This window comes from Podarcis pityusensis (genome assembly GCF_964106645.2).
Source record: "Podarcis pityusensis genome assembly, chromosome: 14".
NCBI lineage: Eukaryota > Metazoa > Chordata > Lepidosauria > Squamata > Lacertidae > Podarcis > Podarcis pityusensis.
The window spans coordinates 53,439,296-53,510,913 of NC_138039.1; the positions used below are offsets into that span (position 1 = coordinate 53,439,296).

Below are 71,618 nucleotides of genomic sequence, written 5' to 3' on the forward strand. Positions count from 1 at the left end.
AACTGGGGTGCAACGTTCACTCCAGGGGTCTGCCTTTCACTGATGCAATCATTCAGTGTTTGGACTGCAGGTGCACAAGCAAATGAAAGACATGCGTGCCCCTCCATATTTCACTTATTCCCTGTGCATAGAAAACCACAGAGAGCCCAATTTAAATGACTGCTTTCAATTAAATGTTCCCATCCCATGTAATTGCTAAGCAAAGTCTGTGTTAATTGGCTGGAATAACTTAAAAGCAAAACTGCAAAGCTGGAGTCTCCATACCAGCTACGTCAGTGGTCAGTGAGGGTGCGGGAGGACCACTTTTTCTTAAAGATAGCCGTGGATCACCTGAACAAAGCTGACAGGCCCCCGGTGGTCTGTAGAGCACAGCTTGCGAAATACAACTCGCAGCTCTCAGCTGGCTGCGGATGATGGGAGTTGTAGCAGCAGAAGACAAACAAGAGGTTGTGTTTTCGTTTTTCTTGAAGTCCGCCTGACGTGGACTTGGAGGAGCCTGCCGAGCTTCCCCGGGAGAGCGGGCGCGGCTCCGGCAGCGGGCTGCAGAGGGCAGCCGCGGTCCTCGCTGCCTGCCGGGCGGCTCTGGGTCGCGGCTGGGCGGGAGCGTGCGCGCGTGTTCGCGGCGGTCAGCCGGCGCCCCAAACTTCCGAGGCTGCCCGGCTCCTGGCGCGCGTCACGGAGCGCGACCGGGCCGCGAGAGCGAGAGCAGCGCTGCGCCCCCGACGAGAAGGCGGAGGCGGCGGAGGGTCGGGGCCCCGGGGACCTTCGGGGCTTGAGGCAGCCTCGCGGACGAGGGCCGCCGGGGGGCCGGGCGAGGGCTGCTCCGCCTCCCCGCAGCCCCGGCCTCGTTCCCGGCGGAAGTGGCTCCCGTTGGCCCGGATCCTGCTCTCGGCGCAACCAGCCGGGCTCCGTCGCAGCAACCCCGCGGAAACTTTCGGCGCTCGGCCTCCCCTTGCGCGGCGGGACGGAACCCGCGCTCGCCCGCCCGCCCGGAGGCTGCCCTTGACACTTGGACTCCGCAGGCGCCGGGAAGCGGCGACCGCCTCGCGCGAAGGACTTTCCTGCCCCGCTCTTTCGCAGCGCCCCTTTCCCCCTTTCTCTCCGCGCAAGAAACAGGAGACCCCTCGGACGAGGCTGGCGGGATCCGCTCTGAAGGAGTCCGGAGCAAAAGGCACCTGCGGCCTTGAAGGGATTTAACGCTCAGCTGGCGGAGCGGAATCCCTGGAAGCGAGGAGATCTATTTGGAGAGCTGGGGGGGGGGCAAGAAAATCACGTTGCTGCGTGGAATCCTCCTGCCTTATCGCCCTCCCAAGGCCTGCAAAGCAGCAAACTACTTCTTCTGGTTTCTATTTCATTTTCTTCCCTCCTGGCAAAAGACATCAACAAGTCCTCTTGAACTCTCCGCTTGCCCTGTTGAAATAGGAGGGGCTGTGCATGTTTGTGTTATTCTGAGGACTAAAGGCGTGACCCATTCAGTTTTGGATGGACTTGCGACTTTTAATTTTTTTCCCCACCCCTCTGGAGGGTTGTGGATTTCGAATCAGACCCAAAAGGCTTGCAAAACATTTTCAATCAGTAATAACAACAGTATGGTTTTTTCAGTTGTTCTTTTTTAATTCTTCTTGAAGGTGTTTTTTCCCCAGCACCATGATCGTGTATTACGCTGGATTTAGTTTCAGATGAAATTGAGCAAAATTATTTAATTTTAAAAATATACATACATTTTAAAAGATAAACTTTCCTTAGAAAAGCCCTATCTTGGATATCACTCACCTAATGGGAGACTGCTAACTTTTATGGATACCTCAGGTTTGGTTCACGAATAACTTGTTTGCAAGATAAAATCAACACAGGACCTACAGTTTTCTAAATTATTCATGGATCTGACCAAGTCCTGTATAACCTGAAAGGGGGGCAGGGGTTGACAATGCTGTTTCCTTTGCCCTGAGCGGGTCACGCCTGCCGACTTGTTGGACCTGATAAACCTCAGGACTGATTCTGAAGAAAGAGACAAATTGTTTTGGTTTTTTCCGGGAAAGTCTATGAAACCCCTTTGATTTCGCAAAAGTGTTTCAGATTTTAAGGCACATGGCAAGTGCTGTGCTTAAGTAGGGACTTAAGTATTCAAGGAACAACGGCAGTGCTTGTGGTGAGGAGACCTTTTTGTGTCAGCAGCGGGTTGTGCCACAGTGAGCAGCCATGGCAATGAAAGCCAGAGCTCTCTACAGCTTCCGCAGCGAAAACAAGGAGGAGATCAGCATCGAGGAGAATGAAGAGCTGGTCATCTTCAGTGAGAACTCGTTGGACGGGTGGTTGCAGGGGACCAATAGCCGTGGCGAGACAGGCCTCTTTCCCGCGTCCTACGTGGAGATCCTTCGCTCCAGGACAGCCTCGACTTACTCAGACTATTCCAGCAGCCCAGCCAGGTCCCCTGGAAATGGCTCCTCCTGCTATGGGACCCCGTCCAACACCAGTGTCTCCCACCAGGGCAGCTTCGAAGATGACGATGACGATGACTGGGATGAATGGGATGACAGCAGCACTGTGGTGGAGGAGCCCAGGAGCAGGCCTGGCACCAACGGGCACCCGTCCCCGCACTTGTCTTACCCTGGGCCGTACAATATGGGCTACCGGCCCAAGCCTTCCTTGGAGAGGCAGGACAGCATTGGGTCTTCCAAGAGGGGCAGCGTGGTGGGGAGGAACCTCAACCGCTTCTCTTGCTTTGTCCGGTCTGGGGTGGAGGCCTTCATCTTGGGCGATGTCCCCATGATGTCTAAGATCTCAGAGACCTACTATATTGACATGGGCCCCAGTGGGCCCCAGTGGAGGCCCAGTCCGCACCCTCTGGTCTGCTCCGTGGAGGATCCCACCAAACAGACCAAGTTCAAAGGCATCAAGAGCTACATCTCCTACCGGCTGACGCCCAGCAGCACCAACTCGCCAGTCTACCGGCGGTACAAACACTTTGACTGGCTGTACAACCGGCTGCTGCACAAGTTCACTGTCGTCTCTGTGCCCCACCTGCCCGAGAAGCAGGCCACGGGGCGCTTTGAGGAGGACTTCATTGAGAAGCGCAAGCGGCGGCTGATCTTGTGGATGGACCACATGACCAGCCACCCGACGCTGTCGCAGTACGAGGGCTTCCAGCACTTCCTCACCTGTGGCGATGACAAGCAGTGGAAGCTGGGGAAGCGCCGGGCAGAGAAGGATGAGATGGTGGGCGCCAGCTTCCTGCTGACCCTCCAGATCCCGACGGAGCACCAGGATTTGCAGGACGTGGAGGACAGAGTGGACACGTTCAAGGCCTTCAGCAAGAAGATGGACGACAGTGTGCTGCAGCTGACCAATGTGGCTTCTGAGCTGGTGCGGAAGCACCTGGGCGGCTTCCGCAAAGAGTTCCAGAAGCTGGGTAACGCCTTTCAGGCTGTGAGCCAGTCCTTCCAGATGGACCCTCCCTACAGCTTCAGTGCGCTCAACGGTGCCCTCTCGCACACGGGCAAGACCTACGAGGCCGTGGGGGAGATGTTTGCTGAGCAGCCCAAGAACGACCTGTTCCTCATGCTGGACACGCTTTCCTTGTACCAGGGCCTCCTCTCCAACTTCCCAGACATCATCCATCTTCAGAAAGGTAAGTGCAGAGCGCGCAGCCATCCAGGAGGGTGCTGCCAAGTGCACCTTAGGGGCAAAACACTGCTGGGGAGGAGGAGGCAACCGGTGTGGCTCGGGTGTTGCGTTCAACAACCGAGTGAGAGGCCGTCTGTAGTGGTGCCTCCTTGTAGCATCTCAGAGTGTGTGAAACGTTATCGTGTGTTGCTGCTACAGGACCATTGGCTCGCATGGTGCTTTGCAGAGTGGAGGAAGTCGGGTTCCGAGGGGCTTACCATCTACAACCTGCCCCCTCTCCAGACGCTTGGGACTACAGCTCCTCTTAATGGGGCTGATGGGAACTATAAGCATAAACATCTGGGAGGGCATCAGGTTGGAGAAGGCTGTTCTTAGGAAAGAATCGGAACCCAATGAGGAAGGAACATGTAATTCTTTCACTTATTGTTATTTTATTTTAAAATGCTTGTTGCTGATTCCTTGAAAATGGTGTGCAAAAGATAAAAACATCCAATAGATGATAGAAACAATGAAAAAACCCTCAATACATACAATCTACTCTCCGTGGTGAGCAAGCAGGTTTGCCAATCCATATCGATGGCAGAGCAGAGACAGGACATCTCCAAATGATGCTGGGCTCCAGCTACCCTCCCTTGACCACTGGCCATGTTGACTGGGCCTGATGTGAGTTAGAGTTCAGCATCCTCTGCATCCCTTGGAGTAAGCACGGAGTCTCAGGGTGTTGGTCCAATAACAAGGGTGACATATTTATTCCACTTAACTCTGCACCAGGCTGGGCTTCCTGTGGCTTCCCAGACATTGCAGGTCTCACAACTCCACTCAGCATCAGCCAGCTGGAGGGGGGTGGCAGCTGGAGTCTAGCAACATCCAGCGGGGCATAAGTTTCCTACATAAGATCCCCCCCCCCGGTAAATTAGAATTTGAACTTACTAGCTTCCCCCGGAGACAATTCCTGAACCCACCAGTATTTCACAACCAGACTTCTTTCTTTTCTTTTCTTTTTTAAAAAGAATTATTTCTGCCTGAAAAATATTAGAAGCCTTTCCATAGGAAATGGGCCCTGGCTCCTTTGGGATTTAACTGTTGGAACTGATCCCACTTCTAAGTGTAGAAGCCATTTGGGAGTTACAAGTGCCATGGCATTTATTGCTTCCCTAAGGCCAGACAATAAGTGAGAGGCTGAGAATCCCAGGAAGCATAAGCAAAGGATTGTGGGTATTTTTTGGACTCATTCCCTTGAGGAAGGGGGACCATTTTCACAAGGGACACTTCCTTTTATCACACTTACACTAGGCGTGTCTGCTTGGAAGCAAGTCCCAATGAATCCAGTGCTTTTTTCTCACAAGCTCTTTCTTGTGTGTAGGCAGCCTTGTCAGGTTTTTTTGCACCACCTGCCTTGGTAAATCTGCTCTGTGTTGGTTTGTTGCTGTGGAGCCTCTGCAACTGATTGCCTAAGTTGATTTGACAGCATGCCATGGTTGGAAGCCTTGCAGCTGCTCATGCTGCAGTCTGGTTTCTGTGAAGGAAAGGGACATTGCTAGCTTGGCTGGGGTTAACACCCTCATGCAGTCTAAAAAGACAGGGCAGCTTTGCAGAGCAGGACTGGGAGGCTAAGCGGGAAGAAACCCTGTGACAAGGAAGAGGAAGGAAGGGTGCAGAGTGAGAAGGGTCGATGGAAGAAGATTGGAAAAAAATCAAAATATATCTTCAAAAATATTGCAATATAAAAGACTGTTAGAAAGATGTTGGAAAAAGAAAATTAGGTCGTTTTGGTAGATATGATACAAAGTAAAAATGAGTTGATGAAATTGATGAAATAGAGGAGGTTTAACTACATTATTTTAAATTACCGTATTTTTCGCACCATAGGGCGCACCGGACCATAGGGCGCACCCAGTTTTTAGGGGGGGAAATCAAGAAAAAAAATCTTCCCCCTCCCCAGCCCCAAAGAGCAGCGTACAGGCTGCGCACAACCTCTCCCTGCCGGAGGGGTTGCGCGCGGCTATGGCACAAGCCAAGGCAGCAAGCAGGATGGATCCCGCTCGCTGTTTTGGCTTCCTCTTTAGCCCCGCGCAACCTCTCCTTGCCGGGAGACGCTGTGCAGGGCTTCTCCTGGCTTTCCTGGGAGGTGGTTGGATTCCCTCACCTCTCCCAAAAGCCCGCAGAAGCCGCGCGCACTTTAAAAGGGCTGCACGGCTTCTCCTGGCTTTCCTGGGAGGTGGGGGGGATTCCCTCACCTCTTCCAAAAGCCCGCAGAAGCCACGCAACCCCTTTAAAGAGATCACGGCTTCTCCTGGCTTTTCTGGGAAGTGTGGGAATTCCCCCACCTCCCACAAAACTGGCAGAAGCCGCGCGCACTTTAAAAGGGCTGCATGGCTTCTGCGGGCTTTTGGGAGAGGTGAGGGAATCCAACCACCTCCCAGGAAAGCCAGGAGAAGCCCTGCGCAGCGTCTCCCGGCAAGGAGAGGCTGCACGGGGCTAAAGGGGAAGCCAAAACAGCGAGCGGGATCCATCCCGCTCGCTGCCTTGGCTTGCTCCATAGCTGCGCGCAACCCCTCCGGCAGGGAGAGGCTGCGTGGGGCTAAAGAATCCATAGCCCCGTGCAGCCTCTCCTTGCCGGCTTCTCCTGGCTTTTCTGGGAAGTGGGGGAATTCCCCCACCTCCTGCAAAACCGGCAGAATCCGCGCGCACTTTAAAAGGGCTGCACGGCTTCTCCTGGCTTTCCTGGGAGGTGGGGGGGATTCCCTCACCTCTCCCAAAAGCCCGCAGAAGCCGCGCAACCCCTTTAAAGAAATCACGGCTTCTCCTGGCTTTTCTGGGAAGTGGGGGAATTCCCCCATCTCTCGCAAAACCGGCAGAAGCCGTGCGCACTTTAAAAGGGCTGCATGGCTTCTCCTGGCTTTCCTGGGAGGTGGGGGGGGATTCCCTCACCTCTCCCAAAAGCCCGCAGAAGCCGCGCAACCTGTTTAAAGAGATCACGGCTTCTCCTGGCTTTCCTGGGAGGTGGGGGGATTCCCTCACCTCTCCCAAAAGCCCGCAGAAGCCGCGCAACCCCTTTAAAGAGATCACGGCTTCTCCTGGCTTTTCTGGGAAGTGGGGGAATTCCCCCATCTCTCGCAAAACCGGCAGAAGCCGCGCGCACTTTAAAAGGGCTGCACGGCTTCTCCTGGCTTTCCTGGGAGGTGGGGGGGATTCCCTCACCTCTCCCAAAAGCCCGCAGAAGCAGCGCAACCCGTTTAAAGAGATCACGGCTTCTCCTGGCTTTCCTGGGAGGTGGGGGGATTCCCTCACCTCTCGCAAAAGCCCACAGAAGCCACGCAACCCCTTTAAAGAGATCGCGGCTTCTCCTGGCTTTTCTGGGAGGTGGGAGAAGGGACTGATGCGGCCAGTCAGTCCATTCTCCCTCCTGTGGAAAAGCCCACAAGAGCGCACGGAGCTTGTGTGCGGCTCTTGGGGGCTTTTCCCGCCTGCCTCCCCCCCTGCATTCACTCCATAGGACGCACAGACATTTTCCCTTGCTTTTTAGGAGGGAAAAAGTGCGTCCTATGGTGCGAAAAATACGGTAAAATACGCAAATGAAAATAAGGTTAGAAGGATTTCCTGGAAATACGATCTGAACTAGAATACAAAATTGGGAGGTGAGAGGAGGTCATGGAATTAAGTTAAATGGAAAAGGTTATGTAAAGGTTTAATCTGTTTTTGTTCTATTTTAACTCAATGCATTTTTATATTTTTTGTTTTGTCTTCTTTTTTACTCTATTTTATTGTTCACTCTTTTCTTGTTACTTTTTGCTTTGTTATGGTTAAATTTTCTTTGTATTTTGTATTGTTTTTTCCCCCCTGTAATTTTAAACTTGGAATAAATATCATTTAAAAAAAAAAAAGGAAGGGTGCAGAGGATGCATTGGGCTGATGACACTTGTCGGACACTGACCACTACACAACCACCGGCTCACTACTTCAGTGGGTCTGCTCTGAGTAAAGCTGACTCAGTGTAGTTGACTACATAGCAGAGCAAGACGTTTGGCACCATCTTCGCTGCAAGAGTTGCTGAAGGAGGCATCCTTCAGCCCTTAGAATTATTCGTGGCAAAGGCTTTCAAGGATTAGAGTACCCTCCATTGGACGCAGGAATCATTATCTTCAATACACACAGGAAATCATGGTAAACGGTTAAGGCAGGGAGGGGGAACCTGTGGTCCTTCAGGTATTGCTGGACTACAACTCCCAGCTTGCATGACCACTGACCATCTGGCCTCTGGGGCTTTTGGGGGTTGACATCCAGCAGCACCTGCAGGGTCACAGATTTCCAGTCCTTGAAGCAGCGCTGAAAGGTGATGAAACTCCTTTCATCACCGTCTGTGATGTTTCAGTACAAAGTTCAGCTGCAAGATAAGCACCCTGACCTTCACTGCAGCCATCACTGACAATGACACCATCTTCCTTGCTGTGGCATTTTGGCAATTTCACACCTGTAAGTGGGGACTTCCGGGGTGGCGCCATCGGCAATGGCGGACTCCCTCTGAATTGGAGGGACTAGCTCCGCGCGAAACGGGTCTTTTCCGCTACGGCGAAGCGGGGACCCTTTTTAAAATCACAGGCGGATGAAGCCTGTGACCATGGGACTCGGCGGGCACCCTTAGCGCCCCCCAACCCGCAAAGGAACCCACTAACGGGCTCCGAAGTGAAGAGGGGGAAGTGGCGCGGTGCTGTGAGTCAACTGCTATTTCCGTGGAGCAAAGCCGCACAGCCGTTGCCGGAGAGCGCTGCCTTTTTCCTGGGACAATTTGGCTTCTAAAATAAGCACCTGTGAGTACTTAAACTTTGAACAATTGGACTTTAAATAAGGACTTGCGACCAGAAAGGAATTGGACTTAAAAATTTTATTTCAATTTGGTACTGAAACGGGAAGGTCTAAACAGGAAGTCAGCCTTCCGTTTCTTTGTAGACAGAATAAAGCAAAGATAACGTAAACTAGAGCTCAGAAAATCGCTTTTAAAGGATTGGCTTTCATCATTTAAAACTGTTGAACCCCCCTTCGGCAGCAGGAGAAGAAGGGGGATCTTTTCTGGACTGTTTAAACCTGCAGAAGTGAGTTTAAAGTAAAGTAACTTTCCATCGTCCTGACCCTGGAGCGGGGTGTCAGGACTGACGTTTGAAGCTCATTGACCAGAGACAAACGCTTTTGACAGATAGCTAAAAGAAGAGAAACATAGTGATTCCATTGTTTCCTTTCGCACCTTAGAGGAACAAATATCGACAAAATATCTGAAAAAAGGAAACTCTGTTGCTAGACTTGTCTTTAAAAGAAAGATTAAATAGAAGTTTTCCCCCTAGAGGGAGACTGTGAAACTGTAACCAACTCCTGGGAGCTGGCAGCTGTTACAGATTACAATCGTGGGAATAGTCATCTGACCTTCAGGACAATGTATTCAGAAGCTCTGTTGTGTGCTTTCTATAAAACAAATGCCCTACTGGAACAGCTACATGAGAAGACGAATTTGATGGCTGATTCGATTAGAAATTTCGAACAGGCAGTGGGAAATTTTGAACAGGCAGTGGGAAAATATGTGGAGCCCACCCAGGAATTAAATCAGGAGTGTGCCCTGACAGAACAGGCCCAACAGGAATATGAACTTTCGGATTTGACAAATGAACTTGGAAAAAGCCAGATTTGGAAAGGAAAAGTTTGGTTTGGTTTGGAAATGGGGGATTGGATAGACCCTCCTATGCAGGGATGTTTGGACTTTTCAAGTCTGGCAATGGGCCGTGAGATGTTTGGGATTGTGGGGGCTCTCAATTTTGGAGGGATTTTGAAACATGTTTTTAAATACCACATGGAATTTAGTGTCGATTATGGAAAAGGGGCTGATCTGTCGAGAAGGGTCAAAAATATTGCTAAGCTGGAGTTCCCACGAGTGAAACGAGCAGGAGACAAGGGAAAATACAGTTACAAATATGAAGAAGAGCTGCAGAAGGAACATGGAAGAGACTTAAGGGCCTCGGATATTAGGATACCAGGTTAATGTGCCAGATCGATGGGATAACAAGGACTGACAAAACCCGGCACCAGGAGGAAGGGACGCTGGATGAAGATTGGATTTGTTTTTATTTCTCTTTTTCACTACTAGGACTGTTTTACAAAATTGATGAATGTTAGAAAAATGTTGGAATGAAGTTACTTGGCTTTAGTAAAAATGTTTAAAGAATTATGCAAGAATATTATGGTTATGAGAAGTTGGTAAAAATAAGATTTAAGTTTTAAGTTTCAAGGTTTTTTTATAGTAAGATAAGATTAAAATAGTTTAAGGTAATGTAATGACAGAATATTATGAAATATGGAAAGGATTTGCTGTGACAATTAACAACCAGGATACAAGGAAGGGGAGGAGGAGGAGGTCAAGGAAAGAGGGTAATGATAGTTGAGGAGTTGAGAATAATGGATTTGTTTTTAAATGTTTGTGGTGTATTTTTTCCCCTCTCTCTTATTTTGAATTTGTATATGTATGGTTAGAAGTGGCTTGTTTTTCTTTTTTTCTCCTTTGTTTTTCTTTTGCAACTTAAAAAATCCCCCCCCCCAATAAATATCATTTAAAAAAAAAAATTCACACCTGTAAGTGGGAGAGACCAGCTTAACTCAGACTGAGGCCTAAGCATATAGAAACCAACTGGCAATTTCTTGCTGGGAATATTCCTTGGAAGGTCTTTCATTGACCTTCCTGTCAGCAGCTGAGCATCTGGAGGGTCTGAACTGTTCTCCACCCAATTCCTGAATGCTGAATTTTTTGAACTGCATGCAGTGAGTCCAGCAAAGGAGTCTTGAGATCTCAAAACACACATTTGCTAGAGAATAGGGAAGGGACCCTAGCCCAGCACTAGAAGCTAGGACACCTGCTTGGCATGCAGAAGGTTTCAGGTTCTGTCCCTGCAATGTCAAGTTTAAAAATTTGACTTGCAGGTGGGAGGAAGGCTGCTCCTGGAGCCCCTGACGAGCTGCTGCCAGAGTTGGCCCAGACATGAGGCCAGTGAGGCTTTAGAAGCCCTCTAGGTGACATTCCTGGGGGTGCCCCGCCTGCCCTGCCTCCTCCTCCATCGGTGGAGAAGCACCTCCGCCATCAGCACTGATTTTAGACAAGATCACAGCCATGTTGGGCAAGATCTCACCCAAAATTGGAGCGAACTTGCCCAATATGGGCAGAGGTGGCGATGTTGCTTCTTCGCCAGCAGCGGAGGGGGCAAGGCACATGGCGGTGGCAGAGCAGGTGGTCGCAGGAGCCTCAAGCGGCAAAATGGGACGTGCTGCTCCGGCTGTTGCCAGTCAGAGTAGACAATACTGACAGGTACCTGGCCTGGTCTGAGCGGTGGTGCCTGGGGCCTGCTGGGGAAAGCAAAGAGCCCAGCAACAGGTGGCACCAGAGCCAGTGGCAGGTGGAGCCTCCCCATCCTAATTTTGTCTCCATCATTGTTGTGTTTCCACAAAGTTGGCTCTGGGACCAAGGAGGAGGAAGGTGACTGGCAGGGCCATCCCTCAGACCAGATGCAATCAGAAGGCAGAGAGCTGGGGGTCTGCTGGGGGCAGAGCCTCACTTGGGGCCAGGAAATTCCCAGGGAGAACACTGAGCATAACAAGGTCAGGAACTGAGTGTGGTGCTGGGGAAGAGCATCTCTGGGAAAAGGGCTTGGCCATCTGACTGCTGCACACTTTTCTTGGCAGGCTCACAAGGTGACCTGTGGGGCCTCTGTGGTGATGGCAAGTAGCACACCAGCCCTGCCATGTCTCCCTTTTTGAGGCAGAAGCCAGGAAGGATGGGAATGTTAGACATAGCTGTGTTTCCACCCAGGTAAAGGCTGCAGGATCAGGCCTGTGGGGTGGCTATATTGATATGGTGGTTGTGTGATGCAGGGATAATTTTTGCACCTGGAGTTTCTTTTCCTATGCTGTGCAGATTGTGACCAAGATCTCTACATCTCTAGCCGGAATGTACCATTTCAGGACTGGCACAGGATGGAGTGCTTTTCTCGGGCCCCTTTCCCTGCCCCAAATCCCTTCCATACAGAAAAAGAGTCTGTCAGGGAGGAGGGAATGCAGCCCAGCCTTCATCTTGATCTGCTAGTTTTCTGTGACTGAACTCCTAGGCACACCCTCAGCAGGCCTTGCTCCAGAGGGAGGGTGGCCCACCTGTTCTGGGACTCCCAGCTCCTCTCAGCCCCAGCCTGCATGCCCAATGGTCAGGGATGATGGGAGTTGTAGTCCAGTTAACACCTGGAGGGCAGCAATTGCCCTGCCCTGCTCCAGAGTCATCTTGCATGTGTATATAGTGGTGAATAATCTGAATCAAGTGGGTCCTGCAAGCCTGGCAGTGCCACTCTCTAGTGTGTCATGGGCCCCCTGGGCTACACAAGGAATGTCACTGAGCTTTGGAAATAGGAGGCAGGGATGCTGTTCCCATGTTATACAACTACCGCCCTGTGATTTTGTGCTCAAGGACTCTTTCTCTAGCCACATGCCCTAATTGCCCTCTGATTCGACAGTGGAATTTGCTGCCAAGGAGTGTGGTAGAGTTTCCTTCTTTGGAGGTCTTTAAGCAGAGGCTTGACAACCGTATGTCAGGAGTGCTCTGATGGTGTTTCCTGCTTGGCAGGGGGTTGGACTCGATGGCCCTTGTGGTCTCTTCCAACTCTATGATTCTTTGATTCAAAAAAAGCATGGCATGGGCTGAAGTGCAGTAAAAACAGATCACTTGGATTAAAACTGGGACATGTATGCTAACATCCCCTGTATCTGATAGATAGGGAGCCTCCCTGTTCCCTGCCCCCATAATGTTCTCCCAGAGGCTCAGCTGTGCCTGTTGTCTACATTTGCTGTGTCTGCCCTGCATGGTTTTAAAAGTCAGCCCTGCTTTATTTCCCTCTTCCCTGAGGCCATAAAAGAAACGCAAAAAATAAATCAAAATAAACAGTGCATGAAATGGCTGATGACAAAACCTACAGGCTGTCAGGACAGGCAGGAGATGGGTCAGCCGGCGTTAGTTGCCTCTGCGGCAGCAGCAATAGCAGTGCACAGAACAAGGTTTGGATAACTCTGGGCAGCCTTCCCCAACCTGGTGCCCTCCAGAAACCCTCCCAACATAGCCCAGTGGTCAAGGTTGATGGGAATTGTGGTCCAACAAGGCCTGGAGGATGCCGAGCAGATGGAGGCTGTGCTGAAGCACAAGATGCTGGCTTGAGCAACCCTCCTTTGCTAGCTGACAGGCTTTTAAAGATCTTTGTTTTTTCCTTGGAGAGAGGCCAGAGCAAGGGAGCTAAGGTGGCACTTGCAGTTGAGGCCAGACTCCCATGATCCCTGACCCTCAGCCATGCTGTCTGGGGCTGATGGGAGTTGGAGTCTCACAGCTTCTGGAGGGCACCACGTTGGCCCTCTCTGTGCTGGAGAAACACAACTGTCCTCTGCTATGGGCTGCTGAGCCTGGCCAGTATTGGAAGTGGCAGGTGGTGGATTTAACGTGACCATTTAGAGACAAAATGCATCCTTCCCCAAGACCTTACGCAGAGTTTTGCAGTGCATGCCTACTCAGAGGTAAAACACATTGCACCCCAGGGACTGGGTATTGCATGTATTCTTGTTTATTAAATTTGTATATTGCCCTCCATCCACAGATCTCAGGGTGGTTTGCAACATGCAAGATTATGACCTTAACTTCTGGCAGGGCTGGGACAGGGCTGTGAAATGGGAAGAGCAGCAAGCCTAGGCATTGGCCTGAATGATAATTTAAACAAGGCAACTTGAAATGAGGAATAAGATGGAGACTTTTCAGGTGGTTGTTGTTGTTTAGTCGTTTAGTTGTGTCCGACTCTTCATGACCCCATGGACCAGAGCACGCCAGGCACTTCTGTCTTCCACTGCCTCCTGCAGTTTGGTCAAACTCATGCTGGTAGCTTTGAGAACACTGTCCAACCATCTCGTCTTCTGTCGTCCCCTTCTCCTTGTGCCCTCCATCTTTCCCAACATCAGGGTCTTTTCCAGGGAGTCTTCTCTTCTCATGAGGTGGCCAAAGTATTGGAGCCTCAGCTTCAGGATCTGTCCTCCCAGTGACCACTCAGGGCTGATTTCCTTCAGAATGGAGAGGTTTGATCTTCTTGCCGTCCATGGGACTCTCAAGAGTCTCCTCCAGCACCAGAATTCAAAAGCATCCATTCTTCGGCGATCAGCCTTCTTTATGGTCCAGCTCTCACTTCCATACATCACTACAGGGAAAACCATAGCTTTAACTATACGGACCTTTGTTGGCAAGGTGATTGTCAGGACTGGTCGTTGTCCTCTTCAGATCACCACACAAACGCTTCTTGTTCTTTTATAACTTTTTATTGTGTATTAACAAAATAATCTTATAAACAGTTCTTAACTATTATTCCTCAGAGTCACTTATTTCAGATACCTTCTGAGCTCTGCTTGTCCGTGACCAGCCACCCTCAAAATGGCGAAGGCGCCTTTCCCTTCGTTTTCCCGCTCTTTTTCCTACCCTCCTGGCTAGAGCTGGCCGGTATCTCCCCTCCTCCGAATCTGAGCTAGAACTGAACCCTTGCCTTTCCTGTGAACAGCCGGTCCCTCCCTGTTGTTCCTCTTGCTCCCTTCTATTAGATTCACTGCTCTCCTTCCCCCCTTGGGGAATGCTTTCTCCCTCTGATAAACTGAAAACTTCTAACTCTTCCCTGACATTGATATGTCTACTTTTTTAGATGCTGTCTAGGTTTGCCATTGCTTTTCTCCCAAGAAGCAGGCGTCTTTTAATTTCGTGGCTGCTGTCACCATCTGCAGTGATCATGGAGCCCAAGAAAGTAAAATCTCTCACTGCCTCCATTTCTTCCCCTTCTATTTGCCAGGAGGTGATGGGACCAGTGGCCATGATCTTCATTTTTTTGATGTTGAGCTTCAAACCATATTTTGCGCTCTCTTCTTTCACCATCATTAAAAGGTTCTTTAATTCCTCCTCACTTTCTGTCATCAAGGTTGTGTCATCTGCATATCTTAATTCCGGCTTGGGATTCATCCAGCCCAGCCTTTCGCATGATGAATTCTGCATATGAGTTAAATAAGCAGGGAGACAATATACAGCCTTGTCGTACTCCTTTCCCAATTTTGAACCAATCAGTTGTTCCATATCCATATTTTTCAGGTGGAGGGATCAGCAAACAGGAAGTTCTGGATAAACAGGAGCTGTTGGAGCATATGGAGTTAGTATTTCCTATGCCTTGCAGCAGATGACTTCTTTTCCACAGTGGGAATTCTTTTTATATATATAATTTATATATATATAAAATTATATATATAATATATTACATTAAATATTAAATATATTATATATAATATATATAATTTTTTATTGGTTTTACATAATTTTACAAAAGTTCTTGCCATCTCTGTATACTCCATCAATTTAGTCTGCCATTCTTCTCTGGTTGGCCCTTCTCCCTCCTTCCATCTCTGGGCTAGAAGTATTCTTGCTGCCGTCATTGCGTACATGAAAAGCTTTTTGTCTTCTTTTGGTATCTCTTCACCTATTATACCTAACTAAAAAGCTTCTGGTTTTTTTAACAAAAGTTTTCTTAAACATTTTCTTTAACTCATTACTGTATATATCATTTCCCAGAAAGCTTTTACCACTCCACAGACCACCACATATGGTAGAAGGTACACTCTTTCCCTTTACATTTCCAACACAGATTTGAACTAGTTCTATACATTTTCGCAATTTTACTCAGTGTTAGATACTAACAGTACATCATTTTCATATAGTTGTACTTCAACGAACAGCATGCAGTAAATTCTAAATCCTCTTTCCATGACTTTTCCCATAATGAAAATTGGATATTGTTCCCAGAGTCTCTTGCCCAGTGAATCATCACTGTCTTAACTTCTTCATCTTTTGTACAGTGGAACCTTGAGCTGCAAACATAATCCGTCCCGGAGGCACGTCTGCAACTTGAAGTGTTCGCATCCTGAGGTGCTTTGTCTGTGCATGCGCGGCGCGATTTAGCGCTTCTGCACGAGCGGCAAAACTCGGAAGTAACCGTTCCAGTACTTCCGGGTTGCTGCGGGACACAACTTGAAAAAACGTAACCTGAAGCGGATGCAACATGAGGCATGACTGTATACAATTCTAAAAGTAATTTGTACATTTTTAAAAGTACTTTCACATTATTTTGCAACAGATCTATTTCAAACCTCGACCTCTCTGTATCAAAACCTTTTTTCTTATCTACTTTAAAGACGTCATTTTATTGATGATACTGTAACCAATCTGTTAGTAACTCTCTTATATCTTCATTTTTAGTTGATCTTCTGCTTCTGTTAACGATTCTTTCTAAGTGGCCCACTCTCCTCTCATATTCAATTTTTTAACCGAAATTGCTTCCAATGGAGAGAGTCACCATGGTGTTCTCCGCTCCAATAAACTTTTGTATCTATCCCATACCCCATAGATTGATTTTCTTACCAGGTGGTTCAGGAATTCCTTGTGTACTCTCGTTTTTTCATACCATAAATATGCATGCTACCCAAACCTATTATCATCACCATCCACGTCTAAAGATCTGGGGTTTTTAAAAACAAAATCCAATCCTGAAGCCAGAAAAGGCAGGACGCTTCATAATATAACTTCAGATCTGGCAAGGAGAAGCCACCTCTTTCTTTAGAGTCTGTCAGTAACTTATGTTTTATTCTTGGTTTAGTCCCCTGCCAGATAAATTTAGATATTGTTTTTTGCCATTCTTTAAAGTGCCCTACCACACTGATCGTGGTATTGATTGAAACAGAAATAGTATTCTTGGTAGCACATTTATTTTTATAGCTGATATTCTTCCCTAAAATGATAAATTCATCCTTCCCCACACCTCCAAGTTTCTCTTTACTTCTTTCCACATAGGTATGTAATTATCATTAAATTTATTAATATTTTTTGAAGTTAACTATACCCCTAAATAGTTGACCTTTTCCCCCACAGTTATTTCTATGATCAATTATTTAGATTGTACTGTCATATTTTTGACCAACATTTTGGGTTTTGTCTTATTAAGTTTAAAACCAGCAACTTGTCCAAACTGCTGAATCTTTTCTAGTGCCTTTGTTGCACTAGTCAAAGGTTCTTCAACTGTTATTACAAGATTGTCCGCAAAGGCTTTCAATTTATATTCTTTGCTCCCCACCGAAATTCCTTTCACTCCTGCTCTTACAGTTCTCGCCAGGACTTCTAGGACTAAAATACCGGTAAATAATAATGGCAACAGGGGACAACCCTGTCTAGTTCCTTTAGTAATGTCACGTTTTTCAGTCAGTACATTCTTAACAATCAGTATGGTTTCTGCTCAGAGTATATAGCGCCAATTCCTTTGAGAAATGATTCTCCAAATTCCATCCTTTCCATGCATCCGTGGCAAACCTGGAAGTACCGCAATGGGTTAATTCCGGGTTTTCCACTCACTCACACACAGAAGCGCTAAATCGCGCTTCACGCATATGCAGAAGTGCAAAACTGCTCCACACGCGTGTGCAGAGTGACGCTCTGTCGAGCGTCCGGGGCTCCAGAACGGATCCCGAACTCAAAACGAGGTACCACTATATGTCTATTATATTATGTTGTCTCTCATCTGTCGGCCAGGAAGAAAGCCCACTTGATCTTGATGAATAATATCTTTTAATACAGTATTTAATCTATTTGCTAAGATGTTGGCATAGTTTCTAATCATTATTTAGGAGTGAGATTGGCCTATAGTTTTTAACTTAAAGTACAGTGGTACCTTGGGTTATAGATGCTTCAGGTTACAGACGCTTCAGTTACAGACTCCGCTAACCCAGAAATAGTACCTCAGGTTAAGAACTTTGCTTCAGGATGAGAACAGAAATCGTGCTCTGGCGGCGCGGCGGCAGCGGGAGGCCCCATTAGCTAAAGTGGTGCTTCAGGTTAAGAACAGTTTCAGGTTAAGAACAGACCTCTGGAATGAATTAAATTCTTAACCCAAGGTACCACTGTAAATCCGAATCCTGTTTAGGAATTAATGTAATATAGGCCTCCTTCCAAATATCTGGTAATTTACTGTATTTTTCGCTCTATAGGACACACTTTTTCCCCTCCAAAAATTAAGGGGAAATGTGTGTGTGTGTGTTATGGAGCGAATGCAGGCTGTGCGGCTAAGCCCAAAGCCAGAACAGGGAGACGGAGCGCTCCGCAACGTCTCATTGTTCTAGCTTGGGGTTAGCTGCTCAAAGCCTCCTCAGGGCAGCAGGGTGAAGGTACCCCGCTGCTCTGCGGAGGTTTCAAAGGCTGTGCTCCGGGGGCTTCAGGTAGCTATCCGCAAGCCTTTGGAGCGCAGCAGGAGTTCCCGCTGTGCTCCGAAGGTTTGCAGATAGCCGCTTGAAGCCTGGAGAGCGAGAGGGGTCGGTGCACACCGATCCCTCTTGCTCTCCAGGCTTCGCTTTGCTGGAGAGGCGCTGCACAGTTTTCCCTTCCTGCGCAGCGCCCCTTCAGCGAAGCGGGAGGAGAAATGGAAGGGGCTCCGTTTCTCCTACCACTTCACTGAAGGGGTGCTGCGCAGAGAGGGAGAGCTGTGCAGCGCCCCTTCAGTGAAGCGGGAGGAGAAATGGAAGGGGCTCCATTTCTCCTGCCGCTTCACTGACGGGGCGCTGAGCAGAGAGGGGGAGATTCCCCCCCCCGTTCTTCCCCTCCTATGGTCTGGTGCGTCCTATGGTCCGGTGTGTCCTATAGAGCAAAAAATACGGTACCTCTACTCATTGTTATTCATCATATCTTTGAGTGGAAAACTAGTTGATCTTGTATTTTTTTATTATATTTAGCTGAGAGTCCATCTGGTCCTGGCAATTTTCCTGATTTGGCTTGTCCCATTGCTTGTTGTAATTCCATTGTGTAATAGGTGCATTTAGCTGGTATATCTTTTCTTTTGGAATCTTTGGTAATTTATTCTGCTTTAAATAGTCCTAGATTTTAACTATATCTTCTTTTCCAGCCCGATATAGTTCCATATAAAATCTTACAAATTGTTTCCTAATCTCTTTTGGATTATCTATTATTTTGCTTTCTACTTTCAATTTATTAATTGTATTTATACCTTTCTGACGCACAGCGTAAATTAATAATGCAGAGTCTTCTTCAGTAAAAGAATAAAAGCTTTACTGAGTTAAAATAAACTTGTTTGCAAATAACAGCATAGTGAACAGAAGATTAAACTAGCTTCAGGGCATACACAGAGTTTCCACTGAGCACAGGCTTCACAGGCTCCACCACACACATAGATTGAGACACTGCAGACACTGACTGAGTCACTGAGTCTGCCTGCAAGCAGATACAATACTTATACAGGGAATGAGTCATCCTCAAGATGAGTCACAGTGATTCAGCATGCTAAATGATTCTGAAGCTTTTTACATTTCACATTTCTAGACTCCTTTACTGCTTCTGCTCTCAAATACCTTTGTCACATGACACCTTCTTCCTTAATTGCCACACTAAAAGTTTCCCTGGTTTATTAAGAAATTCAAAATTTTTATGTTTCATCAATTTTTCACCCACTCAACTTCCTGATTTATTAGCATCGAAAATTGGGTTTGTAACATCTTAATACACTGTTTTATCAGTTCGTTTCCGGGTTTCTTAATTAATTGCTTTTCATAATCAACTCATCTAATAACTCTTTTTCTTCTCCCTTGCATTTTTCTGCAAGGTGTTTTGTTGTGTAAAGAAACCTCTCATCACTGCCTTACTTGTGTCCCAAACGACATTTAAGTCCATACCATGATTCAGATTCAATTCAAAATAATCTCTCAGGGTTTTTTGAGCTTTCTGCAAGGTCATTTGATTATCTAATAGTCCTTCATTTAGCCTCCACCTAAATGGTGAGTTTTCTTCTCTTCTTAATTCCAATGAAATTGCATTATGATCCTAAAGTGTCCTTGGTTGTATTTCCACCTTTCTCGTTCTTAATGTTAGTCACTGGAAATCCATATTGAGGCTATTCTTCTAGCAAATTGATTTGGTTCTGAGAAAAAAGTATATTCCCTTTCCAAAGGGTGTTTGAATCTCCAAATGTCCGTTAATGTAAGATTTTCCACCAGATTAAAAAAAGGTGGCAAGTAGTCTCCCTTCTTTCGAATCCGTCTTTCTTATTGTTCTATCTATATCCAGGGACACTACTGCATTAGTGTCACCCGTAAATATTATTTTCTGATCTGTAAATTCAAATAATTTTTCCTCTAACAGTTTATAAGGTTCCGATTTTCTTTCATTCGGTGCGTATATTCTATTACATTTTTTTTTTTGCCTTGTGATGTTATCTGTTTGGCTATCATTCTTCCCTCCTCATCTTTAAAAATTTGCTGCGGGTCATATCTGTCTATACATAAATTTACTACTCTTTTTTTGTCTTATCTGATGTTATGAATTCTTTTCCTAATCTTTTATTTGTTAAGACTTTTCTCTGTTTCCTCGCTATGTGTATAGCAGTCTTGTATCTATACTTCCCATTGGAAAGATCGTACTTCCAGAGTTCAAGTAAGTCTTTATTTCCAAATTATAGCTCCCCCTTTATGTACAGGGATGGGAGTTAGTCCTTCTTTATTTTCCAACCCTGTAAATTATTTAGTGAAAGTTATTTGGTAGCAAAAGAAAAACAAAATGCAATCCGCTACTCTAGCACTTGTAGAAAGTCCCCATGCAGAGTAGAGCTCATCACAGCCAGGACAGACCTCCTTTTTTCATCCCATCTTTTTTGCCAATTATAATCCAGATTTTTTTTGCCAATTAATTAATCCTTTTGGCTTTTAGCTTTAATTTATCGGAGAGCTTGCAGCTTTTTTGCTTGGAGCCTGAGGCTTCTCACCACGGGGTAGCGAATGGATCCTAGCACTCGCAGCTCAATCTCGCCCTTCTTCCCTGCTCTTTATAGGGCGGATTGGGGGCAAGGGAGCTTGCTAAGTGCGCAGCCATATCCCCAGCGCCCAAAACATCCTTTCGGGCTTCTTCCAAAGGTACACAGCGCCTTTGTGTTTCCCCTAAATCCCTTGCGGCGATTGAGTCTGTCCCAGAGAACTAGACTCACACTCCAATGCGATCCGCAGCAAACCGGAAATCCATGGTGGGAATTCTGTGTCCATGTGTCAAAGCAGTTTCCGTGTGGCTTAACCTGCAGTGTCCTCGCAATCCCCAATGAGGATGGAACAAGGATGGCCAAGTTGGGAGGGCGAGAAACTGGCTGTTTCACAGGAACATTTCTGGGGAATTAAAGGACCTGAGGCCCTGTTCCCCCCAGCATAAAAATTTGCATATGCAAATTATCTGTAGAGATGCCTCTGGCAGATTAAAGTGAAGGGGAGCAGGGACTGTACTTTGCCCAGCTGTAAAATAAGTAAAACAAAACAAAACAAAGTTTTTAAAAGGGAGGAAAGAGGCAGCAGATCTGAGGCCTTAGCACAGAAGTTCTGGAGCTGCCCCTGTTTGCTAGCTTGTTGAACCAAGCCAGTCTCTCTGGAAGCTTATTAATGCTCTAATCTCAACCCCTTGTTGCATGCATTTCGCTCAGCTTTCCCTATGGGAATTTTATTTATTTGTAACATAATTAATTTTATTCATATCCTGGGTTCCCCCTCCCTTCCAGCTGTTAATGCATGCAGATGCAGAATAGCTCACAAACTAAGTTAATGGAAGACTAGAATTTAAAATATAGTACAATAAAGAAGTACAATCCCAGGTTACTTTCAGGATTGCCTTACCCCAGACATGCCCTTTTGATCATGTCAGTCTGCAGAACTGGTTACAGGTCCACATCATGCTTGCTCCGCACTCGTAAGAAGTCAGTCTTGTAGTGGAATAGCACCTACACTTTGGAACTCCCTGCCTGTTGACATTAGGCAGGCATCCTCACTGCAACCTTTCAGCACCTGCTTAAAATATGTTTGAGAATTTTACTTTTTTGATAATTTGTAAGCAGCTTAGAGGTTTTCTGTAATCAAGCAGCATATAAATTTTGTTATATAGGTAAAATAAATAAATAAATAAATAAATAAATAAATAAATGTAACAGGCATGAAAGCAGAATTGAAACAAGGGATCTGAAAGGATTCCATGAGACCCACTGCCTTGCCTTTTGGTTTCATTACAAAGAGCCGCTGTCTCTGTGTGTGAGAGAAACAGAGACAGAGGCTGGCTGAGACTTATCTCCCTGGAACTGTGCCCAGGCATTGAGAAAAAAGGCAGACAGTTACACAGAGATCAGCAGCTCACAGGGGCACATGGGCATGGTTACACAGAGAGCTTGTCACCGCACAGGCAGCATTGTGGTGGCTCTTGGTGCCAAGACCTGGTGAGGCTGCCACGCTCTGCAGGGGGGGCAGAAGGAGGGCCTTGCCAGGGGCCTTTCCAGTTCAGCTCTGCTTCCCTCCGATTGGGGAGGCTCTTGTCCCAGGCAGACACTGTAGTAAAAGCATAAGAAGAGCCTGCTGGATCCAGCCCATGGCCCATCTTGGCCAGCATCCTGTTCTCACCGTGACCAAGAGCCCTCTTCCCTCCCTTCCAGCAACTGGTTTTCAGAAGAATCCCAGAGCCGAGCCATCGATAGGCCTCTCCTCCACGTAGGAGATGGACAGTATATAGTCCTAGGCATGTCTGCTCAGAATAAAGTCTTCATGAGGTCAAAGGGCTTATTCACAGGAAAGAGGGATCCTTTTATGGGAAGATGCCAAGAATTTGTTGAACCCTCTTTGAAAGCCATCCCAGTTGGTAGCCCTTCCTGCCTCCTGTGGGAGGGAGTCTCATAGATCAACTGTGTGCTGTGGAAAGAAGGGCTTTCTACCATTTGTCCCGAATCTCCCAACATGCAGCTTCATTCTGGTGTTGAGGGAGAAACACTTCTCTTTCTCCACTCCTGGCAAACTTCTCACATGTCCCCTTTTTAGTAACAAAAAACCCCCAAACACTGCAGCTTTTCTTCATAGTTGCTCCGTCCCCTTGATCATTTGGGTTGTGCTTTCAGAACTCCAGAATGAGTTTTATATCCATAGTGTCAAGGTGGCAATGTTTAATCCACAAATCAGTTAGACATTTGCATGTTTACTTGGGAGTAAGAATGCCAATTTATGTGCGTTTAATTGATAAAGGCTGCATGCTTACATAGAAGTAAATCTCACTAAAATCAGTACGACTTAATGCCTAAATAAATCTGCATGTGATTGTGATTGTACGATTTCCTTGAGTTGTCCATTGGGTTGTATTGAACAAGACATGCTCAAAGCAGACCCACTGAACTTAATGGACCTAAACTAGGAATGGGCATTAATTTTAGTGGGTCTACTTTGAGTACGACTAAGCTGGATACGGAATATATCAAACGCATTCTCCTTTTTTGTAATCTTTAAAACAACCATAAGGTAGACCAGTATTATTGTTGCAGATGGGGCAACTGAGATGTAAGGCCCTCTAGTGAGTACATGGCAGGTGCAAGATTTTTTTAAAAAGAAAAAAGGACTCCCAGAGACCCCATTTCAGACTAGTTTGCAGGGTTGTAGTCCCCACTAAAAAACTATTCCACACCCACTTGCTTGGGAGTAAGCCCCATTGAAATTAACATGATTATCATCTTAATGCACATTTGGGGTTGTGCTGTTACACCGCAATCCAATATGCATCTACTTGGAAGTAAATACCGCTGAGTTCAAGGGGGCTTACTCCCAGGTAAGTGGGGGCCCTTTTTGGTTAATAGGAATTTCAGAAAAGTGCCACTGCAGCCCTCCATATAGATGGACTATGCAGAGGCGGAGCTGCCTGCTCCGGCACCCAGCGCGGCACACATGCTGTGCACCTGGGAGCGGGGTGAGCTGCCCAGGGGGCGGGGCGGTGATGTCACCCCCCCAGGATAACACCTGGGGCAGACCGCACCCACCGCACCCCTTTCCTCCACCAGTGGGACTACGGCTCCCATCAGACACAGCCCTCTGTGCTGATGGTTGGGGATGATGGGAGTTGGAGTCTCAAATCTCTGGAAGGCCCGAGCTTGGGGAAGGCAGACTTCTTGGACCGGACCCAAGCCATTCCAGTCCAGGAAGCTTGCCAGCAGGGCATAAAACAACCAGCCATGAAAGGTAGACTGCTTTGGAAACTGGAGGTTCCATTTGGACTTCTGGGGAAGAAAGATGGCAGACTAAGTTATCAGCTACTGGTGATCCCATTGGCAGAGATAATTATGCGGTGGTCAGAGGTAATCAAGGCATAATTCCCTTTTGAGATAAGAGAGGAAACCTCAGTGTCTTGGAAGAAGACGACAGCACACTGGAGACAAGGACGTTTTAGGGTTTTTTATTTTTCAAAAAATCTTTATTAAACATATTTCACAAAATTATACAACAATATAATATATTACAATTTATATCCCATCCCATACAACAACAACAACAAAAAAGAATGCAATACATTTAAAAAGACCTAAAGTAGACTTCTGAGTGTTCTCAAAAAAACTGAATTACTCTTGTTATATTTTACACAGTTTCATACTATTCTCGAAAGTGGCACCGGCCCTGTGGAACGTCCTCCCACCAGATGTCAAAGAGAAAAATAACTACCAAACTTTTAGAAGACATCTGAAGGCAGCCCTGTTTAGGGAAGCTTTTAATGTTTAATAGGTTATTGTATTTTAGTGTTTTGTTGGAAGCCGCCCAGAGTGGCTGGGGAAACCCAGCTAGATAGGCGGGGTATAAATATATTATCATTATTATTATTTTCATAAATCTTTTTGATAAAGAAAAAGAAAGAAAAATTAAATAGAAACAATAAATTTACTTATATTATCTGTACATTGCAAGACTCATTCAAGATCTGCCAGGAGGTTTTTGCTGTCACAGTAATTTTTAAGATATTCCTTGAATATAATCCATTCTTGATTTACTTTTTGCTTCTAATACCCTCTTACCCTCCCTGTCATTTTTGCCATTTGCAGATATTCTAATAGTTTAACTTGCCATTCTGATTTTGTAGGTGTAATTTCATTTTCCCAATACATTGCAATTAAAATTCTGGCTGCGGATGTTGCATACATAAAGAGAGGTCTTACTTCTTGTTTTATTTCAGTTGGCATTATCCCTAATAAGAAGGCTTCTGGTCATTTTGTGAATGGGATTTTTAACATCTTTTTTAGTTCGTTATTTATAACGTCCCAAAACTTCCTAATTTTTCCACATTCCCTCCACATATGCATAAATGACCCTCTCCCCTCTTTACATCTCCAACAATTTTCCAATCTACTCTTATACATTTTGGCCAGTCTGGCTGTAGTGAGGTGTCACCAATATAACATTTTCATAATATTTTCTCTTAAGTTATAGCACGCTGTGAACCTGACATCATCTTTCTATAGTCTCTCCCATTGGTTCATATAGATATTATGGCCAAGGTCTTGGGCCCAACTTACCATTCCACTTTTCACTTCTTCTTCTTTAGTTTCCCACTCGAGTAGAAGATTATACTTTGGAGATTATATTTTGGAGATATGCTTACTTTTGGCTTGTACTAATTCTTTTTCTAGTCTGGATGTTTCTTTTTCAAATCCTGTTTGTCTATCGTCTATCAATGTTCCACCTCTTGTTTATTTGAAAGTATTGTAGCCAATCCGTCACATACCTTCTAATTTCATCAATTTTTTTCAGGTTAAAATTATTGTTATTTTCCTCTAATAGCATTCTATACGTTGCCCAATCACCTTGTGCATTTTTTCCTTTTACTGCCGTGGCCTCTATCAGGGAGGTCCACAAGGGGATTTTAGGTTCCAATATTCTCTTATATTTGTCCCAGATTTTATAGAGTGTTTACCTTAACTTTGTCCTAAACCATATACGTGTGCCAACCAAACCTGTTGTTGAAGCCCTCTAAATCTAATAAATCTGTGTCTAAGTATGATCTACTCTCTAATCCATGACAGCCCAGTCGCAGCATGGTATACTGTATTTTTCGCTCTATAAGATGCACCAGACCATAAGTTGCACCTACTTTTTGGAGGAGGAAAACAAGAAAAAAAATATTCTGAATCCCAGAAGCCAGAACAGCAAGAGGGATCGCGGCTTTCGCTGTGCAGCGATCTCTCTTGCTGTTCTGGCTTCTGGGATAGCTGCGCAGCCTCCATTCGCTCCATAAGACGCACACACATTTCCCCTTACTTTTTAGGAGGGAAAAGGTGCGTCTTATAGAGCAAAAAATACGGTAATTCAAGATGAGGTAGAGCAAAACCCCGCTCTCCCTCTGGTCAATAAGAATTAGATGTTTTATTCTTAGCCTTTTACCATTCCATTTAACCTTGCGATGGCCCTTCTCCAGTTTTGAAAACAATTCATACCTCCTAAAATGGGAATGGTTTGAAATAAAAAAATCATTTTTGGTAAAACATTCATCTTAACTGCCAATATCCTACCCCAAAGGGAGAGGTGAAGTTTGCTCCAGATTTCCAAATTTTTCTTAATTTCATTCTATGATTTCTTGATACAAGTCTATGCATTTAGCTGAGAACCAAACTCCTAGGTATTTTACTTTATTCTTAATCTCTAGACGTGTGCTTTCTTGTAAATCTTTCTTCTCCTCTAAGCTCATGTTCTTAACCAATGAATTAGTATTTTATAGTTTAATCTAAATCCTGCTTGTTTTTGGAAGCCACCCACAGTGGCTGGGGAAGCCCAGCCAGATGGGCGGGGTATAAATAAATTATTATTATTATTATTATTATTATTAGAGGCAGCCTTGCCTTGTGCCTTTTCTAATCTCTATTTTCTGTGGTAATGCCATTAATAATCAATCTTGCTTTTTGATTTGTATAGATGGCCTCAATTCCTCTCTCAAATCTCTCTCCCAGACCCATTAATTTTATCTGTTTTTTTATAAAACACCAAGAAATGTTATCAAAGGCCTTTTCAGCGTCTATTAGCATTAAGGCCATTTTTTTATCATTTCTAAATTCCAGATATTCTAAAATATCAATATTTCTGGTGTTCTGTTGGAATTGCTTCCCTGAGGCAAGGAAGTTTCCAGGGGGTGGGTGAACGTCTTGAGCAAGGAACTTTCCATGGGGCCCACCCTTTCAGGGCACCAGGTCAGCAAACCTCCTTCTTTTAACAATTTTTAAGACTGGAAGCAAATAAGAATGGGATTTTCTGTCTGCCAGTTAATTGCTACTCAGAAAAGAAATGGGCTGCTGGGAGATGATAAAGCACTTATTAACAGGCATGAGAATGAAGCAAAACGCTTAAAGTCTGAACCTGCTTTAAATCTTCAACATATATTGTCTATAACTCTCCATTGTGAGCATGCTTGTTTGCTATGAAAAGCAAAACTGTGTTTGATTCCTGTGTGAAAGGAATGTGTAAGCAGACACAAGTTCTTGGCAGCAGAGACTCCCAAAGGGTGTATGACTAAACAGAATTTGGTAAAAATAATGTTGTGTGGATTTTTTTTACAATGGCTACTAGATGAACAGCTGTCAGAATTAAGAGTCTAGATACGTGGAATTCTGAGAGAGATCAAACTGGAGATACTTCAGATGGCAGAAAGCGCGGGATCTGCCCGAGGAGATTTGGATCAATTTCTGCCTGCACTTGAGACAGCAGCAGGTGATGGTGTGGACTGCCTGGAGGACTGGAAAGACAAAGGAAGCTGTTGAGATGCCTGAAGAGAGAAATAATAATAATAATAATAATTTTTATTTATACCCCGCCCTCCCCAGCCAAGGCCAGGCTCAGGGCAGCTAACAAGCAATAATAAAAACAAGTTGAATGAATACAAACTTAAAAACAAGATTAAAATACATTAAAATATTGAAAATGCAGCCTCATCACAGGAGGAGAAAGGAAAAAGAAAGAGGGGGAGGGAATCAAACTGATTCTAAGCCAAAGGCCACCGGGAGCCAGTGCAGCTGGAAAAGCACTGGGTGAATATGCTCCCATGGCAGAGACCCTGTGAGGAGCCTCGCTGCAGCATTCTGCACCCGCTGGAGTTTCTGGGACAGCTTCAAGGGCAGCCCCGCGTAGAGCGAATTACAGTAGTCAAGCCTGGAGATGACCGTCGCATGGATCACTGTGGCCAGGGCGGGGCGGGAAAGGTAAGGGACCAACTGCTTGATGCGGCGAAGGTGGAAAAATGTCACCTTGGCTGTTGCTGTAACCTGCACCTCCATGGAAAGGGAGGCGTCAAGGATTACACCCAAACTCTTAACAGAAGGCAATGGCACTAATTGGGCCCCCTCAAGAGAAGGGAGTTGGTCTCTCATCCCCATGCCATCCCGACCCAGCCATAGGACCTCTGTCTTTGAAGGATTTAGTTTCAATCGGCTCCCACAAAACCATCCAGCCACAGCTTCCAAGCATCTGGTCAGTGTATCCGGGGCCGAGTTGGTGTGGCCATCCATCAGCAGATAGAGCTGAGTGTCATCAGCATATTGGTGACAGCCCAGCCCAAAGCTCCGGACAGTCTGGGCAAGGGGGCGCATAAAGATGTTAAAAAGCATTGGGGAGAGGATTGCACCCTGCGGCACTTGCCACACCAAGGAGTGGTGCAACGACATCTCCCTCCCTAGCGCCACCCTGAGTCCCCGACCAGAGATAAAAGAGCACAGCCATTTACGGGCTTTGCCCTGTATCCCCATGTTGGTGAGGCGGTGGTCCAGAAGATCATGATTGACCATGTCAAAGGCTGCTGACAAATCTAAAAGAATCAGCCTTCCTGACCCACCTCGATCCAGTTGTCTATGGAGATCATCTGTTAGGGCAACCAGAGCCGTCCTGGTCCCGAAACCAGGACGGAACCCGGACTGAAATGGATCTAAAGCCGATGTTTCCTCCAGAAACCTACCAAGCTGTTCAGCAACTCTCTCAATTACCTTACCCAGATATGGAAGATCGAAACTGGGTGGTAATTGGATAGGTCTAAAGGATCTAGTGCAGTTTTCTTTAAGAGCGGAAACACCACTGCTTCCTTCAGTTCCCCTGGGAATGTCCCCGTGCCAAGGGACAAATTGATAATTTCAACCGGGGGGTCCGTGCGACATCTGGACACGCCCTAATCAGCCAAGACGGGCACGGATCGAGAAGGCAGGTGGTGGGCCTATCAGCTTGGAGGAATCTATCCACATCAGCAGGGAGTATCTGATCGAAATTGTCCAACACTGGACCCGAAGACAGTTGAGGGGCCTCCAGTTCAGTCACTGTATCTAAATTGGCCGGGAGGTCACGGCAGAGCAACAGGACATTGTCCGCAAAAGGCTCACAAATGCCTCACAGCTGTGGGTCGAATTTGTGCTTAAATTTGCTTTTCCTCCTAAGGACGTTATAAATGGATTGATGACCAGAAACGCCAAGAGACAAGCAGAGATGGACTTGAAGAAAGGTTCCAGGGCACAAGTGGAAGTAAGCACAGGACGAAAAGCCTCGAAGGTTGTGGTGGTTGCTGTGGGAAAAGATGGGAAGAAATGGAAGACACACCCCTTTCCCTTTTTTAAACAGGATGAAGCAGGACTATCTTGGAGTGTATACCTTGAATAAAGGTAAAGGTACCCCTGACCATTAGGTCCAGTCATGGCCGACTCTGGGGTTGCGGCGCTCATCTCGCTTTATTGGCCCAGGGAGCTGGCATACAGCTTCCGGGTCATGTGGCCAGCATGACTAAGCCGCTTCTGGCGAATCAGAGCAGTGCATGGAAACGCCATTTACCTTCCCGCCAGAGCGGTACCTATTTATCTACTTGCACTTTGACATGCTTTCGAACTGCTAGGTTGGCAGGAGCAGGGACTGAGCAACGGGAGCTCACCCCATTGCGGGGATTCGAACCGCTGACCTTCAGATCGGCAAGCCCTAGGCTCTGTGGTTTAACCCACAGTGCCACCCGCGTCCCTTATACCTTGAATACTTTAAATAATTGTTATAGATACAATTGGCAGACAGATAACCTGAGTGCACTCTCTTCATTTTTGTTTTTTCTTGCTTTTTTTCTCTTGCCTTTCTGTGGTCTTTAATCTTTGCTTGGTCTATGTTAATTATATATATATATTTATGCTTTGCTTTTTGGCATTTTCTTTCTTGGACTAATGAAGAGACACCCCAGAAGGTGGTGGGTGGAAGATGAGGGGCCTTGCATGACAGGAAGTGTGCAGAGGATCTCCCAGGTAGGAGGCTGGCGGAAGGGGGGGGAGAGCTCCCTCTTGTGTGTGTGGAATGAGGGTCAAGATACCATTATGACAGAGGACCTTGAGCTTCTTTCTTCTCTTCTTTTTCTGTTACTTTATTCTTCTCTCTTGCTTCTCTTCTATTTATTTTCTTGGCTCAGAGTTCTCTTTATTGTACTCTATGTGGAAAACTCTCAATAAAGCTGACTTTAAAAGTCCAGGAAACGAGGTTCCCTTTGGAGAGCATTGCCAAAATGCCGGCAGCTGTCACTGCACCTTGTGGCAGCAGATTCCATCTCTTCATTATGGCTGGTGGGAGCAGAGAAGGAGAGAATTGCAGACAATGTGGGCGTCTCTCCTGTTTGCATGCCTCACTAAGGTGACACACACATGGAATCTAAACCACACCTGTGGATTGAAGGTGGGGTTTGGAGTAGGCTGACACTCCCGTGAATCAGGGCAGGGGAAAAGGAGAAGTCATGTTTGAGCTCAGAGGCAAGAGCTGCCTTGTTTCCCACTGAAAAGCGAGGTGGGTGGTGATCCGTGCCAGATGGGTTTGAAAAGGTGGCCTAGGATCATAACTACAGCCAATTTATTGGTTCGCTGCATTTCCCACAAATCCATTTTGCTCACAGCAGTTCAGATCCAGTTTGGCAGTTTTGAACTTCTGAGCTTTGCTTATGGGAGACAAAATAAACATGCTGAATTTAGATCACTCTAGGGCACTGGAAAAATTCCCTATGCAAATCTCCCTAGTTTGCATAGGATTCTCTTCTGGAAAGTTTAAAGTCAAAATGTTCTGGGAAATCTACATCACATCACAGAACCTACTTTATTGTGAGAGTTATCTAACACAGTCCGTATATTTCATGTTCCAAAGTTCAATTGTCTTTCACAACCACTGCTGACCCCACTGGGCGTGGTAATCCAGTCAGGGAAAAAGGGAGGCAGACTATGTTTAGGGCACCTTTTCTAGCTCCTCCCCCTTTTCAGGGTGAGCAGAGTGGATCCTAAATAGGGCTGCTCAGTCATGGATACAGCTGCCGAGCTGTATTATATACAGCTGCCACTCCAATTGGAGAACAGCCTTCACCAAAGGTGTCATGGACTTTGAAGACATGCAAACTCGGGACGAAAGGGAGAAACGTGCTAAGAGCAAGGCAAACCCTCACCGTGATCAACTCCTGCCCAGAAACCTGTGTCCCCACTGTGAAAGGTAGCCAAGGGGTCATCCAGACCAAACCCCGGCAGTTTTAGAAATCCCCCCGCCCCGCCATGGCCATCAGTGAAACCTTTGCGGCTGTGTGAGTGCAGGGGGAGGGAGCAGAGGGTCCCTCCAAGTGTCGGTGTGCTACAACTCCCATGAACTCAGGCCAGCATGGCCAACTGTCAGGGATGATGGGAGTTGTGGTGCAGCAGCATCTCGAGGTCTCTGGAGCTTGACCCAAACTCTGCTTTCTGTTCTGTAAGACGTTCTTTTTCTGCTGAAGAAAGGCAGGAATCGTAAGCAGGGTGGGGGTGGGGGGTGTCATGAGGCCAGCTCCATAACTGCTTCCTGGGCTGCCACAATGGATTATATAACCTCCGGTCAGCAGTGAGGGAGGACATGAATTCCTAGGGAAGCAAGATCCTGTTTACTTGCACGCAAGTGCCAGGAGGAAAGGGAAAGGACAGCAGGAAAGCAGTGAGTCCCAGCAGCTTCTCAGCACATGGTTTAAAAGCGGGAGGGGGGCAGTAGACAGAGAGGCCCCTTCCCACCCTCTGGTGTCTTATGTGGGCATATGCCTGGCCTGCCTTCCCAAAAGGCAAATGCTCTTGCTGTCTTCCTTGGGAGGAAATGAATGGCGGATGGTGAATAAGGTCAGCATTACAGTGCATCCCATCTGTAGTAATGCTGGGCCACACCCACCTTCCCCACCTGTCCTACAATCCAGCGGGACCCGGCTAGGAGACGGAAGGTGGTGCCACAGCATTTACTTTTTCAGGACAAAACACAACAGAAGGGGTAGTTGCTGCCACCACTCCCTTGTCCGGGGATAGCCCAAAAGATTAACACAAGGGAGAAGGTTACTCTTCCTTGTTACCGGCTGCCCCCACCCTGCATTGCTTTACCACAAATCGCAGGCAGAATTCAACAGGTTCAGTAGGTGGCTAAGTGGTCAGACTTTGGATTCAAACTTTCCCCAGAAAGGCACACAGAACAAAATAGGAAAATCTTTTTTTAAAAGTTATTTAAAAAACAAGATTAAACATACTTAAAAGTGGAGGCACATCTCTTATGTGGTTCAGACAAGAAAATAACAACATTGTAAAGCATCGCTAGCTAAACGTACCGTATTCTTCGCTCTATAGGACACACTTTTTCCCCTTCAAAAATGAAGGGGAATGTGTGCGCCCTATGGAGCGAAAGCAGGCTCCCTGGCTTCAGCGATAGCAACGCGAAGCCTCCAAAGCCTGCGCTCCGGAGGCTTCGCGTTGCTTTCGCTGAAGCCAGGAGAGTCTGGTCTTTGAGGCTGGCGGTGGGGGAAAGCAGCGCTTCCCCCCACCGCCAGCCCCACAGGCTCGGGGGACAGCAGGAAGGCGCGCGACGCCTTCGCACTACTCCCTGAACTGGTTTGGAGGCTGGCAGTAGGGGAAAGCAGCGCTGCCCCCCACCGCCAGCCCCACAGGCTCAGGGGGCAGCGGGAAGGCGTGCAACGCCTTCGTGCTGCTCCCGGACCTGGTTTGGAGGCTGGCGGTGGGGGAACGCAGCGCTCGGTCAAAAAGCCCACAGGAGCCGCATGCTCTTTAAAGGGTGCGCGGCTCCTGTGGGCTTTTGCGGGAGATGGGGGAATTCCCCCACTTCCCGCAAAAGCAAGCAGAAGCCACACGTTCTTTAAAGGCTGTGCGGCTTCTGTGGGCTTTTCTACGAGGTGGGGGATTTCCCCCACCTCGCAGAAAAGCCCGCAGGAGCCGTGCAGCCTTTAAAGAGCGTGCTGCTCTTAGGGGCTTTTCCCCAAGGAGGGAGAAGGGACTGACTGGCTGAGTCAGTCCCTTTTCCTTCCTGTGGGCTTTTATGGGAGATGGGGGAATTCCCCCACCTCCCGCAATAGCAGGGAAAAGGTCTGGGAGAAGTGCACAGGCTGCGTGCAGCCTGTCCGCTGCTCCCAGAGCTGGGGGGGGGGGGATCATATTTTTTTCCTTGATTTCCCCCTCTGAAAACTAGGGGTGCCCTATGGTCAGGTGCGCCCTATAGAGTGAAAAATACGGTACTTACAAAACGAGAACACAAGAAAAGTTAAGACAGTTCGTAAAGTTCTCGGCTGAATCCGCATCTCAAGAAGACAACAGGAATTCTTCATCACAAAGAACACACATATAAATGACGACTGCCAACAAGATGGTGAATCTGGCGGATGGATGTTGCCTGCTTGCCGGCTCCTTTCCTAAGGTTTTTATCCTTAAAACCCCACATGTAATCAGACCCCCAAGGACCAATCAGAATTTCTAATTAATTCAAAATTTACCAATGGTCACCGAGTTGGATAATAACTCAGCTTGTTTGTACTCAAAACCTTGGGATCAAAGGGTTCCTCCCAAACTTCTCAGAGACACAGCAGATCCTCCTTTCTCCTGTAATGAGGCTTGATAGCCCTTATTCACACAGGGACAGCTCTTAGTAACCAGGTGTTAAATCACCACTAATCAACTGGAAGTTTTCCTTCCTGCAGATGCATGAGATAAGTATTCACACTCCCAGAGCCAGTTAGTCTACAGTTTTAAAGCAACAGACATATATTTCCCATAAATCATTTGGCCTTTGGTTTTCCCACAGTGCTTTTCTTCAGCTTGACCAAAGTTTGCCTACTGAAAGTTCCTAACTTCACTACACCATATTTTATTATAATTACAGTATTCACTTATCACCTGCCCTTCACCCTACTGCCCAGGGTCTGCTGCAGCATTAAAACACAATATTAAAAACAGGAACACCATTTCAGATAAAATCATAGTGGACTTTGCTACCAAACTCTGCTATTTTGTCCTCACCCACAACCACTTCAAATTTGGAGATGACCTGTTCCTCCAGATCAGCAGCACAGCAATGGGCACCCGCATGGCCCCCCAGTATGCCAACAGCTTCATGGCGGATTTGGAACAACGCTTCCTAAACTCCTACCCACTCAAACCTCTCTTGTACCTATGATACATTGACAATTTTTTTATTATCTGGACACATGGTCAGCAGACCCTGGACACCTTCCACCAGACATTCAGTGACCTGGTCTATGCAAGAAATATATTTTCTGGACACTACTATAAAAATACAGGATGGGTGCATAGACACCACCTTATACTGAAAACCAACTGACCGACAAACATATCTAATAATAATAATAATAATTTATTATTTGTACCCCGCCCATCTGGCTGGGTTTCCCCAGCCACTCTGGGCGGCTTCCATAGAAACAAAAAATACAGTAAAATATCACAGATTAAAAGCTTCCCTAAACAGGGCTGCCTTAAGATGCCTTCTAAATGTCAGGTAGTTATTTATCGCTTTGACATCTGATGGGAGGGCGTTCCACAGGGTGGGCGCCACTACCGAGAAGGCCCTCTGCCTGGTTCCCTGTAGCTTTGCTTCTCACAATGAGGGAACCGCCAGAAGGCCCTCGGCGCTGGACCTCAGCGTCCGGGCAGAACGATGGGGGTGGAGACGCTCCTTCAGGTATACTGGGCCGAGGCCGTTTAGGGCTTTAAAGGTCAACACCAACACTTTGAATTGTGCTCGGAAACGTACTGGGAGCCAATGTAGGTCTTTCAAGACCGGTGTTATGTGGTCTCGGCGGCCGCCCCCAGTCACCAGTCTAGCTGCTGCATTCTGGATTAATTGTAGTTTCCGGGTCACCTTCAAAGGTAGCCCCACGTAGAGCGCATTGCAGTAGTCCAAGCGGGAGATAACTAGAGCATGCACCACTCTGGCGAGACAGTCCGCGGGCAGGTAGGGTCTCAGCCTGCGTACCAGGTGGAGTTGGTAGACAGCTGCCCTGGATACAGAATTGACCTGCGCCTCCATGGACAGCTGTGAGTCCAAAATGACTCCCAGGCTGCGCACCTGGTCCTTCAGGGGCACAGTTACCCTATTCAGGACCAGGGAGTCCTCCACACCAGCCCACCCCCTGTCCCCCAAAAACAATACTTCTGTCTTGTCAGGATTCAACTTCAATCCATTAGCCGCCATCCATCCTCCAACCGCCTCCATGCACTCACACAGGACCTTCACCGCCTTCACTGGTTCTGATTTGAAAGAGAGGTAGAGCTGGGCATCATCTGCATATTGATGGACACCCAGTCCAAATCCCCTGATGATCTCTCCCAGCGGCTTCATATAGATGTTAAAAAGCATGGGGGAGAGGACGGAACCCTGAGGCACCCCACAAGTGAGGGCCCAGGGGTCCGAACACTCATCCCCCACCACCACTTTCTGAACACGGCCCAGGAGGAAGGAGCGAAACCACTGTATAACAGTGCCCCCAGCTCCCAGCCCCTCTAGACGGTCCAGAAGGATGTTATGATCGATTGTATCAAAGGCCGCTGAGAGATCCAGCAGAACCAGGAAACAACTCTCACCTTTGTCCCTAGCTCGCCGGAGATCATCAACCAGCGCGACCAAGGCAGTTTCAGTCCCATGGTGAGGCCTGAATCCCGATTGGAAGGGATCCAAATGGTCCGCATCCTCCAGGCGTGCCTGGAGTTGTTCAGCAACCACGCGCTCAATCACCTTGCCCAAGAATGGAAGATTTGAGACTGGGCGATAGTTGGCCATACTGGCCGGGTCTAAAGATGGTTTTTTAAGAAGCGGCTTAATGACCGCCTCTTTCAGCGGATCTGGGAATGTTCCCTCACAGAGAGAGGCATTCACCACCCCGCAGAGCCCATCGCCCAGCCCTTCCCGGCTTGCTTTTATTAGCCAGGATGGGCAAGGATCAAGGAGACAGGTAGTTGCTTTCACGCGTCCAAGCAGCCTGTCCACATCCTCGGGGGTAACGGATTGAAATTGATTCCATGCAACTTGACCAGACAGGGCTCTAGCACTCTCCCGCCCCAGCCCTGCTCCCACGGTGGTGTCTAGCTCCTTCCGAATATGAGTGATTTTATCTGCAAAAAACTTTGCAAAATCGTTGCAGGAGATCTTGGGGCCTTTACAATGCCCCGGTGGTAAAGGTGGTTCCGTTAAATTGCAAACCACCTGAAAGAGTCTCCTGCTACTATTTTCTGCAGATGCAATAGAGGCGGTGAAGAAACTCTTCTTCGCCGTCGCTATCGCCACTTGGTAGGCTCGACGTTGAGCTCTAACCTGTGTCCGGTCAGATTCGGAGTGAGTTTTCTGCCACCGACGCTCTAGCCGTCTCAGCGATTGTTTCATCACCCTCAGCTCCGAAGAAAACCACGGGGCTGTCCGGGCTCCATGCAATCGGAGAGGGCGCTTCGGAGCCAGACAGTCGATAGCCCTGGTTAACTCCGCATTCCAGCGGGCCACCAGGGAATCAGCTGAAAGGCCATCAACATGGGCTAAAGCATCCCCTACCACTCTCTGGAAATCATTTGGATCCATTAAGTGGCGGGGGCGGACCATCCAAATCGGTCCCACCTCCCTGCAGAGGGGAAGGGTCGCGGAGAAGTCCAGTTGCACCAGGAAGTGATCTGACCATGGCACTTCTTTTGTTTCACTTTTACTTAGTGTCAGATCACCCACGTCACTAGAGGTGAACACCAGGTCTAAGGCATGTCCATGACTATGAGTTGGGCCAAACTTATTCAGGGACAGCCCCATGGAGGCCATGCTTTCCACGAAGTCCCGAGCGGCCCCTTGTAAGGTCGTGTCGGCATGGATGTTAAAATCCCCTAGGACAACCAAACTAGGTATCTCCAGGAGAAAATCCGCCACGACCTGAAGCAGCTCGGACAGGGAATCCTTGGTGCAGCGGGGAGGTCGGTACACCAAAAGGAATCCTGTACTGCCCCTATTGCCCAACTTCCAGAACATGCACTCAGAGAACTGGATCTTCCCAGTAGGACGCCCGGTGCAAGCTAGTGACTTCCTAAAAATTACTGCAACCCCCCCTCCCCGCCCACATGACCTGGGTTGCTGTGCGTAAGAGAAACCTGGTGGGCAAGCAGCGGCAAGGACAGGCCCATCTGCTTCCTCCAACCAGGTCTCCATCACACATGCCAGGTCAAATCCTCCATCCACAATCAAGTCGTGGATGGCAGTGGTTTTATTCATCATTGACCTGGCATTGGACAGCAACACTTTCAGGTCATGTGGGTTTCCATCCGGTCAAGGCCAGACCCGGAGACAGGGATAGTCTTCAAACAACGACTAAACCTGCCTCCTCGGTAATGACATGGTCTGGTCTTAGCGTAACTCCGCCTCCTGCCCATGATCACCGAGATCGGATGTCCCAGTGCTTCCCCCCCTGTGGAACTTGTCCCAGCCATCGTGTTGGCTGGGGAGCCACTCCCAGGCAGCCCTGATCCCGCCCCTTAAAAACAAAACACAAACAATACAGAACCAATAAAACAACAACAACAAAAAAGAACAGAACAATTATACTAAAATTAATCCCCAACCAACTATCCATCCCACCCACCCACCCCCAACAAAGGAAAAAAGGAAAAAAAGGAATAAAAATTGAAATTGCCACCGACTGCATGAGGACATTATAAGACACATTAACCGCCTGGAACGGTGTCATGTGTCATGTGAAGCTACATGCTTCCAGCTACCATCCCAAACATACCAAACAATCAATTGTATATAGCCAGGCTCTATGATACAGCTGCATCTGTTCCAACTCTACAGACACGGATTCTCACCTAAGAGATCTACAGCAAACCTTTTTGGAACTAAAATACCCGCCTGATGAAGTCGAACAGATTTGTTGAACAGATTAAAAAAAAGCCAGACTGAAAGCTAGAGAGAACTCGCTGCAAGACAGACCCAAAAGAGAAAATAACAGAACTCCACTAGTCATCACATACAGCTCCCAAGTTAAAACAGTTCAACTCATCATCAGAGATTTGCAACCTCTCCTAGACAACAACAGTTCTCTTTCTCAAGCTCTGGGAGGAAAGACCTTTCATTGCCTACAGACAGCCACCCAATCTTAAACAACTCCTCACCCACAATAATACAGCAACCAGGCTTAACATGGACACTGGTACCAGAGCCTGCAATAAACCTAGATGCCAACTTTGCTGCCACATAAACCCAGACAACACCATTACTGGACCCAACAACATCAAACATACCATCTCAGGACTATTTACTTGCTCATCTTCCAACATTGCGTATGCCACCAAATGCCAGCACGCCCTACATGCCCTATATTGGACAAACAGGCCAAACCCTAACCAAATCTGACACCAGGAATCACAAGACAGAGAAGCCAGTAGGAGAACACTTCAACCTCCCAGGACATTCAATACAGGAACTCAAAGCAGCTGTCTTATTATAAAATAATTTCGGAAATAGACTTGAAAGAGAAGTTACTGAATTACAACTTATTACTAAACATGGACCATAAAGAAGGCTAATCGCCAAAGAATTGATGCTTTTGAATTATGGTGCTGGAGGAGACTCTTGAGAGTCCCATGGACTGTAAGAAGATCAAACATATCCATTCTTCAGGAAATCAGCCCTGAGTGCTCACTGGAAGGACAGATCGTGAAGCTGAGACTCCAAGACTTTGGCCACCTCATGAAAAGAGAAGACTCCCTGGAAAAGACCCTGATGCTGGGAAAGATTGAGGGCACAGGGAGAAGGGGACGACAGAGGACGAGATGGTTGGACAGTGTTTCTCCAAGCTACAAACATGAGTCTGACCAAACTGCAGGAGGCAGTGGAAGACAGGAGTGCCTGGCGTGCTCTGGTCCATGGGGTCACGAACAGTCGGACACGACTAAACGACTAAACAACAACAACTAAACATGGGTGGCACTGTGGTCTAAACCACAGAGCCTAGGGCTTGCTGATCAGAAGGTCAGCAGTTCGAATCCCCGCGATGGAGTGAGCTCCTGTTGTTCGGTCCCAGCTCCTAGCAGTTCAAAAGCACGTCAAAGTGCAAGTAGATAAATAGGTACTGCTCCGGTGGGAAGGTAAACGGCATTTCCATGCGCTGTCTGGTGACTTCTGTTTCAGTGTATCTCAAGAAGTGTGCATGCACACGAAAGCTTTTACCCAGAACAAACTTAGTTGTTCTCTAAGGTGCTGCTGGACAATTTTTTAATTTAGTATTATTAAAACAGTTTAAAAGAACAACTTGAAGCCATAAAAGTAAGGCCTGTCCTCAGGTGCCCAAGGCCAGGGTGAGAAGCCGTCTGCAGCATCCTCCAGAATCTGTCGCTGTGAAGGCACCAGACTCACTTCTGTGGGTCCCACAGTTCAGGGGCCACCACAGAGAAGGCCCTTTCCCAGCCCGCTCCCACTCCCTGGAGCCAGTGAGGGTGGGAGAATTCACCACCCCTGGGAGAGCAAGCCTATGCGTTCAGTGGGCTTTTGGGGTATTGCAGGATTGTATTTCAGACCTCTTCTATATCATATTCTCTTCTCTGCCATTCTTCTCCTAGGACAGGGCTGGGGAACCTCTGGCCTTCCAGATGGTTGTGGCCTCCCATCAGCCCAAGCCAGCATGCTTAGTGGTCAGGGAGGATGGGAATTCTGGTCCAGCAACATCTGAAGCAGTTCCCCACCCATCTAAGGTTGACAGTTTGTAAAGAAGGGCAGGACGTGGGTATTTCCAACCACATATTCTCTTGGCATCTTGCTAATGTAAACAGTGACATGCTGGTGAATTAATAGAATTAATAGAGGTAGAGGGTATCCTAGTGGCCATCCAGTCTGGCCCCTTTCTTCAATGCAGGAATCCTGCAACTGCAGCATCCCAGACACGAGGCCATCCAGCCAAGGAGAGGCTCCCCAACCCTGACTGTTAGGAGCTGGATTGGTCTTACTCCCAGGTAAGTAGGGTTAGGGGTAGGATCATTGCTTTTACAATGGTGCAGTTGGGTAAGCCTAAGCTCTGGGTTTGATGGGGTGTATCCAAATACCTTAGATCATGATACCCATTTATGCCAATGGGCCTATTCTAAGTACAACTAGCATTGGATGCAGCCCAATGAACTTAGATGGTGGCTTTTCAACTGTGATCTGTGTTATGTCAGCTCCCAGCCCTGCTGCCTTTGTGGGGGCTTTTCTACCCCTGCTGCCACCTGGGGCAGGGGCCTGCCCCAAAGTCCTATACTCAGGAAAGACCAGGAGGCAGGAAAAGTCATGGTTTCCTGAAGTGAGGCAACATTCTGTTGGCACATGGGAAGCGTCGAGAGTATGCAGAATCTTGCTGAATCTTTTTGTCTAGACACTTATTTTTGACATTTAGCTGCTTATTTTTGGAATAGTTTCATTTTGTTCTCCTTCAGACTGGCGGAGGAAGGATTTGAGGAGCAAATTAAGCTTGTCTACGTAGGGATTTGGGGGCTGGATTAATTTGGAATTGGTCTGATTATCTGCTTTCTGTTCACTGAAAAAACCCCAAGTCCCTGTGAAGATAACAAGAGTTGGAATAAAGACAGGCAAGATTCAATCCAGAGAAGATTTGGCTGAAGAAAGTAGCTGGAGAGGAGAGCCTAATGCCCAAGAATTTTTAACCAGGTCAGGAAGGGTGTTGCCCCAAATGAGACTGAAGGGCAGCCAAGATTGGGCAGAACATCCTCCACGGAAGAAAATAAGGACGTCCTCCTGGCACTCCTGTTCCCACACCAAGGATCACTCTGCAAGCCCCATTCTCTTCACAGTTAAACCTAATTGAAGGCTTGGTGGCTTTGCTGTGCCTCCACAATGGAAGGCAGACAGGCTTCTGAACCCCAGGTGCTGGAAGCCGCAGGAGGGGAGAGTTGCTCTGGTGCTCAGATCCCGCTTGCGGGTTTCCTTTGGAGGCATCTGGCTGGCCCCTGTGAGAACAGGCGAGTGGACAAGGTGGGGCATCCACAAGACTGCATCATAAGATGGCAATCTTTTCTTATTTGTGAGTTAAGTACTTGGGAATAAGTACCATCAAACTCAGAGGATCGTGCTGCACAGTTACCTGGTTTGCAGTCTTCAAAATCTAACTACCTAATACCAATAATTTCGAGACAGAATAAATTCGCTGGTGCAAATGCAGATGCCATGGCAATAGTGGCACAAGTTTTGCAAGCAGATGTGAACGGGTGCATGCAGTGAGAAAGTACAAAACCCAATCAGTACATTGCAAATGACAGCAGGTGGCCTGGTTTCTGCACTCTTCCAATGCTATCCCTTCTTTTTGTGCCCAGAAGATGCGGTTTTATGCCTGAGTAAGTCCGAAGGGTGGCCCCTGTGCAGCAGCGAGAGCAGAAGGCAGTCCGCTGTGCCTGCCTCGTGTATTAGGCAGTCCATCTGAATTATTTATTGCCAAAAACTGGGTTATTTCTTCATTTGCATTACCGTGAGGTGGCAGCTGGATAGTGAGGACTCTTGGCTTCATTCTTTATAGATTCAGAATCTTGCGAACACGAGGAGAGTCCTGCTGAAGTCCGTAGTGGCTAACGGGGTGCCTCTTGCTTGCTTGGGGGCTGGCCCAAGACAGCTTGGCAGATTCTATGATTTTGTTGCCTGAAGCAAAGGATAAGATGGTGCCTTCCTCTCCTTCTGCATGCATCTTCTTACGAGACCAGCAGTTAAATTTTATTTGTGATTATGGGGCAACATCTTCCACTGTACCTGAGGGTTGCAGACTTGCTTAGGGGCCCCAGAGCAAGCTACTTGAGGAGACCCTGGGAAAATGGAGATGGCTACGGCCCCCAGATTCTCATTCTGTCTAATGGTAGTGCCAGCCTTGTTCTTGGCCTTGTCTTATACCAATAGTCCTTTTCACTCGGGTGGCATTGATGTTAGCCAGCCTTCCAAGCTTGGTGGTTGAATCTCCCCCCAGTTATAAGTCATGGTAATCTGAGCAAATAAAGAACCATCTCCCTATCTCATGCTGGAACTGCTTCTTTAATATACCCCAAAAGAGCATGAGAGATGTTTCCTGTAAGAGCTTCATCCATTTCCATATATCTGGTGATATTTCTGGGCTGTGTGTGCTTAAAGAAATACTAGAAAATATATTGGCATGCTCACCCCACTTCTCCTAGCTAGCTAGGAGATTAATTAATCAATTAACTGCTTGATTGTAAAAAAACAAAAAAAGCAGTTTACAGAAAAGATATGTTTGAGCAGACCACATATAGGATTCCACTGTTAGTAAACTTTAGATCAACCACAGTTTTCTAGTTTAGATGCAACAGGAAACTATAGTTAACTGTAGCTTCCTGGCTTTTTTGCTTGCGTGGGCAAATGCACAAAGCTTGTTTATATCAAAGGTTATTGATATGACAATCCAAATGTGGCCCCTCTCTGACTTTCCCAGTCTGTCTTGCTTGAGGTCAAACTGCACTTTTAATTATTTATTTCCACACTTAAGAACTAGATTGCATCATGCTTAGCTTGGAGAAGGGGGACAGTGATTTTAAGGAAGATATAAGGAAGTCAAGAAGTCAAAGCAAGATCAGAACACAGAGCAGTCATTTTGCAACCTTCTGGTTCCAAAATTAACTTAAGCCAACAAGAAACCCTGACCTGTTAAGGCCATGGTAAATATTGTGGTAATCATTACTACCTTGGAATGTGAGACAGTTTATTTGAGATGGTTAGGTAGAACTGAAATGGTTTGCATTAGCGTAAAATAAGAATCAGGACGACTGAGAGCAGGTTTAGGCACCAGTAAAAATAAAAATAAAAAAATGGGCCCCTCAGCAAGGGCGGAATGGCTAATTTTTTTTTTTTTTACAAGGCTATAAAATAAATGTGCAATTTTATTTTTATGTTAAGAATAGATATGATAATATTTGTACTTGTTGAGAATATTAAGATCCTAATGACTAATATCAATAATATCAACACCCCCATGATTGTAGTCAAACAAACCTTATACTTTAAATGTTAAACTTGTACATGTAACACAACACAATGTGCACTATACAACTTTGTTGCATTTGCACAGTGTTCACTTAGAAAAACATACAAATGCAACTGTGCATAGTAAGATGTGTCTGGGCTGTCACACTGTCAAAGTGCAGAATCAAATATCTGTATAGAGTTGAAAATGCTTGGTTCACAGCACAAGTTTACAAGAATGTTACTCAGGATTGTGCATGCATTGGACATTAACTGTATATTCTGTTGAGAATTACATAAAACATGCCAGATAGTCAGGCACCAGAAAATTGTACCAGGTCCCCACACCCCGCTCTCATTGGCCCTGATAAAAATGTGCCAGGTATCCACTTGCAATGTTTCTCAACCTTGGGTCCCCAGCTGTTGCTGGACTACAACTCCCATCATCCCTAGCTAGCAGGACCAGTGGTAGGAGATGATGAGAGTTGTCGTCCAACAACAGTTGGGGACCCAAATTTGAGAAACGCTGATAGAGGGATTAATACCCAGTTTATTCTGCAGCCACTGAGCGTGCTCAGTCCTCATTGGACTGTTTTCAGACTGTGTTCTCATTTCTGCTTCTGTAAACCTCAGATTTCCCTTGGGCCTGGGTGTTCACCAGTTTTGTTGAATTAATTAAACTAAATAGCTTTAATTGGATTTTGAATAAATGTGCAATTAATTGTTACTGGTCTGAATTTTACTGTGTTAATATCTTCCTTAGTGGGTCATGCAAACTGCTATTCTGAATGATGCTTTTATAGGGTTTGATAGGGGGCACTGGGGATGAACCAAAGGGGTGGGGGGGTCGCCCAAAATGAAGTTGGGAACCACTGGTTTAAAATAACTGTGCATTCATAAAATCACATCCAAAGCAAACGGTGCCTTTTAAAAGGGGAGACCGAGGATTATGAGTGGGGTACCCTCCATCTAATGGTGTTGCCTTTGCCTGCTGTCTCTCTCTGCCCCGCTCCCCCCGGGCAGGTGCCTTTGCCAAGGTGAAGGAGAGCCAGAGGATGAGCGACGAGGGGAAGATGGACCAGGAGGAGGCAGACGGGATCCGCAAGCGCTGCCGCGTGGTGGGCTTTGCCTTGCAGGCGGAGATGAACCATTTCCACGAGAGGCGCATCTTGGACTTCAAGAGGATGATGCAGTCATACCTCAAGCAACAGATCATCTTCTACCAGAGAGTCAGTCAGCAGCTGGAGAAGACCTTGCGGATGTATGACAGCCTCTAGTACCTCCTGGCTCTCATTTGCCTGGCAGGAGGATGAGCTGGGCTTGCATTTTCCTCTGTGCCTGGACAAGAGTACATCTGGGCATGAGAAGTGTGCCTTCCTACCATACAGCCAGGCTTGTACTTTTAAGGGGGTTTAGGAATGGGAGGGTGAGGTGGAGGCCTCATTGCCAGGTGGACGTGGGTGCCTTCAAGGCCCCTCAGTATGCACACAATCAAAAAGGGAAGCTTGCAGCACCAGCAACCCAACTCCATGTTGTAGCTTCTCTCTTCGTCCGAACTGAACGGAGAGGCAAAACGGCATTCCAGCGAACACACCATCCTGTCTTCCTCTGCTCAGGGTTTGCTGGCTTCCCAATCTGCATTGTTTACAGAGGAAGTGAGAAAATATGTTTTGTAGACGAATTGGAAACAGAACTTTTGTCATCTTGGAGTTTATTATTTGTTTTCTGCTGCTTCTCAGGCTTGATCTTCTAGAGTTTTCTCATCCTAATTGTGCCCAGTTCCCCACTGAATTGGTGAATGAGATCAGGGTTGTTTGCTGCTTATCACAACAGTACTTTCTAGATAGGTTGTGGTGAGCTTAAATAAGTGTTTTTTTTAAAGGCAGAGGGATTGGAATGTAAATTTTGGTGCAACAGAATGGATCTTTTTGGGAAATCACACAAACACACAAGGTATCAGCACCTTTGTATTTTTTTTCTAAACTGTCCACAGAGATAACTACAGGATTATTATTTTTTGTATTCTAAAATCAAAACAATACTTGGGAACCACAATTTTTATGTTCTGCTTGGTTTGTTACTTAAAGTGTATTTTGGGGCAAAATTCAAAGGGTCTGTTGTATCGTCATTAATTAGTTTTTAAAAATGGGTGCAGGAGCTTTTGTTTATGGTGAACTGGGGCAAAGGATGGTCTGAAAAAGGCTCAGACATGTTGACATGCTGCGTTGCCTTGGCAGAGGGAGGCCGCACGGGGGGGGGGGGGAATCCCATTTGACTCTTTGTACTCAGGCTAGTGATATGAAAGGGTGGGTGGCCCCTATTTCTATCCTGCTCTTCCCCCTCACTTCCCAGGAGCTGCCAGCCTGTGGCTGGAAATGCAACCAGCACAAGCCCTGGCTGAGGAGCCTTTGCTCATAGCCTGGGGACGAGACTCGCTCTTGACATCTTGAAGATCATAACGCACTCCCTGAACTCGGGATGTTGAGCCCATTCTGGACAAGCTCCCGAGGGCCACATTTCAGGGGTGGGCGGAGCCAAAGGCAACAGTGGGCAGAGGAAACATGAGGCTGGTTTCTACACACTCCTCTTTTATCCTCCACCCAAAGAAGTAAGAGGCAACATGGGAGTTCCAGGATGCAATACATGCAGGAAGGCGGGGGGGGGGGCTAAGAGAAGGGGGCAGGGCTGGGGAGAATCCCATGTGTCAGATAAGTTCCCCACCCACATCAAAGCATGCACATTGATGCACAGGGATTACATGACCCTTTGATTCCCTTCCAACTCTGTATAATTCTATGATTCTGTGAACTTTTTCAGGGTTCCTGAGAGCATGAAATGAGCTGGAGACACACAGTCTGATCTGAGCTTCAGCCGAACACCATGCATGCCTCTCCCTGCCCCCATGTCATCAATGCACATTCTACAGCTTCTAAGAGGCACTTGGACATACTGAAATGCCTTGTAATGAGAAAGGCTTTTGGTCCCTGTGGCCCAGTATTGTGGACTCTGATTGGTAGGGTCTCCATAAGGGCAGTAGCTCCGTGGTGGAGTGTCTGCCTTGCCTGTCCAAGGTGCCAGGTTCAATCTCCAGCATCTCCAGGTTGGACCAAGGATGCCTCCTGTCAGAAACCCTGGAGAGCTGCTGCCAATCAGTGTTGACAATATTGAGCTAGATAGACCAATGGCCTGACTTGGTATAAGGCCATTTCGTATATTCTCATTAAAGAGTGGTCATTTCCAGCTGTCCCACTTGAGAGCCATCTAACTCGGAGAGCCTTTGGCCTTGACAGTGCCTGGGGCTGATGGATTTGAGAGTCACAGGTTCGCTGTCCAGATGTGCTTGGACTCAAATCCATCAGTCCCAGCCAGCATGACCAGGGATGACAGGAGTTGTAATTCAGCAGTTACTGGAAGGCTGCAGGTTAGCCACCCCTGTTCTAACTGCAAATGATTGAACCTGGGGCTCTGCATGCTTATTTGTGTTTATATGTGCTTTATTGCCAGGCCAGATGGTACTCCTGTAACCACCTTTTGCATTTCCTGTGGCTCACCAAGCATAGTCATGCATATTCAAGTGTGTGTTTTCTCACCCTTGCAGAAGCTGTTGCAGCATCTGAATCCTCCCCAAATGTGGATTCTGAGCAGGTGTGGTCAGTAAGAAAGTGGGAGGGGCAGAGAGGGGTGGGGGAAAAGAGGACATATTTGCAAATACTTTGGAAAGGGGAAACAGAGGCAGATAGGTATGTCTGTGTCAACCTTGATTAGCAAGCCTGGACTTGACATGAAGAGATTTCAGAACGGAAAGGATTTGGCAGCAGTGATGGGAGGCCTCTGGCCAGATAGGGGTGCCCTGCAGTCACACCCAGCCGATGAACCAGAGATTCACCTTCCTCACTGCAGTGGATTGGGAAGCAGGTCCTTGCTGCGGGAACAATGATGTCGAAGTTAAGGAGTGTCCCTGTTTTCATTTGCAAAAAGTTGAAAGTCCGAGTCACATGGGCAGGTGGGGTGGGAGTGGGCAAATGCAGGAAAGGGAGCAACGACAGGAGCAAAGAGCTACGGATGGAGCGTGACCTCTTGTTATTCAAAGCTACTTCACAATTGTGCCTACAAGACAGGATTCTGAGAAGAGGGGTGGATGTCCATGTCCGTAGGTATAAATTGCTTCCAGGCAGGCGCCTTTCCTTGGCTGATTGGGAGGATGTCAAAGTTAGTGGAGTTAGTTACTGTCAACACTTGCTGGCTGATAGATTGGCCTGGTGCGTGGGCTTTGTTTTCTCAGGGAAATATTGAGAATAAATTACAGCATAGAAAGGAAACCAGGCCTGGCTTGGACTTACTCCAGAGTTTCTCGCGGTACCAGAATGTTGTTTTAAGCCTTGAGTCAGTAACTCCTGCTGCTGAAAAATGCAGAGAAGCAACAAGTAATTTGCTTACCGATGTTCTTATGTCAGCATTGTGATTTTCATGTCATTTTCATAAACCAGGCAGACCCAATGTGCACCAGTTCTGCAACATGAATTTCCTGTCCCAGTCAAAATACCACACAGCCCTGGCACAGTGCTTATGCCTAGACCTCTGACGCATGAGGCCTCTGGAACAACAAGCTTCCTTCTACTTGTGCTCCTGTTTCAGATCATTTAGCCCGTTCCGAAAGAAGAGTTTCAAACTTCTGTAATCATGAGAACTAGACACTTAAGCCAGCAAACAAACCTCAGATCGTCTCGCACACTTTGATTGCACACTTTGGATTCTAAGACAGTGATGGGCAGCCTCTGGCAGAGGCAGATTTAGGTTCAGTTGCACTGGGCACAGAATCTCATGGGGCCACAATTATGATGTAGAATGGAAGACTAGAGGCTGGGGTGCCAAATTTTGGCATCGCACACACGGCACCACTGAAATTTGAGACCCTGAGGTCTGCCACTGCCCATGGCTCTTTGGATGTTGCTGCAATGCAACACCCATCATCCCTCACAAATGTTCCTGGGTTGCTCTGCTACTTTTGCCTGGCATGTGGCCCCTGGAAAGTTGTCCAGAAGGCAGTGTGACCCTCAATCTGAACCCCCACCCCATCCCTGGTATAGGATGATGTTGGTCTCCAGGATCCTCAAGTCTGAGCCAGCATGGGCAATGGTCAGGAATGATGGGAGTCCAACAACACGATGGGTATACAGGGTATTCTGTGTTTTTGTTTCATATGTTTATGTTGTGAACGACCCTGTGATCTTCGGATGAAGGGCGGTATACAAATTTAATAAATAATGATGATGACATTAATGATAATATCTGGAGGGCTAGAGTTCTACTGCCCTGATCCAACCAGTCTTCCAATATAGCGTCCCTTACAGAAGTGTGTGTTTCCAGGGGGGATGGATTTCTCAGTGGATTTTTGCTAGCAGCAGCAGGGCAGGACCCTGGCAACATCCCCTTCACCTGCTGCGTTACTAAGTAGCTATGAGGAACTTGACAGCTCCACCTCATATTTTAACCCTGCCAGCTGGAAGGCGGGCAGCCATCTCTGATTATGTTCCCTTCCCTGTCCTCCATATCATCAGACCCAGTTTCTGATACGATGGCTGGGATTTTGAGCTGGGATTCACTAAGTTTCATTCACAGAGGTGGAACTTGCGGCCCTCTGGTGTTGTTGAGCTACAACTTCCAACAGCCCCAGCAAGTGTGACCAGTGGTCAGGGCCAATGGGAGCAACATCCAGCAACATCAGGGGGGCATGCAAGTTGCCCCATATATTCCAGCTCTGCTAACCCTGGAAAGAGAGAGAGAGATGCAGAGCACTGAAGCATCACCTACCCCTGACTACAACACAACAACCACTGCTGCGATTTCACCAAGCAACACGCACACAGTCTCGCTCCAGAGAGGTTGACCTGCTCCAGGTTGGAGTTTGCAGAGGACAAGCTTGGATGGAGTCCAGGGTAGTTTGCAGGAGAACAGGACCGTGGTTAGCTCCCTGCAGAGGTGGCATCTAAGAGCAGAAGAGCAGGTGTTGCTCTGGCAATAGACTACAGGCAACTTCCCACTTACATGGGGGTTACGTTTCTGGCCCCCTGTGCAAAAGTGAAAGCATGTAAAGTGGGGAGCATTCTCTAAACATTCTTTAAAAGTCCTCTGCTACTCTCGTTTCAATCCATATCAAAAAATACTATATCCAAAAATATCCACAACTCAGATTGAAGCTATAGGGCTGGCCAGAGGCCGGAGGATGTGAGGGACAGTGGCTGCTTCACTAGAGGTGCCAGCTTGTGAGGGTGATTGGGGGGGCAATCTCTAGAATCCCAACCATGGGAACTTAGCAACTTCATTTAAGGAAAGATTAGAAAAATTCATGGAGGTGCTATTATAGGCACCTTCAAATATCTGAACAGCTGTCATATGGATGATGGAGCATGCTTGTTTTCTCCTGCTCCGAAGAGTAGGATGGCTTCCTGACCAAACATAAGGAAGAACTCTCCTTCACTAGAGGTTTTTAAGGAGAGGTTGGATGGTCATCTGCCAGGAATTCTTTAGCTGAGATTCTTGCACTACAGGGGGTTGGACTAGATGAGCCTTGGAAGTCCCTTCCAACTCCAAAGTCTGTGATTTGTTCTCCATCCTCCTAGTCCATTTTCCTTCTGTGATGTGTTTTTTTCTTGTGTGTGTGTGTTTTTTTTTTAAATTAAGCCTGAGGGTAAGGACCATTAATAATAAAGCAACGTGTAAGTTGCTGTGGGAGCATTTTGGGGCTTAAGAGTGGGATTAATAGTTGATACAATTAATACAGAGTACAAATAAGTAAATAATAAGGCCATCAGTGGTCTAAATGCTACCTCCAGATTTAAATAACATAAGCACCTAGTAATGTAAGAGGAGCCTGCTGGATCAGGCCAGTGGGACCCTTCTAGTCCAGCATCCTATTCCCACAGTGGCCAACCAGATAGAATTGGAAGGGAAGCCGAGAGTCATTTTGTTCAACCCCAACTCAGAAATCTCCATGAATTTGTCTAATCCTCTACTGCATTTTGTGGGAGTGAGTTCCATGGTTTAACTCTGCACTGTGCACAGAAAAAATTCTTTTATCTGTCCTGAATCTTCCAGCACTCAGAGGGAGCAGGCTCTGGATACCAGTCTGTGGGGACCTCAGGTGAAGAGGGCCGTTGCCCTGACAGGCTTCCCAGAGGCATCAGGTTAGGAAGTGGAAATGTGTTGGATTTGCTTACAGACTCCATGCTGTTGTTGTGCAAGAGGGCTTAACAACTTGTTTGTGCCACATGTTGGAACCAGACGTTCCGAGTCTGCCTGTCCTCCAGCTCCCTCCCTTCAGATCACATTCTTCCTTTCTGACCAGTCTCAGGGAATCAAACACCCTTTCCCTCCCCTCTTGCTTGCAAGGAGAGGCAAGCAGGAGGAAGCCTATTTTCCTCCTCCTCCTCCTCCTCCTCCTGCTGCTGCTAGTGAAAGAAAGTTAAACAATAAGAGATGCAGCTCTGGAGACCTTCTCTTAAGAACCAAAGCAGAGCTTCTGCTGGATCCGGCCAAAGGGGTCCAGCTGGTCCAGCCTCCTGTTCTCACAGCGGCCAACCGGATGCCCCCAAGGAAACCTGGAAGCCGGATTTGAGCACAAGAGCAGCCCTCTCCCCTCCTGTGGTCTCCCTGTTGCTCCAGCTTCAAGACGTAGCGCAGACGCCGACTCACAGAGAGACTCACTGACTGGCCAATGAGCTCAAGAGCCCAGACTGCTGAGCTGATATCCCTTAATCATCTATAGAGGGCACTGGGCTGTTGCCATAGCAACTGGCTTAGTTAACATTGCACCTGCTGGCTTATCTGAGACTGGGGTGATTCGTGTCCATGAAAAAATAGCCCTATCCTCTATGTCCAGCTGCTCCTACATCTCTCTGAGATGTCTGGGATTGAATTTGTGGCCTTTGCACAAAGCAGATGCTCTGTCACTGGGCCATGGGCCTCCCCCCAAGTCTTCCTGGGAAAGGGTCACCAGTGTCCCTGCAGTTTGCGATGGTCTTCCAGTGTCATGCAGGTCACAAAGAGATGTTTCCTATTGGCATATTTTTTTTTTTTAAAAGACCCATGAACAATGGGGTTCCACCAGCTGCTCTGCTGCCTGACCGTATTCCTCCTGGTCTCTTCCTTATCAGGTCTGCTTCCCTCCACCTTATCTGTGATGGCCTGGGAATCTGATTCAGAGGCTGAACCGGAGGAACCCCAGCCTGCACAGGAGTCCCCGCCTCCAGGGCCGGCTGAGCTGGGGCAGGGCCTTGATCCTGAAGCGCCTGCACCTGTGCCGGATCCTCAGGAGCAGGCACCAGGTGAATCAACTCTGGCTCCGGAGGCGATTGAGGACGCATTGCCTACAGGTGTGCCTCTCCCAGCCCTGTCAGGGGAAAGTGAGTCTTCCCCTGGGTCCAGTAACCCACCGGCCTCTCCTGAGCTGCAGAGGCTCAGGGCAGAGAGGCGGAGGGAACTGGTTTCTCCCAGGAGGAGTGCTCGCCTTAAGGCCAGGAGAGGCAGGTCACCTGGGGGCCGGGACCGCCCCTGGCCTCAGAGATGATAAAGGCCAGTCAGCCCGGTCCCAGGTTGCGGGAGCAACGTCGTTGAAGAGCTGTTTCGGCCAGCACCCAGTCCTGTTCCCCCAGAGTTCCTGTCCTTGCCCGGCTCCTCGCTGTGGACCCCGCTTCGCCCATGGAGGACTGTCTGCCGACCCTCAACTCAGGTCCTGGACCTCGCCCCACAGTAACCTCCCCCCTGGACCAGCACATTATCATCAATCTTGCTTTTCTACTGCCGGAGGCTGTCGCTTTGCTGCAAGACAAGTCCCAAGCAGAGCTGGGCTTTTCCATGGAGGTTCCTGTGGAGTCCTTGAGTGGGGAATGTGGAGCCCTCTGGACATTGTTGGACTACAACAAGGGAGGAGGGAGAAATTAAATTACGTTCACTTTTGAAAGTGAACCTGCCAAAATTGTGTTTTCCAAAACAATACGTGAACCAAAACACAACCACCCTGAGAAAGTTTCCAAATTTTGCAGTGCAGTTTTCCAGCCAAGTTCTGTGGGGCATGTTCCCATTTCAGGTCCTGAAACTGAGTGGATTGGGTAGTTGGGTCTTACTTAACACTGGCAGTGAGACAGGATCCTCCATCCTCCTGAGGGCAGAAGGCAGTTAATCTGGTCCTGGTAGGTATTGGGTCGGTTGGGGGGGGGTTCATGTCTGTTAGATGTTCTTGGACCCAGCTAGCACCAGCCCCAGCCAATGGCAGAACCAGCCCAAGACATTTTGGCACCTGAGGCGAACCACAAAATGCCGTCCCCCCCCCCCCCCGGGAAGAAGGAGTGAGGGCAGATCAGAAACAAGGGGAAAGTAAACCTCTGCATCAGGATCTGCTACCCATGTGGATCCTGTCACCTGAGGAGTCACCACAACTTGCCTCATGGGTGGCTGGTCCTAGCCAGTGGGCAGGAATGATGGGAGTTGGACTGTTAGTTCCCTCACTTTCTCATTTTGCAATCTTAAATTCAGTTCTCCACATATTTGCAGCAATGTGCAATTTTTAAAAAATACCCCTTGTGAGTGAGACATGGTCTGAATGCACAAGTGTAGCCATATGTCTGTGGAGCTGTATGTGGGTTTCCTCTTATGTAGGATGGCTTCTGAGCATACCAAGGCTGCCCAGAAATGGCATTTTAATAGGGAATTCCTGGCAAGGTTTAACTGCGGGGTGTGGGTGGGTGTTTTTGTTTTGGTCTCTGTAATGGGAAGGAAAAGGGAACTACCTTCTTGAACCTGAGAGCAGAAGAATAGCCTGCTAGATCCAGCCCAAAGGGGCCCATCTAGTCCAGTCTCCTCTTTTCTCAGTGGCCAACCAGATGCTTGTGGGAAACCTGCAAGCAAGATTCGAGCACAAGAGCAGCCCTCTCTCCTCCTGTGGTTTCCAGCAGCTAGTATTGTGCATGTATGGAATATAAATTCTTCACAAACTAATATTGTGTCAGCCTGTGGTAGAAAAATAGCCAATCTGTTCCCTCACCTTCCTGTTTTTTGTTTTGTTTTTTACATTTCAACCCTGAACCCACTTCACTCCCCCCTCTCAGCCTGGCAGGGCTTTCAAGGAGTGGCTGGCACAGCAATGAGATTGCTCAGATGGCTCCCAATGCCATCATGCGGCTGGAGTAAAACCTGCCTCTGAGGACTCCGTGCTTTCCCTGCCAGCTACAACAGTTGCCAGCCGCTACCGCCATATTCCATGCCTTAACACTGGAGGAAAGGCTCTCCCATGCTGCCAAAATCCAGCTGAAAACCAGCTCAGGCCCAAGATCCCAAATGGAATGCCACCTAGACATCACCAGGAATGGGACACCTGCTGCCAACAGACACTGTATTTTTTGTAAGGGGAGGGGAGGGGGTAATAAACGCAGAGCACTGAGCAAGCCTGCTTCCTTTTAACATTCCTCCCTGTTCTTTGTGGCCTGGCTTTGAAGTATGTGTTTGATTCCGCCCCACCCCCCGTAAGTTCATGCTGTGCTGCAATGACTAAGCAATGCAGGAAAGGAACGAAGGAAGGAAGGAAGGAAGGAAGGGAAGGAAGGGGTGGTGGTTGCATCTTACGGCATTTTTCAGCAATTGTGCTTTATGGAAAAATGGGTTATGCCTACATGGCTGGGTTCAAGAGCTTTGCAGTCCTTGAATTCCACATTGCATTTGGGAAGGAGTTAGTTATTTCTTGCATCATGATCTCCAGGTCCCAGAAGTGAGCTAAACTGAAAGGCAAACTAAAGGCTATTTTTGTTTGCACCACTCTAATTTTTAACCCTGGAACTTTCTCTCCCCCCCCCCACCTTCCTTCTCCGGTAACAGACGTAATGGGTCTGTTAATAATTCAATAAAGCTGACATAGCAGGAGAGAGCTTAAAAGTCCCCATGGCTTTGTGGGAATGTTCAGGGAGGCAAGAGAGGATATATTGTTTAATGATATCCTTCCTAACTTGTGTTAGCTAGTTCTATATCTTAGCAGAGTTTAAACATTCCCCCTTTTTAAATTTGCACAGCAGTTAGCTTGTTGCAGGCTCGTCTGAGCCTCTCTAAATAAGATTCCTTGTAAGATCCCTTCTTGTCCCTCTTAAAAAGAATAGAATCATAGAATCATAGAATCATAGAGTTGGAAGAGACCACAAGGGCCATCGAGTCCAACCCCCTGCCAAGCAGGAAACACCATCAGAGCACTCCTGACATATGGTTGTCAAGCCTCTGCTTAAAGACCTCCAAAGAAGGAGACTCCACCACACTCCTTGGCAGCAAATTCCACTGTCGAACAGCTCTTACTGTCAGGAAGTTCTTCCTAATGTTTAGGTGGAATCTTCTTTCTTGTAGTTTGGATCCATTGCTCCGTGTCCGCTTCTCTGGAGCAGCAGAAAACAACCTTTCTCCCTCCTCTATGTGACATCCTTTTATATATTTGAACATGGCTATCATATCACCCCTTAACCTCCTCTTCTCCAGGCTAAACATGCCCAGCTCCCTTAGCCCTTCCTCATAAGGCATCGTTTCCAGACCTTTGACCTTTTTGGTTGCCCTCCTCTGGACACGTTCCAGTTTGTCAGTGTCCTTCTTGAACTGTGGTGCCCAGAACTGGACACAGTACTCCAGGTGAGGTCTGACCAGAGCAGAATACAGTGGCACTATTACTTCCCTTGATCTAGATGCTATACTCCTATTGATGCAGCCCAGAATTGCATTGGCTTTTTTAGCTGCCGCGTCACACTGTTGGCTCATGTCAAGTTTGTGGTCAACCAAGACTCCTAGATCCTTTTCACATGTACTGCTCTCAAGCCAGGTGTCCCCCATCTTGTATTTGTGCCTCTCATTTTTTTTGCCCAAGTGCAATACTTTACATTTCTCCCTGTTAAAATTCATCTTGTTTGTTTTTGCCCAGTTCTCTAATCTGTCTAGGTCGTTTTGAAGTGTGATCCTGTCCTCTGGGGTGTTAGCCACCCCTCCCAATTTGGTGTCATAGACACGACAATCTTATTAAAGTCAATATAAAAGTAGTTTACTCACATTCATTCAGTTCACAGTTGGATCCCAGAAGGCAGACTTAGGTTACAAAACTATATACACATGTGGAACTAACCCATAAGGGAGTTAATTCCTAAGTGACTGCAAACAGGCAGTCACTTCTGCTCACATATAGAGAGAAACAAAGCTGAGAAGAAGAGAGCAAGAGAAGAACGTGTGCTCCTTCTTGCCCAGATTAGGCCACACCTACTCTCTGATCACATGCAGAGGAAGTTTGTCCCAGCTCAGGAGAAAACAAGAAGTTTTCTCCTGGCTGGTACAAAGCATCTCCTAGCATGTCCATTCTAGGAATGTTGTACTTGACTGCTATGTGTTTCACATCCCACAGGCTTGCGAAGAGACCCTCCACAGAGCCTGAAGAGGATGTCAATGAGCCCAAAGTCCAGAAATAAAGTTTTTAAAAGCTGTAAAAAAGAAAAGATTTCAAGGGCTCCAAAATGGGAGTTCTCGCTGCTGCTCCGCTACCCCCAACAACAACAGCTGTTGGGTGGGAAGCTGTATCACAGGGGGCTCCCCACTTATGTGCATTTCGCTTATGCTTGTGGGGCCCAAGAACGCAACCCCCGCATAAGTGGGGAGTCAACTGTATTTCAATAACCGTTGAACCTGCTCTATCGGAGGATTATTGCTTCCTTGAACAAACAAGGGTTTCTAAAAGTGACTCCTTGGGTCAGCGTATAAGGGGCAATATAACAAATAAAGAAAAATATCTTCCACCTGCAATTGTGCACATATGCATAATTTATCTACATTTGGTATCCTGTTTGGCATTGCTTGACATCACAACTCAATAAAGGCAGATCTTATTGCTACTGACATTTTAATTGCAAACATTAATATTGTGCAGCTTGAAACAACTGAATGCATAAAACTGACTCTTTTTGGAAGGAAACATTGTCTGAACCCATTAGCTATTATTCAAAATTTTACTTGCAGAATTTTCCTCAAAACAGAACAAAAACATCAAATATGCATCCACATAATTCCATAATACATGTGCTTATCTTAGAAATAACTTTAAAAAGGACTGTGATCAAAATTCGGTCTCTCTCCAATTCCAGCCTCCATTGTAGCCTAAGGCTGTGTGATCCTGAAGAGCTTCATTATATCTCTGCTTCCACAGAGCCTGGGGGAAAAGACTCCAGCTACGACCCTTCCAAGATGGTGATTTGCAATTCAGCAACCTCTCATTTGATCTAAAGTTAAACACCTCATCAGAGAACAATAACAGTTAGTGATGAACCCATCAAGCAGCTCAGCAAGCTCTTTTGCTCTTCTTTAGCTTTAACGCAGTCTTCTAGTTAAATACACACAGGCATTCTCCATTTCAGTGTGAATTAAACAATTATACTTAACCATTGAGACAAGTAGCTGACTCTAAAATGCTCTGTTTTCAGTACAGTGGTACCTCGGGTTAAGTACTTAATTCGTTCCGGAGGTCTGCTCTTAACCTGAAACTGTACTTAACCTGAAGCACCACTTAAGCTAATGGGGCTTCCTGCTGCCGCTGCGCCGCTGCTGCACAATTTCTGTTCTCATCCTGAAGCAAAGTTCTTAACCCGAGGTACTGTTTCTGGGTTAGCGGAGTCTGCAACCTGAACCGTATGTAACCTGAAGCGTATGTAACCTGAGGCACCACAGTAAAGGGAAATGCAGGACACATTTAGATGATTTAATCACTTGTAAGTCCAGATCAAGGGAGTTGTAGTCCCACCCGCTTTCTCACCCTTGAGATGCAGCCATCATCTCCACAGACCAAAAGGTATGAAGCTTTGTGTATTCTAATGGTTTCCTTTTTGAGGAGGTGGGGGAATGTTGCCTCATATGCACCTTACAGCTCTGCATCCAGCCTTGCTTATGGGTTTCCTATTGGGGCATCTGGTTGTCCACTGTGAGCCAGATGAGCCCTTGAGCAGATCCTGAAGATCTCTTTTTAGGTTTTTAAGTCCATATATCAAGTCAGCTGGTTTATAGAACTGTAGTCTCACCCCTTGACCAAATCAAGCCCTATTTATCTCTTCTAGACAAGGGATCTGTAAACGGTGTTTCCGTGCGCTCTGGCACTCATCACGGCCCTTCCCGTGCTAATAGTGGTTTAGTCATTCTGGCCACATGACCTGGAAAGCTGTCTGTGGACAAATGATGGCTCCCTCGGCTTGAAAGCAAGATGAACTCCGTACCCCATAGTCACCTTTGACTGGACTTAACCGTTCAGGGGTCCTTTACATTTACCTTTACCTGTGACAAAAGTGCAAAACATGTTCCTCAGAGACAGGCTAAGACATTGCTGTATTTTAGATGGCTATTGTTATTTTTATTGTGATTGTGATTGTGATTGATTGATTGATTGATTAAATTTATTAGTCACTTTTTGCCACTGGAACTCAAAATGACTTACAATATTTTAAGAAAGAAAACAAACACATACATTAAGACTAGCCAACAACAGCAACAACCACTAAATTAAAACATCCCCCCATGCAAAAATGCCATCAATAAAATTAAAAAAATTAAAAAAGTTAAAAGCCAAAAGGCCTGATTAAAATGGAATCCTTTTGCCTGGTGCCTAGAGATATGTAATGATGGTGCCAAGTGAGATTGCTCAGGGAGAGCGTTCCACAAGTGGGAAGCCACCCACTCTTCTTGTGTTGCTACCATCCAGACCTCCCAAGGAGGGGACACACAAAGAAGGTGCTCAGATAATGATGGCAGCTCCAGGTTATTACATATGGGGAGAGGCGGTCCTTGAGCTATGGGGGTCTTGAGCTGCATAAGATTTTATAGGTCAAAACCTGCACTCTGAATTGGGTCCAGAACCTAACTGGTAGCCAGTGCAGTGATGTAACCTGCTCTGGGACCTTAGTGTCCAGAGTCTTGGGTCTTTTTAAATTATTATTTTGTAAATAAGTGGGAATTCAAGTGAGCGTCCATAGAAAGCTGTCTAACCAAGACAGACCATTGGTCCATCAAACTCCTTATTGCCTGCAATGACTGGTCGGGCCTCTCCAGGGTTTCCTACTGGAATCACAGAGACCTTGGAGATCATCCAGTGTAACCCTCTTCTCACTGCAGGATCTGCAATACAGGATGCAACTACAGCATCCCTGACAGGTGGCTGTCCAGCCCCTGCTTAAATAGGTCTAACAATGGAAATCCCAACACCTCTTGAGGCATTTGCTGTGTTTTTTAATAGCTCCCACCATTTGGAAGCTCCTCTGAATACTGAGCTGAAATCTCCACCTCTGAAATTCCCATCAATTGGCTCTTTCCTTCACCTCTGGAGCAACAGGGAACAAGCCTGCTCCATCATTTGCAGGGAAAACCTTCCACATGTTCCCACCGTCTTTACCCACTGATGCTGGAAATCGACTCTCACTGTCTGCATGCAAAGTATTGCATTGAGCTGCAGGACAGGTAGAAAATCCAACAGGGAAGTGGATCCAAATGTATAGTGAGGATGGACAAGCCATGCTCCCCCAACAGCTTCCGTTGCCCAAATCCAGCACATGCTCTTGCCCTGTAGAACCCAGACCACGTTTGCCCCAATACTTTAGACCTATTTCAACCTCTTTTGCATCTTGTTCTAACTATAGGGAAAATGTGCAAGAAATTGTGTGTGCTCCCAGGAGTCCAAGGAGGAAGCCAGCAAAACTCTGGGGAAATGGCACCTAGACAAAAACCAGGGGCACCAGGGGACAAAAATCAGTCTGCTCTCTTCCCATGCCTTTATCAGCAGAAATCAGCTGATGGAATTTTTCAACATGGAGAGATGAAGTTTATTGCAGGGAGGGGAACCTGTGGTCCTGCAGATGCTGCTGGATTCTGTCAGCTCCAGTTCCTGGTCAAGGATTATGGGAGTTGTAGTCCAGCAATATCTGGAGGGCCTCACCTTCCTCCACACTGTTCTATCATTTTGTCGGCTGGCCAATTTCTCCCTAGAAACAGAAGAGCAGAAAAGACCCAAAGGCTGTGAGGCAGGTTAGGCTGAGAGACGCCAGACACACTTTGGTTACCCCATGAGCTTCAAGGCTGAGCGAGAACTTGGACCTGGGTCAATCCAGTCCTGGACTGATGCTGCAGCCACTACTCCGAGACATGGGTGAGGAAGTACTACTAGAACCTAAATACCATTTTTAAAAATCATCACAACAACCCTGTGAGGTAGGCTAGGCTGAGCGAGAGAGGGACTGGCCCTCATTGGTCTCTGAGCTTTGGGACCGAATGGGGTTTTGTAATCCCATAATACACAAACTTCTAAGAGGCTGCCTATGGTTCCCTGAGCCAAACTGGCTCCTTCCTTGTGATGATGAAGAGAGGCCCCTGACTCGTAGCAACACCTCAATCTTGCACTGCCTCCTATTTAAAAATAGTCTTTTTACATTCCAAATTTAGGACCTGGAGAAAGAGTTTGGTCAATTGGCTGAGCCTCCAAAGAGCCAGCAGTTGGCCAGCAACTAAGTGGGGCAGTGATGGGGCAGGGAGGCAGACAAAAAGGAAAAAGCAAAGACCTCCTATGTGTGTGTCCCCCCCCCCCCAACAGTAGAGCTTTTGCGGCTTGGGGTGGGGTGGAGACAGAACAATTCCTCCTGCACAGATGGTTGCTGCAACCCTGCTCACACGCTGCCCTGCGTGCAACTCCCCGCCTGCCCCCCTGCACTGGATGATCTTGGCATTTCATCACATTCCTTCAGGAGCCGAGATCCACTGGTCCAAAGCCTCTGGGAGTCAAGACAGCAAGTTTTCTCTGGCATTTATTAAACCCTGTGGCTGCTCTTGGAGAAAGTGAGAGAATATCCCTCAGAAATATCCCCCTCCTGAACTCTTGAATGGTCCTCATCAGGCCTGGACAACCTCTGCTCCAGTAAAAATGGGTAAAAGCCCAACATGTCTGGCTTGATAAATTTCTCCTTTAAACAGTCGTGGCTCCATCCCAAAGAATTCCAAGAGCTGTAGTTTGCCAAGAGTGCTGAATCTCACCCCCTGCCCAGAGCTACAATGCTCAGAGTTCCAAGGTAAGAGGGACTGGCTGTTATGTGACACTTCATTTTATGTGACACTTCAGTGTGTACCCAGAACAGAATCTCTAAGACCGTTGGTTTTCAACCTGTTTGCCATGGCACCCTGAGGTCAGTTGAGGAATGTTCAGGGAAGCCCTGGGGGACTGTCCTCTCCTTACCTTGCAGCCCATTAGTTTCCCAAAATAAAACAGGAGCAAAAAAAAGTGGGGAAACACTTTTGCACGACTGCTTATCTTCTTAAAATCTCTCTCTCCCCCCCAACAAAAATCCTTCCCAGCTTCAGTAACTAACAGTTCCCTAGTTTTACATAAAGGGCTTGATAAATGCAAGAAAAAAAGCAAAGTAGCTTGATGGTGCATGGGCCTGGATATGTGTGTGTTCTATAGGGAGGGATTTAAAAATAACCCTGAAAGTGGGGAGTGTCTGCTGTGTTTCTCTCTCCTTCTACCCTCAACATCCTTCCCCCCCTCTTCCTGTCTCCCTCCCCCCCCCCCGGCAACCCCCCTCCTTTTTGACAGCCACCCAGCTTTTTGAGGACAGGGAGAATGTTGCAGGAAAGGACCATGTCTGCATGTGTGTCCCGTGCTGTGTGTTTCTCGCTTTCCTTCCCCACAATGACAAAATATTTCTGCTTTTAATTGTAATCTTGTTTTGCCCTCTCCTCATTACAGTGGTACCCCGCAAGACGAATGCCTCGCAAGACGGAAAACCCGCAAGACGAAAGGGTTTTCTGTTTTGGAGGCGCTTCGCAAGACGAATTTCCCTATGGGCTTGCTTCGCAAGACGAAAGCCCATAGGGAAATCTCCGGGGACCTCTTTTAAATGCTGTGGTGGGGAGCAAAGCCTTTCCCCCCCTCCGGCCTTCAGAAGAGGTCCAGGAAGGCCGGCGGGGGCCGAAAGGCTTTGCTCCCCACCGCCAGCATTTTAAAAGCAGTCCGGCATAGCAGGGAAGAGCTTCCCGCTATCGCGGACGGCTTTTGAAGGCAGGCGGGGGGAGCAAAGACTTTCGCCCCCCGCCGGCCTTCAGAAGAGGTCCTGGACCTCTTCTGAAGGCCGGCGAGGGGCGAATGTCTTTCCCCCCCCCCCGCCTGCCTTCCCGGGAGAGCGGAGAAAGGCAGCGCCTTTCTCCGCTGTTCCCGACGGCTTTTGAAGGCAGGCGGGGGGGGAGACTTTTGCCCCCCGCCCGCCTTCAGAAGAGGTCCTGGACCTCTTCTGAAGGCCGGCGGGGGGCAAAAGTCTTTGCTCCCCCCGCCTGCCTTCCCGGGGCAGCGGAGACTTCTCTGCTGTCCCGGGCGATCTTAAAATGCTGGCGGGCCACCCACCAGCATTTTAAAATCGCCCCGGGACAGCGGGGGCTTTTAAAATGCTGGCGGTCGGCAGCAAAGCCCTCCTGTCCCCGGAGCTTGCGGGGCGGGAGGTGGGGAGAAGGGCTTTTCTTCCCACCCCCAGCCTTCAGAACAGCCTTCTGAAGGCTGGGGGTGGGAAGAAAAGCCCTTCTCCCCCCCCCCAGCCTTCAGAAGAGGTCGGGGGACAGACTGTCCCCGGACCTGGTCTGAAGGCGGTTTCCCTAGGAACGCATTAATTGATTTTCAATGCATTCCTATGGGAAACCGTGCATCGCAAGACGAAAAACTCGCAAGAAGAAAAAACTTGCGGAACGAATTAATTTCGTCTTGCGAGGCACCACTGTAATTTCAGGAAAGGCAGGCTGGGGCTGCCAGCTGGAGTGCGTCAGCTCGGCCCTGCAGAGCAGTGGCATTGCTTGGGCTCCCATAGGAATGTGTGCTCCCACTTGCACATGCACCAAAAACTGCACCAAAAGGGGGGGGCGCAGAACGGGCAAATCCCCACTTATGCATGTCTTGAACGGAACCTCAGCGAAAGTGGCTTTCACAGGGGAGCCGCAGAAAGAATGTGGTTGGAGCTATGGACTCATAAAGGTTGAAAACCACTGCCTAAGACAGTAGGATGGTGTCTTGTATGCCTCATTCTGGCAACTCCTGCAGCCAAGCTGATGCCAAATGCCTTTTTTCCTGTGGACCACATCAGTGAGGCTGACAGGAGGATCTTTTTGTCTGGGCAGCCCACAACCCCCAGACACATTGCCCAGGCTCATGTCCCAAGGAGGTCACTTTGGGACTGCAAACACAGCAAAAACAATGCAGGAGGCAGCATGCGAGTTATAAGCTCCATGTGATTGGCCTAAGGTATGAGCACTACAGGTTGCCTCTGTTGGTGGGAGAGATTATTGTGTCTCACTGGCCTGCCTTAAACTGGGCAGCCCCCAGCCAGTGAAGTGCCAGCCCACCATGGTCTGCCTGCTTCGGTGTGTGTGCCAATTTTGTTCTCAGCCCAAAGAACGCACATGGCAGATATTGTCACAGGGTTAGAATGGGACCTTGGAGGTCCTGAAGGCCATCTCTTAGCAGGTGGTTGTGCAGACTTTGCTGAAAGCGCTCCCGTGACTTGCCATGTCTGAAGCAAGTGCATAATAGAATAATAGAACTGAAGAGTTGGAAGGGGGGAGCCAAAGTGTCATCTAGACCAACCTACTGCAATGCAGGAATCACAACCACCTCCAGCATATTTCCTTCTGAAGAAGGCCTCTTAAATATCTCACTTGGATGAGATATAGTGGCTCAGGGGTTGGACACTGCATGCAGAAGGTGCCAGGGTAGCCCTTGGTAGCCCCAGAGAGCTGCTGCCAGGCAGTGTAGACAATACTGAGCCGGATGGGCCAGTCATTTGACTCAGTAAAGCATCCTCCTATGTATGAGCAGGATAGTGACTCTCAGTCATCAGCTTTCTCTGCACCCAGGTGCCTGGAAGAAACACATTATTCTGCTTTTTCCAGAAAAGGAGTAAAGCACAGCAAGCTTGGCACAGGAAACCGGGGTGGTGCTGGCCCATGATGCCAAGTTGCACAAAGGATGTGCAGAATGCCTTGGGCAGGGCTGGACCAAGACATTTTGGAAGCTGCAGCGAACCACAAACTGGCACCCCCCCCTTCCCCACCAGGGAAGAAGAAGAGAGTGAAGACCTATATCAGAAAGGAGCAACGTAATATCTACATCAGGACCTGCTGCCCCTGTGGATCCTGCTTCCGGCCCTGGCCTTTGGGCAAACGAAGGTGGCGGGTGGCTGGGATCTCATGGGCATTGAAGTGCACTCTGCTGCCCTGAACACATAAGACCCCCAACTACCCTAAGTTTGAAAAACACCCCTACAGAAGATTCTTCAGTTTCCTTTCGTGTGCAAATCAGAGAGGATTACTGGTATCTAGAGCTGCTGGATGGTCCCTAAGGAATTGCTGATATCCTGCTGTTGCCTCCAGGATTCATTTATCCTCAAGAGATAGCTCAGTCAGTAGAGCAAGAGACTCTTAATCTCAGGGTCATGGATTTGAGCCCCACATTGGGAGAAAGATTCCTGCATTTCAGGGGGTTGGACTAGATGACCCTTGTGGTCCTTTCCAACTTTACAGTTCTATGATTCTAAGGGAGTCACACCTCAGGGGTGGTGGTGAGGCTTAGTGGGGGGAGCCTCAGTGCTCAGAGATTGTTTTATAGAGAAATCTGGGGGCCCAACATTGCTATCATGTGAGGAATTTTAAGATCCTGGATAATTTAGTGTTTTGTCAGTGAAGTGTGTGAGAAGACACCTTTGGGGCTGCAGGGGAATTGGTGATCCTTTAGCCATTCTTTTGCCTCAGATCCTGCAAAAGCAATTTGTTATGAAGGCAAATTAACCTGTTTGGATGCATCAACGAGCATCTGCTCTTTGTCAGACATGCAAAACCAATCACTCTGCACAGGTTGCTGAATGACCTTGGTGGATAGTGACTGTAAAGGGTTAAAGATTAATTTTCATAAAAAGCTGTGTTTGTGTGCATTGTGCCTGAAACTTAGTGGAGGTTTGCATTTGCAGAATGTCTTGTTTTGCAAGTGCAAAAGGGTGCAAAAAGCTGCAAAAAGAGGACTGATCCTTTTGTTTCAATGGTCATGTTAATTGTATTGGTGCAGGAGAAATATAAATATATATAAAAGGATAATTCTTGGATGCCAAGATCCATGTTTGGGGTAAGTACTCTAGGAAGAGAATCCCAGCAGAGATTTAAAATCACAAAACATGCAGCAAAGTAAAGCACTGGAATATAGACTGCTAGACCTTTAAAATATGCCCTTGTTCTTGTTTTTGCCGGCTAAATATTATAAAATTTTAGAGGATCAATTAACTCCGGTGTTATGTGAGATCATGAACAGCATTTTGCGAGGAGGGAAGATACCAGGTACCTGGAAAGAGGCTCATATTACGATGATACCTAAACCCGACACTGACAGTTTGAACATAAAAAATTACAGACCTATATCATTACTAAACAACGACTACAAAATTTTTGCAGAAATATTGGCAAATAGACTTAAAAAATGTTTAACAATTTTTATACATAAAGATCAAGCAGGATTCCTCCTGAACAGACAACTTAAGGATAACGTAAGACACATTATAAATATTATTGAGTATTTGGAATATAAGAATGAAATACCAGCGGCGCTAATCTTTATCGATGCTGAAAAAGCATTCGATAATGTATCATGGCAGTTCCTATTAAAATGCATGGAGAAGGCAGGGCTAGAAGGTGCATTCATGGAGGGAATAAGAGCGATCTACTCGAACCAAACGGCCAAATTGATTATTAATAATAGCCTAACGGATTCATTCAAAATTGAGAAGAGAACAAGACAGGGATGCCCTCTATCTCCTCTTTTATTCATAATGGTGTTGGAAGTAATTGCGAACAAAATAAGAGCAACATCAGAAATACGAGGAATTAAAGTTGGTCTTAAGGAATACAAACTGAAAGCGTACGCAGGATGATTTGGTGTTATCATTAGAAGAACTGCAAAAAAGTGTTAGTAAAGCCCTGGAACTACTAGAGGAATTCGGTAAATTATCTGGTTTTAAGTTAAACAAAATAAAGACCAAAATGATGATTAAAAATCTGGAAAAAAAATATAAGAGAACAATTAGAGTTACAAAATGGAATTAAAGTGGTAAAAAAAATAAAATACTTGGGAATTTGGTTAACTATGAAAAATATAAATTTAATTGGTGATAACTACAACACAACTTGGAAAGAGATCAAAAAGGATCTAGATACGTGGAATAGAGTAAAACTTTCGTGGTCGGGAAGAATGGCAGCAATAAAGATGAATATACTCCTGAAAATGTTGTTCTTGTTCCAAAACATTCCAGTGATTAGAGGATCTTCAATATTTAAGGATTGGCAAAAAACTCTTTCAAAATTTATTTGGCAGGGGAAAAGGCCAAGAATCAAATTTAAATTACTTGCGGACCGGAGGGAGAGAGGGGGATTTTCTGTCCCGAATTTAAAATTATACTTTGAAGCCTCTTGTCTTTGTTGGATTAAGGAGTGGATTAATTTTAAAAATACGGATTTGCTGGATTTAGAAGGCTTTAACAATAAATATGGATGGCACGCATACCTGTGGCTCAACAAAGAAAAGGTGCATAAAGGTTTCTCAAATCACATCATCAGAGGACCAATATACAAGGTCTGGGAAAGGAATAAAAAACTTCTGGAAAGGAAAACACCCTGGTGGCTATCACCGATCGATAACTTAACTAAAAAAATAAATATGGAAGGGGAAAGATTGACTTATGAAGATCTATTGATAAGAACAGAGAATGGATGGAAATTGAGAACATATGAAGAACTAAAAGATAGATTAACAAACTGGTTGCAATTTCACCAAATAAATGCATTATGGAACGAAGATAAAAAGATAGGGATGAATGAAAAAAAATCTAAATATCAGACAGAAATACTAGAAGGAAAAACTAAGTTTCTATCTAAAATGTATAACTTTTTGTTAGAATGGGATACCAAAGACGAAGAGATAAAAGAGGTAATGGTAAAATGGGCAATGGACTTCAGCTACAATATAGAATATGATAATTGGGTGAAATTATGGAATAAAGGAATGAAATTCACGGCTTGTGTTACGCTTAGAGAAAATTTGGAAAAAATGATGTACAGATGGTACATTACACCGGTGAAATTAGAAAAAATGTATAAAACCAGAAATAAAGCCTGCTGGAGATGTGAGATCAAAGAAGGGAATTTTTACCATATGTGGTGGACTTGTGAAGAAATCAAAAAGTTTTGGGAACTCATATATAATGAATTAAAAAAAATTTAGATATACCTTCTCTAAAAAACCAGAAGCCTTCCTATTGGGAATAATTGGGGATGAAATTAAAAAAGAGGATCAGACATTATTCCAATATGCGACAGTGGCTGCCAGGATATTAATAGCACAAAAATGGAAGAACCCAGACACCCCAACTGTCAAAGATTGGCAAATAAAATTATTTGAATATGTGGAATTAGCAAAAATGACACAAAAGATTAGATACCAAAAAGGTACAAAGTTTATTAGTGATTGGAGTAAATTTATAACATATATTGAAGGAAATTTTAGAAGCTTAAAAACCACAGCAGGTATGACATAAATCTTACGACGTGTAGATTATTAATGATGAAACTGCAAAAAAGGAAGATTTACTAAGAAGCCCGAAATCGGGAGGGAGGGAGGTCAACATGTATATACAGGAGGGATATTAATAAGATGATGGCCAGTCTTTTGTAATGATAAATACTAGTCACTCTTCTCCAGGATGTGCTTTTCCATACAGCATTCAGAAAACATTGCCCAGGCAATAAAACTTCTGCGTAGACATGGTTAAGGCTACATTTGTTAGTCCCATTGAACTTAATAGTACTTACATCTGAGTAGACGTAAATAGTACAGTGGTACCTCTTGTTGCGGATGGGATCCGTTCCAGAGCTCCGGTCGGATCCCAAGGTTTCCGCAACTGGATGTGCCTGTTCTGCACATGCATGAGCGGCGAAACCCGGAAAGATACTTCCGGATTTGCCACTTTTGCAACCCAAAGGTTACATTACCCAAGGGACTGGGTGGCGCTGTGGGTTAAACCACAGAGCCTAGGACTTGCCGATCAGAAGGTCGGTGGTTCGAATCCCATTGCTCGGTCCCTGCTCCTGCCCACCTAGCAGTTCGAAAGCATGTCAAGTGCAAGTAGATAAATAGGTACCGCTCCAGTGGGAAGGTAAACGGTGTTTCCGTGTGCTGCTCTGGTTCGCCAGAAGCAGCTTACTCATGCTGGCCACATGACCCAGAAGCTGTACACTGGCTCCCTCGGCCAATAAAGCGAGATGAGCGCTGCAACCCCAGAGTCGGTCACGACTGGACCTAATCGTCAGGGGTCCCTTTACCTTTACCTTAAAGTAAGCTGAGGTTCTACTGTACTGTATTTCAAAAAACAAGTATGCAGAACTTTAAGCAAGTCTGGACTCCTCCCCCCCCCCATTTTTGTTTAGCAATAACAAAATAATGAAAATAATAGTTTTGAAAATCCACAGAGTGCAAGTCTTTCTGAGCTTGAATGTGGCAAGGAGGATTACATCAGAGACAAGGTATGTGACCCAGCTGGAACGTAGCCGCAGGCTGTTACACACACCCTCGCCAGGGCCTGACTTTGGTGAGGATATTTTTTTGAAAAACCTTGAAGAAACAGCCCCTTTCTTTGCACACTTAGATAGACTGGATGCAAGGGCAGACCTGCATGTCCACAAAGGATCACTTTGGCGGTGCACGAACAATGGCACTAGGCACATGCCAGCCTGCCGAGGGGGATGAAGGACAGTCTAGGGGCCCAAACCTTTCTTCTTGTTCCAAAATCTTCCTTGTAAGAAGAGGGAGCCATAGTCAGGAACAGACACACATGTCAGCTTCAGTTTCTCTCCCTTTCTCATTCTTTCTTTCCACATCAGTTTGCATTTTTCTTCTTCAAGACCTCATGAAAATTCATCAACATTTCAGTGCACACTCCTCCTAATATTTTTGTATGCAGTTTTGCCAGATGTACCCTTTTTTGTAACCAATGGAAGTTCTGGTGACCTTACTCTTTACCAAAGGTGTCCTGGACTTTGAAGAAGCACAAACTCAGGGTGGAAAGGAGAAACGAGCTAAGAGAAAGGCACGTTTGGTAAACCCTCACCGGGATCAACTCCCACCCAGAAACCTGTGTCCCCACTGTGAAAGGACATGTGGATCCAGAATTGGCCTCCACAGTCACTTACTGTTAAGACCGTTTTCATGAATGACAATCTTAGTCGGCTCATCAAAGAAAGAAGATCCCCAGCCAGCATAGCTGACTGTCACAGATGATGGGAGTTGGAGTCCAGCAACAAATGGAAGACCACCAATTGCCTGCCTCTGGTGGTGTTGTTGTTGGGCATCCATCTTTCCTGAGACGCAATGGAGCATGACTCCGGGGTTCACAGCCAAACCACTGGAGAACCACAGTGCCTGTTGTGGCTGCAGTAGGATTGTCATATTTCAAACAGTGACAGAAATTTTTTTGAGCTTTTTTTTTGGGGGGGGAGGGCAAAGTTGTTTTTTAGTTTTGCCCAAAGTTATTAAGCTATTTTTTGAAAATCAGCAAGAGCGGCGCTGCCAATACAGGCTGCCATACACCCGGATTTTCCCAGACATTTGGCTGATTTCCGCCTGGATACAGCTACTGACTACACTATTCCAGATATGTCTGGAAAATTCTGGACATATGCCACCCCTAGGCCTTGGAGACTGGGAACACATAACTGCAGCCTCCCATGTTGTTTTTGCTGCGTTAGCCTGGGCCGTGTGCAGAGAGGTCCTGGGCTGCCCAGATGACAAGATCCCCCTCTTGGCTTCACTGATGTTGCCCAGAGGAAAGCAGAGCAAGACGTTTGGCAGCAGGAGTTGCTGGAAAGAAGCCTCCAAGGCTTTAGGGATTCCACTCTGGATTTGTGGAAGGTTGACTCTCACTATAATCCTCTTTGCCTTCTCTCTCTCTCTCCTGCCCCCCCTCAATTAATTAAATCCCACTTTGCACTCTCCTTCCCCTTCTTCAGTCTCTCCCCACACCTTGTCTCATCGACTCTTCACACTCACCCAGCACCCCATCCCTCCCCTGCCTCATCCTCCTTCTCCTCCCAGCCACCACCTGCACCAACCATGATCACCTCCATAGTTTGCCACAGAAACAGCAGAGGCTGCTGTCTCCTCCCCTTCTCTCTCTCTCTCTCGCCCTCCCTCCCTCCCTCCCTCCCTCCCTCCCTCCCCTACCCCACAGGCATGGAAAGAGCAAGCAGAGATGAAAGACAAATGGGGCTTGCGCTCACCAGCTGCTCACAGTGCAGTGAGGCAATGGCATAGCAGCGCATCCAGGGGGAGAGTGTGCATTGCGGGGCAGTCAAGGGGAACAGGACAACCTGTGGACAGAGAGCAGCACCTGCAGCCCCAAACAAGGGCCTTCTTTTCCTGGCGGCTTCCACCTCCTGCTTTTCACAATCCCCCTTTCAGCCATGGGTGCCTGCTTGCTGTCCCCACCTTCCATTTACCTTGTCACAAGATTTGAAGGGGAAAAGGTACTGTGTACCAATTAAGTACTTCCAGAAAAAAAGCACTGGGTTTACTCCTTAGCCTTATCTTTTCCCAAAGATGTCTCACAAGGCAGCTGCTTTGGATTTCTCCTTGGGGTTTACTCCTGAAGCCATTATCACAAATGAGAGTAGCCAGAGGCACCACGCTGACCCACAGAATGAGGGGGTCTGGCATATGTTGTGTGTGCATGTCGTTGCGTCACTGGAGGAAGCCAAGCATCCTGGAGGAGCCAACCGCTGAAGTTGTGATGCGCCTTGACATGGTGCATGCGTCCACATGGAGGAGGCCCAGCCCCTTTCCAGCCAATCTTGAGGGGGCTGAAGACATCTTGGTCCCCTAGAGTTGGCGCGCCTAAGCATAGCTGCAAGGCAGTGGCGGTTTACCTCTGGCATAACCTTCTGAGATTTTACTCAGGAGCAAGTCCTATTGCATTCAGTGGGGTTTACTCCCTCGTAAGTGTGCCTAGGACTGCAACCTAGGTTATGGAAGTCATGGCCACAAGACAGGCCTCAACTAGAAGCTGGCCTTTAGTGCTGCTGCCCAGAGGGAGGTCCCTTGTCCAATTTGGTGGAAGCCAATGAGTCCGGCTCTGAAGGACCGTGGGACCTGATTTTCTGAATGAAACCCACAGCAGTTTATGGTTACAGAGGGGGCAGGGTTTTTTAAACATCTTCTGTGTAAATGTCCCTCAGGCTATCACAGCAAATAACTGCAGGAGAGGAGACACCCAGCGATGTGGCCTACTTGGGAAAGATCCAGTGGTTTCTTTCTGGGTTGAGCTGAGTAGCAATAAATACATGTGGGAATACAAAGGAAACTCTGCCCTCCAAGCACATTGGATTACATGGTTTGGAATCTTTAGCAACTAGGAAAGCAAAGCCCATCTCCTCCTGCTTGAAAATGTTTGTTGGGTTTTCAGTAATAAGTAAATACATAAGCAGGTGATGTTATCTGTTCAATGAAGTCGCACCATTCTACTCCCCTCACTCAGCAAGCAAACATACAAAGAAAAGGTATAACAAATATAGGGTTCCACACATCTGGAATTTCCCAGACATAGCCAGGATTCGGTCGTCAGAAAGCTCAACACTTTTTGTGTCCGGATTTTCACTTTTTGAAATATGACAACCCTCACAAATAAGCAAGCAAAGAAATTGAAACAAAGCTAAATCCAGCTCCCTCTCCACCAGCAGTCCCTGTGGCTGTCTCATAAGAATCTGCATGTCCCGTTTGTCCTCAGCAGGTAAAGGTAGCAAAGAAATAATAGCCTACATGCAAATTATAATACATCCAAAAATATATTACATTATCAAAAGAGCAATTTACTTCAAGACATCCAAACCATCATATAAAGTGGTACATCTGATTACGTACTTAATTCGTTCCAGAGGACCATTCTTAACCTGAAACTGTTCTTAACCTGAAGCACCACTTTAGCTAATGGGGCCTCTTGCTGTTGCTGTGCCGCCGGAGAATGATTTCTGTTCTCATCCTGAAGCAAAGTTCTTAACCCGAGGTATTATTTCTGGGTTAGTGGAGTCTGTAACCTGAAGCGTATGTAACCTGAAGCATATGTAACCCAAGGTACCACTGTGACGTGACGTAAATCATTAGTTTTATCATTAACAAAGGTGGCTGTGCAAAGTAATCATTCTGTACTTGTTCCCTAATTACCGTATTTTTTGCACCATAACACTCACTTTTTTCCTCCTAGAAAGTAAGGGGAAATGTCTGTGCGTGTTATGGAGGTAATGCCTACGGGTGGCGGGGGGGATCTGCTGCAGTCGTGAGGAGAGGATCCATGGTTCCCCTTCCTTCCCTCCTCCATGGCTCGCTTTGAAACAGCAAAGCGGGAGAAGAGCCGCTGAGTGGGGAGGAGAGAGGGACAGAGAGCCTGCTTCTTTAAAGTAGCAAAGCGGGAGAGGAGAGGAGCCGCTTACACGAGTGTAAGCGGCTCCTGTCCAGTTGGTTCCTTTAAAGCAAGCAGGCTCTCTGTCCCTCTCTCCTCCCCACTCAGCTCGCTACATAGCAGCAAAGTTTTTCAGCTCACTAAGCCGGGGATGAGCGGGGAGGAGGAAGAAAAGCAGAGCCTGCTTGCTTTAAAGGAGCAAAGTGGGAGAGGAGAGGAGCCTTCTCCCCTTATACCCCTCTTCTTCATTATTTGCAG

The 71,618-nt window shown here is 47.0% G+C and overlaps 1 protein-coding gene across 5 annotated transcripts; it reads left to right on the top strand.

Annotated features, from left to right (window-relative positions):
- Positions 1-726: 726 nt before the first annotated feature.
- On the top strand, positions 727-53,949 carry SNX33 (sorting nexin 33). 5 transcript variants are annotated; one of them, XM_080980766.1, is made up of 3 exons: positions 733-3,628; positions 14,798-14,855; positions 24,165-24,312. In XM_080980766.1, the coding sequence occupies exons 1-3, from the start codon at positions 2,200-2,202 to the stop codon at positions 24,295-24,297; spliced, it is 1,620 nt and encodes a 539-aa protein (XP_080836892.1). In that variant the 5' UTR covers positions 733-2,199; the 3' UTR covers positions 24,298-24,312. The 5 variants fall into 5 exon arrangements, with proteins under 5 accessions (XP_080836889.1, XP_080836892.1, XP_080836893.1 ...); XM_080980764.1 differs by lacking the exons at positions 14,798-14,855; positions 24,165-24,312 and adding exons at positions 39,719-39,815; positions 43,837-44,923 and having other exon boundaries at positions 737-3,628; XM_080980763.1 differs by lacking the exons at positions 14,798-14,855; positions 24,165-24,312 and adding an exon at positions 50,967-53,949 and having other exon boundaries at positions 727-3,628.
- Positions 53,950-71,618: the final 17,669 nt, after the last annotated feature.

Coding starts and splice junctions, on each gene's coding strand:
- SNX33 (XM_080980763.1), top strand. CDS start 2,200: ATGGCAATGAAAGCCAGAGCTCTCTACAGCTTCCGCAGCGAAAACAAG. Junction 3,629..50,966: donor CATCATCCATCTTCAGAAAG/GTAAGTGCAGAG, acceptor CTTCCTTATCAG/GTCTGCTTCCCTCCACCTTA.